This window comes from Juglans regia, chromosome 15 (genome assembly GCF_001411555.2).
Source record: "Juglans regia cultivar Chandler chromosome 15, Walnut 2.0, whole genome shotgun sequence".
NCBI classification, from domain to species: Eukaryota; Viridiplantae; Streptophyta; class Magnoliopsida; order Fagales; family Juglandaceae; genus Juglans; species Juglans regia.
The window spans coordinates 2004909-2076997 of record NC_049915.1 but is presented as its reverse complement, the minus strand read 5'-3'; the positions used below and the strand labels follow the sequence as shown (position 1 = coordinate 2076997).

General features: G+C 34.4%; 6 protein-coding genes and 1 pseudogene across 6 annotated transcripts; 6 read left to right on the top strand and 1 right to left on the bottom strand.

Annotated features, from left to right (window-relative positions):
• Positions 1-2704: 2704 nt before the first annotated feature.
• LOC118344730 lies at positions 2705-3217 on the bottom strand (annotated as a pseudogene).
• A 9447-nt stretch (positions 3218-12664) lies between these two features.
• On the top strand, positions 12665-13654 carry LOC118344748. The gene is made up of 2 exons (XM_035686127.1): positions 12665-12976; positions 13061-13654. Exons 1-2 carry the CDS (start codon positions 12878-12880, stop codon positions 13499-13501), a joined length of 540 nt encoding a protein of 179 aa, XP_035542020.1. The 5' UTR covers positions 12665-12877; the 3' UTR covers positions 13502-13654.
• Positions 13655-43066: 29412 nt separating this feature from the next.
• Positions 43067-43981, top strand: LOC109008216 (endochitinase A-like). The gene has a single exon (XM_018988228.2). It carries the CDS (start codon positions 43067-43069, stop codon positions 43979-43981), a length of 915 nt encoding a protein of 304 aa, XP_018843773.1.
• A 1441-nt stretch (positions 43982-45422) lies between these two features.
• Positions 45423-47152, top strand: LOC109008251 (pentatricopeptide repeat-containing protein At3g13160, mitochondrial-like). The gene has a single exon (XM_035685726.1). The coding sequence runs from the start codon at positions 45527-45529 to the stop codon at positions 46664-46666; it is 1140 nt and encodes a 379-aa protein (XP_035541619.1). The 5' UTR covers positions 45423-45526; the 3' UTR covers positions 46667-47152.
• A 2067-nt stretch (positions 47153-49219) lies between these two features.
• LOC109008252 (basic form of pathogenesis-related protein 1-like) lies at positions 49220-49918 on the top strand. Its single transcript, XM_018988271.2, has one exon. It carries the CDS (start codon positions 49266-49268, stop codon positions 49746-49748), a length of 483 nt encoding a protein of 160 aa, XP_018843816.1. The 5' UTR covers positions 49220-49265; the 3' UTR covers positions 49749-49918.
• Positions 49919-56200: 6282 nt separating this feature from the next.
• Positions 56201-57109, top strand: LOC109008250 (basic form of pathogenesis-related protein 1-like). Its single transcript, XM_018988269.2, has one exon. The coding sequence runs from the start codon at positions 56340-56342 to the stop codon at positions 56820-56822; it is 483 nt and encodes a 160-aa protein (XP_018843814.1). The 5' UTR covers positions 56201-56339; the 3' UTR covers positions 56823-57109.
• A 7390-nt stretch (positions 57110-64499) lies between these two features.
• Positions 64500-65198, top strand: LOC109008215 (basic form of pathogenesis-related protein 1-like). The gene has a single exon (XM_018988227.2). It carries the CDS (start codon positions 64546-64548, stop codon positions 65026-65028), a length of 483 nt encoding a protein of 160 aa, XP_018843772.1. The 5' UTR covers positions 64500-64545; the 3' UTR covers positions 65029-65198.
• Positions 65199-72089: the final 6891 nt, after the last annotated feature.

Sequence of the window (72089 nt, the reverse complement as noted above, 5' to 3'; positions counted from 1 at the left end):
AGGTCGGGGGCGAGGTGCTGAAGAAGCAAGATGAGGGGGTAAAGCTAAACCCAGGTGGCGATCAAGCGGCCAGATCGGAGACGGAGCCGCGGTTCAAGCCTAAAGCCGGAAGTGTCTTTCCGAAGGAGAAGAAGTTGGTCAAGCGTATGATGCTCGATGACATGATCCAATCGTTTGCCAACTCTTATTTCGCGGGTCGAGTCGCCGACGACGGCGGGTCCTGACTTGTGAGTCTGTAATTTTCTGTGTATTATAAAAGATGATGATCTGTGGTCGTACTTATATAGTTGTATGGTTGGGCCGGTTTATGGGTCTTAGAAGGTAGAATAATCAGTCCTCATGGGTTTCGGCGAGATTCCATGTACTGTTTCAGAGCGACCCTGGATTTAAAGCCGGGACTTATCTTTTTGTTTGTGTATACAGATTCCGAGTTGTTTATGAAAGTTTTGAGATTTGATATGAATGATTTGAAAGTATTCGGATCAAATTCCAAACCCATTTTGAGCAATTATCCGAACCAAATAAATTTCCTGTTCCGTTTTTTGTGTTCAGCCGTCAGCGACCTGATGGCTGATACTGAAATACAAGAAGCAGAGAGGGAGGGAGAGAGTGAGAGAGAGATGTGTTCAGTGTTCGTGTCTGCTCTGGCTCGGACCTCCAACCAAGGTGTTGGTTGATTGTACGTGGGGGTCATAATCATATGCTTTACACACTCAGATTCAGGCCAACAAGTGCCGCCCCTGGCTGTACATGCCGTTAGATTTGACTGAGTCAGTCAGATGGATAGATTCTTTTTGTTTGGGTGATTGGATTGTAAACTCCAACTTTCTGTTTTTGTTTTGTTCTTTCTATTATTGTATGGAAAATTATTTATACTATAGTAAAAAGTTAAAGCAATTTTTTACTATGGTTTTGTTTCTCGATTTTCATTGATTCTGATCTTCTTTTGAACGATTTGTCTGGTTTAGTTATACTCTCCTCTTATATAATTATTATAATTTTTTAAATTTTTATATAAAATATAATAAAAATTTTAATTTTTTTAAATTTTAAAATAAAAATAATATTAAAAATTTATATAATAACAATATTTTATTCAACTTTTAATAAAATATTTCATTTCATCTTATCTGAACTGTATAACTAAATGAAGTCTTAATGTTAATCCGTGTGGTACTTAATAACAGGACATCATGACAACATGGTCCTATATTATATAACGAACATCATCCAAATCAAAAGCATAATCTTCATATTATAAAACAAAATAATTATAAAATAAAAAGCATGAAAGCCTGGGAACAATATTTCAACATCACGGTGGTCGATCGTAGGACTGTTGGATTCGGAATGTATTAAGTGGTCAGAGAAGTATGATTTATAGCAGTCATATTTATCACTTTACATCTCACTCTGTAAAAAATACTCTCATCTTTTATAAAAAACACTCATTTACTCTATAAAAAAAATTATAAATATAGGATATAAAAATAAATAGTAGTTAATACATAATAAATATCTTTTTATATGTTGTCAGATTCAATTATTTTCTCTCATTTTTTTTTCCTTCCAAATTTATCATAAAGTGAAGCAAAAGAAGGAAAAAAAGACCCATAATTAAGAAATCGTAATTAAGAAATTAGCTAAGGATATTTCATGATCTCGTGATGTTGTACGTTGTCAAAACCTAGCTAGTTCCACTTTGATTAGCTTTGCTTCATTAATTAATTATTCACGTAATAATTAATCACCACTACTTAGTTTAATTAATACTATTAATTAGTTTAAAATGCTTTGGTTTTTTTTTAAGCCATCCTTTTCAGTTGGAGGGTATATATTTATGGTGTAATTCTATATACAAATTCAAAATAAATAAATCTCTTACTGGTCCTTTCTAAAAAAGTTGATTCTATTAAAAAAGAAAAAGATTATTTTTTAACATATTTTTATGGTATGGTCTACTTTTTTATAAAGAGACTATTTAGGATTTATATAATATAAAATTATAAATCATTGATTGTATTTATAGGAAGAAATATGTAATATAATATACACGTGTCGGGCTATTAATAGTAAGTTAATAATGTGGAAAAAATCCTATTACTTTATGAATAAATCTTCTCAACCTCCTAACACTCCACACTCCACATTATTTTTAACTTTTATTATTTTTTTCTTTTATTAAATATTTATTATATGAATAATAAATAGAAAATTTAAAATAATTTTAAAAAAATAAACTCAAAAAAAATTTAAAAAAAATATTAAAAATTTTAAAAATTAAAAAAAGGGTGGAGTATGGAGTGTAGTGGAGGTTGTGTAGCAAAACCCTATATATATATATATATATATATATATATATATATAAATTCCGATACATATATATATATATAAAATGTTGGCTATTGTCGATCCATATAGTCGGTGGGTAAACGATGCTGATGTGGAAAATTGAAAATGCGCCGTTTGAGTTATCTCTCTCCTCAATTTCTCTCTCTGTGTTTCTTCTCTTGAACCTTCCACAAACGGAAGAGCACCGTTTGTTCCTCCATCCCTCCCCCTCCCTTCCCTCAACGGTCCGTCCCTCATCTTGAAGCTTCCCTCCTCAGACCCACACTGAGCCGAAGATGATTCCAAGGCAAATTTCCCCACAGAAGCAGAACTCCCTTGTCTTCAGCTTCTTCTTCTTCCCACGAAGCCAACACTAATTAATCGGCTTCCATTTTATCTCCACGCTCGAGCCTTTCATCCTCTTCGCACTCTGTGGCTCCTTCAACAAATCAAAACTAGCTCCTTTCATCCTTAGTTCCTGAATGCACCGCGTGAGCGATCGCCCATCATTACTCTCCCTCTGCAACTTCCTCGACACTTTCCAATACCTGCAAAGTTTCACCTGGACAAAGAACACAAGAACAAGCGAGGTAGAGACAGATAATAGACCAGATATCCACCATTTCTTGCAAGTCGGTTTATACTCCTCTTGGGAGTTAACCAAAGAGGTGAACAAAATGGTAAGAAAAATCCATGAAAGATGAAGAAGAAATAGCACAGTTGAAAAAGCTCTCTTTTTATCGAGTCCAATCTAGTTTGTTTGAGAGCGATGCGCTGGCCAAAAATCCTCTTCTATTTGCCAGAGGTTCAGAAGCAAGAAATGGTCAGGGCTCTCGGAGATTTTCATTAGTGGGTGATAATGCATTGCCATCAAGATTGTGCTCATGGCAGATAAGAATTTGTTCTGGTGCTCTTCGTCAATTATTATTATTTTTTAATAATAAATATCAGCTGACGTGGTCAGCCATTTACGCACCGTTTGTATGGATTGACTGTACATAGTAGAACTATATATATATATATATATATATATATATATATGATGTTGGATTTAATGGTCCCATGCATGCACGTGTGCGTAATAACGACGGACATAGTCGATCAATCATCAAGAAACTAATTCCCAGATCATATCCATAATGGGGGAGATTAGGTGAGATAATCTGTTCATTAATTGGCTAGCCAGCTTATTGATATATAACCTTTGTCCAAACTACTCCAAAGCCTTTTGAATAAGTTGAAAAGGTAGCCATTTCACTGATCATCCTTTTTCTCGTCGGCTTCTAGCACAAGAATTAATTAATACTCAAATGATTAATTAGGGGGAACTTAGGAGATCGTAAATAAAAGTTCTAGATATTTCAGATCTTGTTGTCAACCACAAGGAAGGAGCTTAATTGAGAGTAAAAGAGGAATAAATTTTATTTTTGGTCGACTAATTATGATCAACTAGTACTTCAATCTATGTTATTATAAAAATATATATGTATAAATTTATGACGAATTATTTATTATAAAAATGATTATTTATAATAAAAATAGTCTCTTTTTTTAAAAAATAAATTATTTTTATAAAAAAATTGATAACAATAAATAATTTTCTTAATATATATGTTAATAGCTTAATTAATATTGGTTCATGCCATGTAGACAGCTAATTAATGAAAGATTTAAGTTTTCAATCAAAGTAGGCTAGCTAGCTGGCTAATTAAAATTGGGAGCCAATTTCCAAGTGTTTTTTTGGCTAAATTATGACCAGATTTTTTTTTTACACAACGGAATTGAAGTGTTTCGAATTTAAATTTTTCGAAGAACCGGACCATATGAGGCCATGATTCGATGATCAATGTGAACAGCATATATATATATATATATATATATTCATATATAATTTTTGGGACCCAGCTAGCATAACTAATCTTTAGACTAGTTAGTAAACACAAACCTTTTCGTACCTTTCATGAACAATAAATAATATTCTAATAGACACGTGTACTTCAATTAGACACGTATAATTAGGCAGGCTTTGGCTCCAAGTTTGGCTAATTCCTACTAGCTGATAATTTAGTAGGCTTGTGCAAGAAGTACGAAGGGCCGATCAACTTCGTGCGACCCCATTACACCAACTTGAAAAGCTCGGGTTGATATGAAAAGTTGGTTTCGACTCTATCGAATTCAAGTCTCGTTAGTTTTTGTAAATGATATCAGATGGATTGAAATAAGAGTTGAAAGTTAGATAAAATATTATTGGAATATATTATTTTAATATTATTTTTATTTTTAGATTTGAAAAAGTTGAATTATTTATTTTATTTTGTATAAAAATTTAAAAAAATTGTAATGATTAGATGAGATGAGATAAAAAATTTTGTGAAAGTAAACTATCGATGCTAAAAGTTCATAAAGTAGTGTCCTTTCTGACCCCGAACGAACACCCAGCTAGTTCTTTTGCTTCCCCACCTCCCCTCACTTATTACCTTTATTTCTCACTCTCGATGGAATTACACTAAATTTCCTTGCGAATCCGGATTTCTAGTACTCTCGAGTAAATCATTGTTTTAAGTTATGGATGAAGGGAATAAATCAGATCCTAGACCTGAGTTTACCAGCAACTCGAGTTGGCCGCTTGGCCCAGACCAGATAGTGTCTATTTCCTCACCAACAATAGAGACATCGGCATACTCAGAGAGTTCAAGTGGAATTTTCAGCTGAATGACCCGAACTGGGCTAGTCTCTTTTGGTAGTTCTGGTTTTTGGGTTTTCTAAGATGTGTGAGTGTTTTTGCCCCAACTCACATTGTCGTAACTAGAATACCGATTTTATTTATTTATTTAAAGAAGGCCCGACCCGAATGTTTCGGGGTCAGGTCAATGAGGATTGGTCCTCTCCTACTCACTGGACCAGGTCAAGTCGGGCCTAATCCAACTTGGCATGATTCGGTTGTAGGCCTAGATCAATTTAGTATAAAATAGAAAAATAATTATATATATAAGTCCAAAATATATAAGTATCGCGCATGCATTTTTAACTTATAATTAACTTAATTAGGAAAACTTTTCAAAATTTCAATGATCGGTAAAAATTCAATTGTTTTTTAAGTATTTTTTGTTAAGTGGGAAATTGTTAGTATATATAGTAGTAAATCCTTATCTTTTTAGTTCTTAGAAACTATTTCGTTTAATTAAGAAATTGATGGTGACATGAAAAATAGTTTTGTGGGAGTAAAATAAAAAACAAACAAATATTTACGTGTATTAACTTTTGTAGAACTCTTGTATAGACAAAGAAGTTCTCATAATATATTTTGGCAATGAGGGAAGCAGGTATGACCCACCAAACTACCTCAATCAGTGTCTTTTTCTCCTCTTCTTCTTCTTCTTCTAAGCAAGTTATTTTTATTAAATTAAAAAAAGTGATACATGAAGAGGGGTGAGATTCCCCAACAATCACCCTAAAAAGTAATAGAAAATAGTGTAAATTGGTGAACAAGTTTATTTAAGACCAATTTTTTTTTTCTCTATCCATGTCTTACAAAAGAACGCCATCTGATAGGAAGACGAAAATATGTTCGCAAAAAAGCGAACGATGGAACCACCGCTGAAGACGGTGGAACCACCGCTGGAAGCGGTAAAGGTGGCGGGTGCACTGTCACATATTGTTTGGAGATAATTTTTGGAGAGGTTCACGATCCCTCTTACAAGATCACTAGTTAAGGCAAGCAGTAACATAGGGTAGCAACTAGAATCTAAGCCGAGCATAAACACATTTTTCTTTCACGAACATGAAGATCGGTGACTAGAGAGTATGAATCGGTGTCGCGTGTTGGTCGGAGGTTGTCGAAAAGCAATAGATTGGCGAGGATCAACGCTAAGGAGGGAAAATTAAGGAAAAACCTAGTTAAAAAAAGTAAATAGAAAAACATAAAAATAAAAAAACCTCTGGGACTGCCTAGGGGACGAGGTGGTCGGAGCCTAAGCTCCAAACTCCCTCCGCCTAGTGAAAATGAGGGAAAGCTCGATCTAGGAATTTCAGAAAGAAAGAGGAGAAGGAGAGAGACGGGCTATGCAATTCGTGATTTTACTGCAAAAGAGTGTTTTATTCATCTTGGTGATCCTCACCCTATTAATTGTACGTGGTGATCCTCTGGTACTAAGGAATTTTTGTTTACTAACCAGATTTGGAAGTGAACTTATCTATTTGTAATTAGTTATTAATTTTCAAAGAGAATAATTATTTACAACGAAAATAATTGAGTTTTTTTTATAAGAAACGATTATTTTTGTTGAAAATAGTTGATAATAAATAAACGTTTATGTTTTTTTACTAATGACATCATATGTTATGGTTTTAGTTCAATAGAGACTTGGAAAACCAACAGGACTACTTTCGTCTAAGCCTCCTTTTCTTGTCATAAATTATAAGTTATTAATGAAATTATCATAAAGAAATATATTAACAAATCAAAAGCTCAACAGAACAATATTGATTTGAATTTGTGTTTGGAGCATACAATATATTAATTAATCGTGTAATGATATTCTTACACATTCTTTATTATTATTTTACAATCCAACTATTATATTTTTTCTTTTTCTATTTGAATTTGGATTAAGAATCTCAAAATATGACTATCTTATATAATATAAAAGAAAATAAATTTAATCCATCAATATAATCATGTAAATTAATTTAAAATAAATTTAATTTTATAAAAATTGACTCAAAGAGTAAAAAAAGGTCAGGATCCCTCATGTGTGCCTATAGAGCCACTCTTTAGTGAAAACAGTATATATATTAATAGTTAATTGATATTAATTTTTCATGTAAAACATAAGTTTCTAAATAATTAAAAAATTAACAATTCCATTTCAACTAGAAAATAAAGGAAAAGAGAAGCAACATTTGACGAACTGGGCAAAATCCGGAATAAAATTGATTTGACATCAGAAATGAGTATGGTTAGGTTTAGATAGTGTGCTGAGTGAGAGGAGTTAAGGTGAAAATTGAATGTTGAATAAAATATTATTTTTAATAATATTATTATTTTAAAATTTTAAAATTTTAAAATTTTAAATTATTTATTGTATTTTATATAAAAATTTATAAAAATTATAATGATGATATGAAATAAGATAAAAGTCCCTCTCAATCCAAATCGAGCGTAATATGTCCATTAAGTTATTCCACTCACTTTGTATTATGTCCATTAATAAAATCGCGTATTTTAAAATTTTCTGTAACTATTTTGAATTACATATTGAATGATTCTAAGCAGCGGATCGGAAGTCTTTTAAATACAACAACTATTAAATGATATAGCCCTTGTACTGTAATAACATATTGATCCAAAGTGGCTGAGCTTAATACAATTCTCGTATAGCTTAAGTGCACACATGGACCGGACTTGGGAAGGAACTGACATCAGCCCATCAAGCCCACACCAAATAGTCCAATTTCCCACTTCTGAATTTGGGCTGGGCTCGAGCGAACCTTCGTTTGTTAAAAACCCAAGAGATTTTCAAAACAATCAACATGAATGAATGATATAAAAAAAACTATGTGACAAAAACAAAAGTTTTATGATCACAAAGAAATTTCATAAAAGTAAATTTATAAATTAACGTAATTTCATCTGATATATTAAATTTATTTTATAATAAAAATAATTTTAAAATTTGACATATTATATCAAGCCACGTTATTTTATTTGTACAAAACTTATGTATTTCTCTTGACAAAAATGTCATAGTCGAGATATTTCTAGGTTCATGCGAGAAGTGTTCATAGGTATACGTAGATGAGATGAGTAGCTGGGCTTTAGTTTATTGGGACCTTAGTTGATTGGGTGAAGCCCGCGATTGTGGAGTGAAATATTAAAGCCCATGATTGTAGCTAAGGCCCGGTTTAGATAGTGAAAGTATTTCATCTCATTTTATCTTATCTTATCATTATACTTTTATCAAATTTTCAAACAAAATATAATAAATAATTTCACTTTTTTAAATCATAAAACAATAATAATATTTTAACAAAATTTTATTCAATTTTCATCTAAAACTATCTAATCTCATCTCAATATCCAAACTGCACCTAATAGATTGATGACCCAGAGTGTATAAGAGGGTTACGAATTGTACAACAGAACACATTATGAACAAGAAAATACTTTAGTTATAAAGAGATTATACAAAAGTAAACTTCTAAATTGATGTGGTTTGATGTGATATGTCATATTGTAAAATTATTTTTTATTGTAAAGTAGATCTAATGGATCTAGCAAAACTATATAAGTTTGTTGATTTATATTTATGTAATCTTTTTGTATATAAGGTCTCTTGTGAATAATATAGATATAATCTCAATTCTCTTTATTTCTCTCTCTAAAGGTTGGTTTGGCACCTGAGATGAGACACGGATGAGATGAGATGAGATTTTTCAGTTCGTGAGATGAGATCAAGTGTCCAAATGCACAATTAATAAAAATTCATCTCATCTCAAAATTTTCAACAAAGGATCTCTACTATTCATCAAAAAGACCATTCACTGCATCGAAAGTCCCTTCAACTTGTGATCCCCTTCTCTTCCTCCCTCTAAAAAAAAAAAAAAAAAAACCATCCTAGATTCATAAACCATCCATTCGAATCATCCATGTTCCCCTCTTCCACTTCAACCTGAGGACCAATAGCCTTTGAGACATTGTTTACCATTTATATATATTCACAATTACATATCCAAGAAGTATTACCAAAAAAAAAAAAAATTTGAAATTAGCATAGAATTGAAACAAAAACATGATAGAGAAACTTGGAAAGAAAGAAGGGAAAGTTTCTGGGACTAACCTCTACGGCCTCTTCTAGAAAGCAGAGAAGTATATATATAGCACAGAAATGTAGGTATGGATTTGAGAAAAGTGATGTTGAAAAACAAGAGCAGAGCAACAGAGCGATTTTTAGCAAAGTGCCATATCTCAACTTATATGAGTCTAAACACCTTCCACAAGAAAATGAGGATTGGTTCTTTCTTGGCAATTTTTGTCGATGATGTTCTTTTCTTCACATGCATTCATACCGTCCTTGCAAACCAATCTTAAGAAAGAATATATATGTAAGTAAGTGCAGATTCACTTTCTACAGCAGTAACTCACTATCATTTCGTTGAGTTCTGATAAAAGAAAAGAAGAAAGATAAACTGAAAAAGAATAAAAGGAAAATGGCAAAGAGAATGTGATTCTTGCTGGCCATTTTGCCATCAACGTTCTGTTCCTTACAAGCATTATTTCTACCTTCCTTTGAAACCACTCCCCAATGGTATGGAAGCAGATTCCAGCTTGACATTCTTAAAAACTTGTAAGCTTTTCATTGCATACTCTGAAAAGTTAATTAAGAGAATAACGAAGATTCTAATGGGGGGTTTTCCTTCGTCCATTTCGATCCCTCTTCAAATTCCTGTCACATGGTGAGCCTTGCTGAACCAGGGGATTTTCCAATCTGCTTCTCGATTGAAGCTGTGCGAATCTCTGCCCAAAGCTAGCCATTACCAAATGAATCTCTGCCCCTGACCTAGCCATAACCCTCCCTGTAGTGCATCGTCACCTCAGAAGCCAGCAGCCCTCTGCCATTCAAGCTCTGGCTTCGCGTGGGTTTGTAATAGTCGACCCCTATCTCCACTGTTGATGGGGTTGTTGTAGTAAAAAATGTTGTATAAAGGTAAACTCCCCAAATCGAGGAAAGCCACCCATTTCAAACACCGAAAGCCTCACATCTCCATCATCGAAACTGCCAATAAACGCCATTGGCGCCATACGTCCACCACCACGGCTCCCAAGACTCACTCCTACCAGGTAAGTGTTTATCTGACTTTATGTTTGATTAGAGAGGTTGTTATTTTATCAAACTAAATCATTTAAAAAAAAAATCTTACGAAATTGGATTGTCCCATATAAAATTTCTAATGTTTCAATGATTTCTTTCCCAATTCTGTTGGTGAGTTCAATAGCATGTGTAGTATCTAGGTTATAAGGATAATGAGACCAGTTTGACATTGATTACTTGGATTTTCTTCTATCGCCTGACAATTATATGTTCTTCACTGTTGTTAATATATATGATCAGTTGGAGCTTGAAGATGTCAGATGATTGATGTGCCTACTTCATGTGAGTGAGGAAATTTATATATGTTTTGTATTTTTTCGCTGAACTCCCTAATCATGCATACACAGTTATATCTTGTGGACTTGCAGCAACCATTGTGATCATTATCAAGACAAATGTTCTTAATAGAAAATATCAAAATTGATATCATGGGATTCATTCATGGTATTTTCCCACACTAGTATTTTTTTTATCCTATTTTGGTCTGACTCACACTGATCTTGTGATCTCTTCAACATTAAAGTTGGTGTAGGTGGACAAGTAAATCAAACATACATCTTTTCCAGCTTTGGTGGATATGTGACAAGTTTAGGGTTTGCACAGTGCATATAGGGGTTGGTTTTTAATTGAGCCTCATATGAAGTAATTTAACTCTAGAAGCAGTGGCTACACAGAAATTGTGTTACCTGCATGAGTCATATATCAATTGTTAATATGTGCCAAGCAAATTGTCATTGGGATCTATACAGGTAAAGTGCAGTTTTTGGTTTTAAGTGGCTTAGCCCTTAGATCTATAGATTTGAACCTTAGATTTTTTTTTTTTTTACTTTTGAGATTATCCTTGGGTGGAGTGGCATGAACTTTATTTGTAGCTCCTGTTTGGTTTGTTATTGGACCAAGCTCTAGGCCTTTGATTTTTGTACTTGGGAGTGGATGTTGGGTGTAATTCTTTCCCTTTCTTCTCCTCTTTGCTCTTTTGGGGAGGGGGTGGTAATCGAGCATCTTAATGACAAAAACCACACATGACATATACCTGATTAGAAATATAAACAGATAGGGAGAGAGATCATGTCAAGAACATAAAGATTATATCTTGCTTGTGTTTCATGGGAGTTCAGGAAATGATATAGAAAAGAGTAGGTGAATTCTGTTTTTGCATTTATATCCTTGTTGGGACGGTTTATTGTTAAGCAAGCACATAACTTTAGGAACTCCTCCTAGCTCCATTTCTTTCCTCCAAGTGCACGCTTTGAGTGGATCGCAAATGTAAGGGATACTTTATCCATGTTTCAGTTATTTTGTTTCGCTAGTCAAAGAATCAGTAAGGATCCCCCTTCCAAGTTTCGCCCTCTTCCATCCCATATGGCCCCGTCTCTTGCTTTTTGCAAATGACTTTGTTTCCCCCACTCTCCAAATTACAGGAAAAATATGCTTATCCACTTTTGAACGAGAGTCTATATTGGCCCAGTAGAAACCCTCTTTCTTTCTTCTCCACTTCCAAAGCCAACTTTTGAAAATACAGTGAATGCTGGAGATTATGAAACCCCCCCCCCCCCAAAAAAAAAAAAACAACTATACATTTTAGACCCTAGATTCTATGCTTTCTTAATTCTCGAATTAATATGTCAAATATTCTTGTAGTTCTTGATCTCAATTTTTTTGGATATAAATGGTATTGAATAACTGATTTCAGCTAACTGCACTAACGGCTACAATTATATGTATGTGATCAACATGAATGCTAAAGTTCATGTCAAATATATTAATTACATGTATTACGTTATAATATTAATTATTATATTATCCTGTATTTTTCCTAGATATTTTAAATTTTGTTAGTTATAAAATCAGTTTAGAAGTTTGAGTAAGAGACTTCACATTGGTTGGCTGGTTCATTTCCAATGCTGGATTTTAAACACACTATGCACTCCACCGAGATTAGGTTGGATTTTCAAACTTCTTCATCTTATGTTTCTTTTGGAGATACTCCATTCAAAACTCAGTAGTCTTGTGTGTATTCACCCATGAACTTATTACAAAAACTTGAAAGTCTACTCGGTTTCTTGTGAAGCGACTCTTGAGTTTCGGTTTTTCAGGCTCAATGCTCAAGTTGAGTGTGGAGTTACCATTTTCCTGAAAGTTTGGCTATTTGTGTTGAGTTAAATATATTCCCCCACTTCACGAATTATCTATCTTATTCATTTCATGTTGTAGTGTTACTACTTACGCTTATCGTCATCGTCATTCTCTCGACAGGTATGACACATAGTTGTTTTCTTATTTTCCCTATAAACATGTTATCTATCATAGCCTGTGACCTTCTTATTTACATGTTGTATATGTATTTGGGTCATTCTATTTAAATGCATGTTGAATTCGGTTGATATTTATGAACATGTGGTTTGGTTTTAATATTTGTCTCTATAATTTGAGCATATTTTAGCACCATATAGATTAATCAATCGACTTGATTCGTGATCGGGACATGTGGAGTGATGGGATGGAGGATATATTGATAGATATGTTGTACCAAGAAACACTAATGGACACAATGAGGGAAGGGAAGATACACACGGAGACCATATTCGGTTTGCTGAACGGTTGCCTGTGATTGGGCCAAAGAATTTCAAATCCAATCAAGTTAAAGGCAAAATTGCTCGTCTTAAGAGAAGGCAATGGGAATTTACGGATCTATGAAGCAAACCGGTTTGGGGTGGGACGCTGAGAGGAAGGCTCCAGTTGTCAGCAAGGAACACTTGGCGAATGAAATCAAGGTACGAACTCACAATTTGAATTATTGAATTATAGTTTTTTTTTAAACTTGTTCTCATTGTATTTAATTACAACTTTAATGTTAGGTGAGATCATCATTCAAGTATTTCAAGACCGAGGGATGCCCAAAGTATGAATACCTCTGCGTAATCTTTGGCGTTCAGTTGCGACTAGGACACTACATCAGGCATCGACTGACCCGGCCCCAACTAGTGACGATGAGCAAATGCTTGAGGAGGAGATGCAAAACCATGGTTGACAGGTGGCTGATTATGAAGGGGCCCATTGCAAGCAGTTGGTATGCACGTAGTGGATCTCGCCGACGACGGAGGGGAGGGCCTACCCAATCCATTGCCCTTGAAGACCAATTTAGTGAATTCCTAGAGGAAATTAAGTGTAGTGCTGCAATTAGGAGGAAGGCTGCTAAGGACGGGAGGTATGGGAGCATGTCCGGGAAGCTCAGCAAAAGGGCGAATAGCATGGAGTGTGATGCTGCGCTTGATCTCCATGTCCATTCTATGAAGTAGCTGGAAGAAGTAGAACCTCCCTTGCCTCCAATTTATCAAGGCCTTCGACCGTTACTTAATCTGGCAGTGCATAGATCGTTCGTGTCAATCTCTAATATTTACAGGAGTCAGTGGACTTGGAGATTGATCTAAGTATTATTGATGAGTGGTTCATCGGAGGGACTGCTGGATTGGTATTTTTATGCTTATCAGCTTCAGTGATAAGCATTTATCTGAAATTATATTTTATGCTATTTATGCTTGTTTTAATTATTTATGTTAGATGACTTTGAAGTTATTTAATTTTAAGTTTTATGCAGTGGATAATTAATGTGTGACATTACTCTGTGACATTATGCAGTGGGTAATATAAGATATGATCACATTTTATTGAGTATACGTTGAGTCTATAATTTTTGCTAAGATGTTATTTTTTGAACGCACACGCAAGAAGGTTATTCATAATGGACAATGAAAAGAAAAGTTCAAGTATTTATTGCAATAATAAGACAAATGAGGGAATGAAGATATATAATTTGAGTGGAGATGAATTAGCACTGCAGCCTGTAGAAGAGGAACCTAGTTTTTAGGATGTGGATGACATGCCAAAATTCTAGAGGTTGGCTTTGAATGCCCTAACACAATATAGCTCTCTAGGGGAATCAATATGTTCAGGAAGTTTTGAAAGAACAGTCTCGAAATTGCCTCGAAATGTTTCGCATGGAGGTGCCCGCATTCTGTTATGTATGCGATGTGTTACAAAAATCAATGATTATGGACCCTACAGAGAGGGTCTCGGTGGAGGAACCATTGGGCATGTTTTGCCTTCTTGTTGGTCATGCACATGGTCAACGCATTGTTGGAGACTGCTTCCAACATTCAAGCGAAACTATTAACCGTCACATAAGGACGTTTATACAGGGCACACACACAATTGAGGTACATCCTTACATTGCGGGAAACCCCCACAATTATCCATGATTTGAGGTAATGACTTTCCGAGATTTGAACTCTATCATTCCAGTTTTTTGATTTCATGTTATAATTATAATTGTTATAATTGAGCTGTGTTATATGAGAATGGTTTTGTAGAAATGTGTTGGTGCGATGGACGACGCCATGATTTCAGCTGTTGCACCCATTCGTTTAAATAACACATATAGAAATTGTTATAATCGAATTGCACAAAATGTCTTGTATTTATGTGACTTCGATATGAAATTCACGTATGTGTATATTGGGCGAGAGCGAACAACCCATAATATACGTGTTTTTATGGATGCATTGAGTTGAAGTCGGAATCAATTTCCATAGCCACCCCTAGGTAAATTTTATATAAATAATAATCGGAGAACACTGTCTTTTGAATTTTGCGTCAAATTATTTATTTGGAAAATAACTAAATTTGTTTATTTATAAATGTGTTCAGGTTATTATTATCTTGTTGATGCGGATTTTCCCTACATAGAAATGTTTATGCCGCCCTATCCAAAAGAAAGATATCACCGGTCTGATCGTCGTAGTGGTTGTCAATTTCGGAGATATAAGATTATTTCAATTATCGTCATTTATCCTTACAGAACGTTATTGAACGCACATTCGCTTTATTGAAAAACCGGATTCAAATATTGGATGCCATGTCTTGATATCGCCTAGTCAGGCATGCCATGATTTTCATTGCATATTGTACACTACACAACATGATTAAAACGATGACTCCCAATGATGAATTGATTCATAATGTATTGGATCATCGAGCTTCAATGGAAAATATGGTTGCGGATGATGACGTGGGTGAATCCTCTCATGTGGTAGACATGTCTAGTGAATCGGCCTAAGCTATGGCTGCAATAGGTGATGGGATGATGTTATCGATGTAGGCAGATAGGATTGGGCATTAAACATATAATTGAGAATAATAATTCTTTATTTTGTTAAGACTAATCAACTTCTTGTGTTTCATATGTGGCCGCTTGTATTATTAATTTTCTCATAAATGATAAATGCTGAATAATTAAAATTCCTAATTATATTTTGAATTTCGGGAGAAATGAAGTTCAAAAATTTCGGAAAAAATTTATAATGATAAAAGATGTGGGCACATTCGCTCTATTGACAATCGATCAATATGAAAATGAAAAAAAAGAAAGGAAAAAAAAACCTAGTACATCATAGGAAGGGCCTACAATTCTTAGGTTGTAATAATACGTAGTCCATGCTTTTTTTTCCACATTCAACTTAAGGAATCACTTGGGCTCCACTGTTAATTATGAGCTTGTGGGACACAAACGGGAAAACTTTTTCCTCTTCCTTCCTAAAAGGCTTTAACTAAACGCGGCAGTTTCCAGCTATCTGTAATTTTTGTTGTATTTTGTTTTTTCATTGGCAAGCTTTAGAAACTGAAGTCAAGATTGGTAGTACGGCTGCCAAACAGTTTGGAAGATTAATAATAGAATGATCTCAAGATTAAATGATCATTTAGGTCTTTTGATACTTTAAATTATTATGATCATCCATTTAAGAGCATTAATCAATTAGAATCTGTAACCTCTTTCAATATTCTTTCCACTACAAATTAAAGGGCCTTTCACTATGTTCTAAAATCTTGTTCAAACACTGCTGAAATTTGTTTTATTCTCAATTACAGAGTTCTAATATCTTAGGAGTTCAGAATTTCTTATGATGTTTGGGTCGTCATTTCATGCGAATATAAGGTTTTTTTTTTTATTTAATTAATTTTTTTTTTTTTTGAAAAATCATGTGAATATAAGTTAAATTCTTAGATAATTTATTTGTAAATCTGCTAATTGTTAACTACTGATGGGGAAACATTCCACATATTATAAAAAGTGTAAGAAATATTTTAGTCTTTTTATAATTATAATTTGTACCACAATAAATAATGTATTTACAATTCCATTTGTATGTAGAGAAATTCTGTCATTAACGCTGTTATCTACCCTAACTACGTTTTTGCACCAGCAAATCATTGGTATCATTGGTCATCCTGCAAAGAAGTTAATGGATAGCTGACAGAGAATTGAATCATTATTTAATTATTGTTCTAATGAGTACTATTACAAATCGGAAAATGCTAGATGACCGCATGATTTTGTCCCTTTACTGTTCATTTATTTTATTATTTTTTAATTAATGATTAAGTAAGTGATTATTAATAAAATTGTGTATTTTTTATTTTTTCTTAACTGTTAAAGATGTTTAAAAAAATGTTTAAAAGCTGACTAGCATGACCTCTAATTTGTACAAATCGTATACAAAGTTTCGTGCAGATCTTTTATAAAAAAATATATATAAATTATTATTTTTTATGATAGGCTCACTCTTTTACAAATGATCTTTTCGAAAACTTTCATACCTAACTTTATAGATATCATGACTCTATTATATATATATATATATATATATATGATTATATAGATCAGTTTCTTATTTGATCTATTCACCACCGGCTGTCATCATTTTGTTATGGCAGTCGTACGTCTAGTTTTGAAGCCGGCCCTTTACAGTGACAATGTGATTTTATTTAAGGTAAAATTATAAAATAGTTGTTAATTTATAGTCTGAACACTTAGTTGTCTTTTTCATATATGCAATATGTCACATCTATGTCTGGTCACATAGAAACTGCCCAGAAATAATGGTCACAACTAGGAACTACTGTTTGAAAATGACTTCATTTCTTTATCATATGATTCATATCTGTATAAGTCTATTTTGGTAGCGCTTTTATCTTTATTTGGTGTTCTTTTCTTTCGCTATTAGTTTTAACTTCTGGGGGAATCTGACCACGGAACTATGAACTGTCAAAAAGAGTACCACTCGTGTGTTGAATTTAAAATGTCTCGTGTTATGTCTGAAAGCTACTAATTCCCTTTTGTTATATTCATAAAAAAATACTCCCCTTTTATTATAGAAATCACATAAATCAAGCTTTAAGAGAATTTTATAAGTAAAAGGCAAATTCTTTTGAATTCTTTTTCACAATATATAATTGTTAAAAAAAGTCCTACAAACTGTAAATAAATTATATGAACATCAACTCACAAATTGATATAGTTTTATATGATTTATTATATATTTATTTCATGATAAAAATAATTTTACAATTAAACGTCCTATATCAAATCATTTTATTTTATAGATTTATTTTTGTATAATCTATTTATTTAGTAATTTTCAATTGCTAAATGTGCATGTTGTTTCGAAACAGTTAGAAGGTAAAAAGCCAAGCTACGTATTATAAACCTGTATATCCATGCAAAATGATGTACAAGAAAGCGACCTGATTTCATCGTGGCCTATCAATGCCTGTCCACGTTATATTCTTGATTTTGTCTGCTTCTAAACGACTTTGAATCTCTCTACGCGTACGCGTTATGATCCTGATCTCCCTTTTCCAGACGTGAAAATAAAAGTTAACAACTATAAGTTGAAGCATAAGGGGGTAGAGAGAGAGAGAGAGAGGTTTATAACTTTGTAGGAGTCTTTGAGAAGAGGCCGAGAAAAGCCAGGAGAGAGATTGTTGGTGTAGCAGAACCAGACTGAAGAAATGAAGGCCAAGACAATGGGAGAGGTGGTTGATCATGAGGAAGAAGCGGTTGTGGCCAAGACACAACCATGGTTTACACCAAAGAAAGGCAGTGTGATTCCAGCAAAGAGGAGGTTAGTTAAAGCAAAAATGTTTGATTCCATTGTCCATTTCGTTGCCTCTCTTCTCTGTTCTTGTGGTGGTTCTCCCTCAGGAGCTTCCAATACCGAGCCCAAAAACTACTCTAGCAGCTCCTCAATGATTGTGGCACAACCCAATTCATCATACGGCAAAAAGAATGCAGGCATGTAGTACGTACCACCATCGCCGTGGACTCCACCATCCTGAGGGACGATCTTACTGTTGGCAATGCATTAAAGATGCCTAGCTCCTACGTGTTCTCTGCTGTTTCTGTCATGTTTTGTCATTTTCTTGTTATGGTGGACGAAGCTGATACTAGTCATTATGAATGAATTTCCTTATGGTGTGCTTGGGTTTTGATGTTTGATGTTTTTTTTATGTCAATTCAAGGGTGTTTTGTTCAGTGTTTGGTAGTTGTTTCCCAGGGTTTTCCCCGGCCGGGACAATCCTTTTATAGTCTGTGTGTGTTGTATACGATTGACATTTTAATGATATGTCGTCTACTCCTATTCTCAGATTCATTTACTTAAAATTCTTGCACTGTTCATAAATATTCTAAATTAAATACACAGACACCATGGTGTGTAGTACGTGTGGTTTATGCACCATTACTGTGTTCGACAATTGGAAGAAGAAAGTCAAGTGTGTAAAATGGTAATTATATAATCATATATATATATATATATATATATCCTCAGATTGGTGTGACACATTGAAGTAATTTTTAATCATGCCCATATATATGTTATGCCCAAAGGTAAATGCAACACATATATATGGGCATGTCATATAATTCAAGTGGTCCAAAACTCTGGTGGTCCTCCAAAAGTGACAAAACTCCTCAGTTTGTTGTTGGCCATAAAATCTTCTGCGAATCTGAAATGTTGATAGGGACAGATTTTCACATGATGTTCAACGGTTGAACTGATGTTCACATGATTTACTGATCATATGGGTTTGTTCGCAGTTGTTTGTTCATTATCACAGAGTTTGCACCCATGCAATATTCTTCGCTAATGATTTGTGGAAATAGGAGCCCTAAAGGTGAATCTTGATGATGGCATACTTGCTCTGCCAATTTCGATTGCAGATCATTGCATTAAAATGTCCTTTGCGGAGTGCACTCAAATTCTGTTTGATTGCCATTCGCCATCTTTTCTAGCCTTAATTTGTGACTTTATTTTTTAGATATCTTTTTGTAATTAATTTGATGACTATATATCTCTAAAATATCTTTTCCAAAAAAATTACCTTAGGACTAAAGTTGAAAAACAAAAACAAAAACAAAAACAAAAACAGCTAGCTTATAAAAATATGAATATATATATAGAAGTTTTTGAATTTATATTTAATACAAAAATTTAAAATGATGCCTTATTATAAATTTTGTCCTTCGATTTAACAAGATCTCAAAATAAATATTAAAAATAAATTATCATTGTATTAAATTTTAAATTTAGTATGGCTTTGCACATGTTGAGAAATATAATTATTATTTGAATTTTTTTTAATAAATGGTTTTATAATTTTTTGAATAAAATTATAAGAAAAAATATCTTCACTTCTAAGTGGCCTTACCTTTGAGTTGGTACTGCATAATTTGATTTAAGAGATCAATTTTAAAATTTGACTATTAATAATGAAATCTGAATATTTAAGTGATATGGATAATTTGTTCTACACATCGATTTCTCTTTATTTAGATGATAGAAGACTAGTAAACAATGGGGATGGTTCAAAGATATGAATAATTCTTTAATATCCATTCCTTAAGCATCCTCAATGAATTAGCTAAAATCTAAATCTATTGAATATTTAGCTATTAGAGCACAAAATATGATCACAATGGATTAACCAAATTCTAAATAATTGAAATTTAATTATTGTTACTTTAATTTTCTTTTTAAATTTAAAGGTTATTGTACTTACATCAAATACATATTTTATCAATTATTTCTCTTCTTTTCTTTCTATCACATATTTTATAATAATGGTCTGGTTCATGTGTACAGGTTCATGTGTTGGAGGCTAGATTTATGCATTGATATATTAACTTGAGTTAGTGATATATTAATTTAATTAGAATATAATTATTAATTAATATATAATAGGCAGATAGTAAAATATAATAATATAAAATAAATTAATAATTAAAAAAATTAAATATTTTTGAAACAGAGGACTCTGTGTGTTCAAAGCAAATGTAATCTAATTGTATGCAAAACAGAAAAAATGCATCCAAAATAAGTGTAATCTAATCGTACAAGCACCGATAATGGGTAGAAAGAGTGGATCCTCGAATGAATTAAGAACCAAAGCGTAGCTGAGCGGATCGAGATACGTACGAATCTCAGATTTTTCATGTTCAGGCACTGCAGTTTGAGAAGAGCAATAGAAAGAGTTATAATCGATCCAAAATGAGACCGACTCGCACAAAAATAGATTTAATAAGAATACCACCAAAATTGGAGAAAACTGCACACACCAGCTAAAACGGTGGTGAACGGTGAACTTTGGGGTGGGGTTGAGACACTGAATCGGACCAAAATGGGGCTCAACCGGTGGTAACGGTCTGGAAACAGGATGAACCGGCCGGCAAATGTTTAAAACTGGGCCACAGAAACAGTGAGAGAATCAATGGAACCATTATTAACCCGGGCCCATATGAAGGAGAACTGGGCTGACACTGGATGGAACCGGCCCAGTCTTCTAACAACATGGACTTGACTCAGTCGAGCCCTAAGATTGGGTGGGTACTTAGTAAATGGAACATATTACATTATAATACTACTTTTCTTCTGTGGACTAGATTCTCTTTTAATTTTAGGCTTGTGCTCCAACAAGTTAAATTATTATTTATTTACAATTATAAAAACAGTTAAATTTAATTATTTAGTTAATATTTTATATTTGAATTTTTATCTTATTTTTTAAAATTCATTAAATATTTTAATTTAATCCATTTCAGCAAAATACTAAACAAGTTTTTATAAAAGATAAAGATAAGGTAACTATCTTTCTACTACTTATTTATTATTATTTTATTTATTTTTTTCTTTAATTTTATATTTTACTTAATGATTAAAAAAGTAACTATTAATAAAATTTTATATATATTTTTAATTTTTTTAATAATTAAGAATATTAAAAAAAATACTAAAAAGTAATAAATAAATAGTAAAAAAATAGTAGCCCTTTTACAAAATTATATTGAAAAATATTTAGATACAAAAATAACGTACGGATAAAGTAATTATTTTTGGGTTTTTGTCCTCCGAATCGCGTGACGTGTGAAGGCTGAGTTCATCTTGAAAACATCAGCAGCCCACGCGTATGCAAGAATATCCAAAATTGATTGCGGCGGCGATAAACGGCAAAGTTCGTTGATATTACTTTACAAAGATCTTCCCTCCCCCACAATCCACGCATCTATTATTTGTATCCACCCGACACAGTTTTTTAAAAGGAAAATGCTATACGAACCGAGAGTTCAAACCGATAATTCAACCGATGCCACATGTCTTTTTTTGAATGGCCTGCATAAAATATTTAAAAACTAAAAACTGCACAGATAAATTCATCTCTTTCTTTCTTTTTTTCTACAACCCCCCCTCCCTTCCCTTCAGCTCGGCTGAAACTGCAGTAAATCTGTATGGATCTCTATTTAATCCCTTGAACCTGGGTGAATCTGTGACTAGTTGTTTCGTTCGTGGGTATGTGAAAATAAAACAAACTTGCTTTACTTAGAAAAATAGAAATCCATGTATCATTTTCCATTACTGCAGATTCTCTAAAAACACTAAAGGAAAATGCTATACTTTTTTCGTATAGACATGCTAGACATAGATTTTTTAAATAAACAACTCGCTTTACTTGGGAAAATAGAAATCCATGTCTTTTGAAATTATTTCTTCTAATTTTATTTCTTTCGTAACCCCTTATTTGTTCGCTGAGAAGAACTAAAAGAAAAGTAAAGTTACAATGGCGTCAAACGAACTTAGATTCCGTACAAGGAGAGAGGATGAGAGAGCGATGAGAATGGATGGAGGGAGGATGGAAATGGAGGTATTCAAATCTTAAATGGGTTTTTCCTGAAGCCAACTCACTTTTGTACAGGATGGAGGGAGGATGAGGGAGGGATGGGTATCAATGGAGGGAGGATGGGAATGGAGCTGTTCAGACCTGAAATGGTTTACCTCTTTCTTTATTTCTAATTCTTTTTTTATTATTATTATTTTAAATTGTCACGTGTGCAATTGGTCGATTATCGGTATAAAATGTGGGCTCCGTAGCATTATCCTAGATAAATATGGAGGACCATCGATTCATTTGTATCAGATTATCAACGACTCATATAGATTGAATTGAGGTTCAAGGAACCCTCCCACATTGATGGCGTTGCTAAATTAAGTCACATAACACAATTATGAAGTCGACACAGGACCACGCCGCATTTAAAGGTTCTAACAAAAAATAGAATGGGGAACCTGGAATCATGAGAGCAGGCATGATCTACTCTTAAGATAGTAGTATAAATAGCTGATCTCAAGTATGAAAAATTCTCTCTAATCCCTAGATTTTTTTTACTTATTTACTATACTCTAAGAGCATTTACTAACTTTGACATCGGAGGTTCCCTAGCTCTGAGGCCACCCTTTCAAAGCTGCGTTATATTTTTCTCTGTGCATGGCCCATTGTAAAAGACCTGAGTTGTTGGAGCTGGACCCAAGAGTGTGCGAAACACGACGTTAATAGTGGCGCCGTCTGTGGGATCGAATTAGATCTTGCATGTCCTTCGTACATTTGAGGCAACCCGTTCCAAGTAACTTAGCGGATTGCTGAAGCGACTTGAGATGGGGAGGTAGATCAAATGGAGAACTAGGCGCACAAGAATGAAAAGACCAGCCATGCGTAGACAGAGTGCGATGAGTGATAGGGGAGGCTAGCATACAGCCTTTAGTCCCCGATTGAAGGGAACTGAATGTGCACAAGATACACGGAAAACACGGAGGACCATCGATTCATTGACATCAGATCATCAACGAATCATATAGATCGGATTGAGGTTCAGGGAACCCTCCGACATTAATGGTGCTACTAAATTAAGTCACACTCCACAATTATGAAGCCGACAGTGTCACGCCGCATTTGAAGGTTTTGACAAAATGAACAGTACAGAGAATCCAAATTTCACGAGAGCAGGCATGATCTGCTCTTAAGATCTGTAGTATAAATAGATGATCTCAGGTACGAAAAATTCTCTTTGATCCCTAGAATTTCTTACTTATTTACTACACTTTAATGATATTTATTAATTTTGGCATCAGAGATTCTTTGACCCCAAAACCGTCATCTCTAAGTCGCGTTATATTCATCTCTATGCTTGGCCTATTATAGAAGATCTGAGTTGTTGGAACTTAGTCTAAGGGTATGCAAAACACAACATTAACATACTGATTTTGTGATAGCAGGCACGACCAACACTCAAAGCTGGGCAACAAATTGGCAGGACTCAACGAATAAAGTATTAAATATTAACTTAAAATCTAATTTGTTTGGATTCGCAAGTCATCTCAACTCATCTCACTACTATTCATTACTATTCAGTAACTTTAACTCACAAATCTCACTACTATTCACAATTCATCTCATTACTATTCATAATCCATCTCAACTCATTTCAGCTCATCTCAAGTCATCTCAAATCATTTTCGAATCCAAACATCTCCTAATCACAGTTCTTTAATATAGAGAAACATTTTAATTAAAAACCGGTAAAATATAAAGATAATTGGCTAATGGGAATTGACCATGACCGTTTTGGGACTATGGAAGGTTTGGATTTTTTTATTTAAATATGAGATAAGATGAAAGTTGAATAAAATATTAGTAAACTATAATTTTTATTATAAGATTTAAAAATATTGAATTGTAATTATATTTTATTTGGACGGTTAACAAAGTTGTAATGATTAAATGAGATGAGAGTACTTAACAATTTGTTCTTACTTTCCAACAATTTTCTGGTTCAAAAACAATATGGGATCTAATTTTAATGCAGTATTCTTTATACTGTGTCTATCAATCTTATTCTCTAAATTATAGGGAGATGTTTAGGTAAAAAAAATATAGAGAATCTTAAATTTGTCTATGCCCCTAAAATAAAGGTCGAATGTTTGTCTTTGGAAATAAATAAATAAACCGTTACACTTTAAAGAAGGATCGAACACCAATCCTGTTTTCACGTGTATTAATGTTGTAACGAAAATAAATAGAGAAAAGACACTACCTTGTCGGGTGTCCCATATGACCTCATCGATTCAAAGGCCGAGTAGCCATTCCAAACTGCCTGCAGATTTCCAATGCATTTCGCATTTGAATTTCATGTTTAATTTTGTTCATGTATCTATCTCTAGCTTTCGTTTATACAACCGTCCATTTAGGAGGGAATAAAGTATTTATTCTCGTCGAGTTATCCTCTTGATGACACGTGTCGGTCTATACTCTTTTAAGAGAAATGCTAGGAGCCCAAAACGGGCTCCCTAGCATTTTTCCTCTTTTTTAATTAGACAAGCTTTGGCTCCAAGTTTTGAGACTAATTGCTAAATGTCATTGATTCGATTTTATCTCAAAACTACACGTGAACATTGTTGTGGCCAAGAAAAGGCAGATAATTACTTAATAAATAAATAAATAAATAAATAAATTAAGGTTTAAATACATAAATTTATTCTGATAAACATAATGGACCGACCCACGGCAAGTGTGTCCATTATGTTTGAATGGAAGCAACAGCTGTGAGTCAAAGCAACCAAAACGTACGCAGACCAGATCATAAAGAAAAAAAGGAAGGAATCGAATTAAATTTTATTTTTTTAAACACAGATTTTTTTTTTCTTTTTTTAAGAGAAGAAAGGACGGTCATAATGAAAGGATGGTCCTTTCTTCGGAAATGACTTTTATCCGAAATGAGATTATGACCTATGAATAAATAATTGAAAAATAAACAGCACTGATAATTTTAAATAAATAAGTTTCTTATAAATTTTTTATAAAAAAAAAAATCAAACTAATAAAAAATAAGTTTTTTATATTTTTTAAAGTGAGATTTATTTTTTTATAAGGGTTTACATGAATCTTGTCAATGTAGAGTTAGTACAAATCATTTCTTTTTTAGAAAATACTAGTTTGATCCCGTATTTGTCACCTTATTTTGATCTTTAGTGTATTTAAGTTTTTTATTTTTTTTATTTAATAATTAAGAAAGTAATTTTTACTGTATTGATGTAAATTTTTTAATTTTTAAAAATATTTAATAAAATAAAATCAAAATCAAAATACAAATTTGTGCTAAAAAATAAAAACTTTTATCAGAAGCCACCATCGAGATGTTTTGTCGGGAAATAAATCATTTTCTTTAAAAATAAAATGAAAATAATTGAAAGAACACAATTTGTTTTTCTTTTCATTTGATTTTGTTTCCTTCTAGATGGAGGTTGAGGCCAAGAACTTGATCCAAGCATCTAGCAAGTTACGTGTAGCCAACCATTTGTGGACGTGGACGGTGGATCAACTAGCTTGAGATCTAGAAAAGTAATAAGAAATTGTGACGAGGGTATCAAAGTAATTGTGTCTCCCTCTGAACTTTCCGTCCGTTCCCGCCCAATTTGTCCGTGAAATTGTGTGTCCGTAAAGGGACTTTCACGGTTTCACCTTTAACCCTTTTTCTTTTCATCCGACCCAAACACAATTTAGGGACCGATATAAATGGTGAATTTCGTTGGGATTATTGCTTTTTTCATTTAATTTAATTATTTTTCATTTCAGAATTGGGGTAAATTAGCACGTGCCACGGCCAACTGCTAGTGTGTTGAGTCGTAATCAATACAATCCCTTGGGCTCTAAGTTTCGTTGCTGCTGTTAAATCTCCCAAATTCCCAATCATGTCTAAAAAACAGAGAGAGAAAAGACAGAGAGAGCGAAATGGCGATGAAGCAGCTGAACGAAGACGGGAAAGCGGTCGGGGACGCGGTGGTAAAGCTAAATCCAGATGGAGATGAAGCGGCCAGATCGGAGACGGAGCCGCGGTTCAAGCCTAAACCCGGAAGTGTCTTTCCGAAGAAGAAGAAGTTGGTCAAGCGTATGATGCTCGATCACATGATCCAATCGTGTGCCAACTTTTGTCCTGCCGGCCGAGCAGCCGACGACGGCGGGTCCTGACTTGTGAGTCTGTAATTTTCTGTGTATTATAAAAGATGATGATCCTTGATCTTACTTATATAGTTGTCTGGTTTGGCCGGTTTTTGGGTCTTAGAAGGTAGAATAATCAGTTCTCATGGGTTTCGGCGAGATTAATCCATGTACTGTTTCAGAACGACCCTGAATTTAAAGCCGGGACTTTTATTTTTGTTTGTGTATACAGATTCCGAGTTGTTTATGAAAGATATGAATCATTTGAAAGTATTCGGATCAAATTCCAAACCCATTTTGAGCAATTATCCGAACCAAATAAATTTCTTGTTCCGTTTTTTGTGTTCAGCGACCTGACACTGAAATTCAAGAAGCAGAGAGAGACAGAAAGATCAGAGATGTGTTCGTGTGGGGGTCATAATCATATGCTAAGTGCCGACTCTGACTGTACATGCCGTTAGATTTGACTGAGTCAGTCAGATGGATTTAATCTTTTTCTTTGTTCTTTCTATTATTGTAATATTACATTATTAAATAAAGTTAAAGCAACTTTTTACTATGGTTTTGTTTCTCGATTTTCATTAAGATCGATTTGTCTGGTTTTGCTGGCGTACTTGCATGGATATTAATGTTAATCCGTGTGGTACTTAATAAAAGGACAGACATCATGACAACATGGTCCTATATTATATAATGAACATGATCCAAATCAAAAGCATCATCTTCATAATATAAAACAAAATAATTATAAAATAAAAAAGATTTCAAAATAATGCATGGTGGTCGATCGTAGAACTTTTAGATTCGGAATGTATTAAGTGGTCATAGAAGATTTCCCAACGAACAATATAACCAACAGAAACTCTCCTTCAATGAATAAGGAAAAAGATTGTCGTAAGAGCTTTTTTCTATATATTGTCAGCTTCAATCATTTTTTTTTCTCTTGTCATAAGGTGAAGCCAAAAAAAAAAAAAAAAAACACCATAATTAAGAAATTAGCTAAGGATATTTCATGATGTAGTTGTCAAAACCTAGCTAATTCCACGTTGATTAGCTTTGATTCATTAATTAATTCCAGGTAATAATTTAATGATTTCATGAATTAGAACGGCCATGCATTTGGCATCAGAGGTGGCTCCAAAAGTATAAAGCCCCACCTGATCTAATGACATTAATTTAGAAAAAAAAAAACCTTGGCTAATTTCTTAATTACGATTTCTTAATTATTGGTTTTTTTTTTCTTTACTTTATGATAAATTTGGAAAAAGAAAGGAAAATGATTGAAGCTGACAATAGATAGAAAATAGCTCCCATGACAATCATTTTCCAGCTTATTCATTGACAAAGAGTTTCTGTTATTAATGTTGATTGGTATAGTTCCAAATTTGACCGATTAAGATTCTGTCTGGATATATAAATATTTTTAATTTAATTTATTTTATTATTATAATTTTTTTAAATTTTTATAAAAAATATAATAAAAAATTTAATTTTTAAATATTAAAATAATAATAATATTAAAAAAATAATATTATAATAATATTTTATTCAATTATTTAAAATCATTTCATTTTATTTTATCTTATTTTACTGTCCAAATGAACTAATTTTCTTCACCATATCTCGTACCTCTATGACCAATTAATTCTTTCCGAATCTAACCGTCCTACGAACGATCTTCATGATGCTAAAATATTGTCCAAACGCTATGTTTTTTCACTGTTTTTTATTTCATAAATATTTTGTTTTCTAACATGAAGATGATTTTGATTTGGATGTCGATTATGGGACGGACCATGTTGTCATGTCCTGTCCTAACTCCTTATTAAGTACCACGGAATAACAATACTTTATACCAATCATGCAAAAATTAAACCGGACAAATCGATCTAAAGAAGAGAATCAGTGAAAATGGGGAAGCGCGTATAAGAACAAATTAAAGATGGTACAAGGTTGCTTTAACTTGGTTGGAGTTCCCAGCTAGCCGGAGCCGCCATTAACACCCTTCTCCATCTCTCTCTCTCTCTCTCTGCTTCTTGTATTTCAGCATTAGGTCGCTGAACACAAAAACGGAACAGAAAATTTAGTTCGTTCGGATCGTTGCTTAAAGTGATTTATAGTTTATATCAAATCCCAAACCTTTCACAAACAACTCGGAGTCTGTATAGACAAGCAACAAGAAAAATCCCAGCTTTAATACAGGGTCGCTCTGAAACAAGCACATGGAATCCCATGAAGACTGATTATTTTAACTTCTAAGACCCAAAACCGAAACCCATGAAGACTAATTATTCTAACGTCCAAGACCCAAAAACAAACCAAACCATATACGTATATAAGTAAGAACACATGATCTTTATAATATTATAATACAGTACTGAGAATTACAGAATCACAAGACGTCAGGACTCGCCGTCGTCTGCAACTCTGCCGGGACGACAAGTGTTGGCACACGATTGGATCATGTAATCGAGCATCATACGCTTGACCAACTTCCTCTTCTTCGGAAAGATGCTTCCGGCTTTAGGCTTGAACTGAGGCTCCGTCTCCGTTCTGGTCGCTTGATCTCCATCTGGGTTTAGCTTTACCACCTCATCTTGCTTCTTCCACACCTTGTCCCCAACTACTTTCCAGTCTTGGTTCAGCTGCCTTATCGCCATTTCTCTCTCTCTACGTTTTCGACATCATTGGGAACATCCAGGTATTAATCATTGGGAACATCCAGGTAACAGCGGCAAGTGGGCAACGAAACTTAGACCCGAAGGGGCTAGCTGTGTTGATAGCGACTGTAAAGTATCCGTCACAAGTGCTAATTTACCCTATGAAAACCCCTACGCAGAATAAGTTCTTTTATTTTCCTTTCTCTCTCCTTTTACAAACGAAGAATTCTCTCATCTCAGTTTGGACCGTCGTTTTTCGGGTCCACATTCAAGCTAGGCAAAAGCTGATGTACTTTCCTTCTCGATTTCTTGGTTTTTCATTTTCTATTGGTCAAATCTTCCTACATTCATTTAACTTCGTCTAGAGCTTTTGCATCCAGACCGACCAGTACTACGTGCCCTACCAGTCCACTTGCTATCTTTCAAGAATAATTCTTCTTAGTATTCCACACACCATACGTACATTACATTTTTTTTTTTTGTTAAAAAATTGCAGTTATAATAGAAAGGATGATAATAACTAATATGCCTCCTATGTTTTAGCTAGGCAGCTCTCTTTTAGCAGCAGATTCCTTTAGTTTACTTTCCATAATTGGGGAAGAAGATGATTTCACAGGTTTTCTATAGCCTTTTCCTCAAGTTTTCCTGCAGATTAGGTTGGTTATCTTTGTCAACTCATTACATGCTTATAATCTTTCCTCGAGTTTCCCTTGAGTTTTATCATGTGATCTTCGACGTGTTTCATTTTATAATGTCATTTATTCAATTTTAATGCTTTTATGGGTTGTAATCAATTGTGTCAATTGTGTCAATTGTGTCATGTTAATTTTTAATGTATGCGATTTGTTTTCATACAATTTTTTTCCTCCTAAGTATATAAGACTATATGGGGCGATCAAAGTGGGAAATTGGTGGGGGACTTGCTTTGAATGGAGGCTCTTATATTAATTGTGCATAGGATGGACTTGCCAGAAATCTCCCAGGACGTTCTTTGTTGATCTTTGTGCTCTTGTTTATTCTAGTTGAGGATCAAGGTCAAAGTATATATAGGTAAATCCTTTTTCTTTCTACTATCTAATTAACTTAGATGATCTTCATCTATTATCAAGCAATTAGCTCATGCAAAATGCAAAGTTTGTCTTTTGGTTATGAAATGTTGAATTGCTTACTTTTTATGGCTCCTCTCTTCATTTTTTTTTAAGAAGAAGATGGTACTCCAATTTTATTTATAACTCTCACTTGTGGCAGAGGAAAACCGTAGTTACAACAAGAGTATACCTGGAGAATACATAATAATGAAGAAAAAACCAAATCCAGACATCAAAATAACTAAGAGATCCTGAATACAAAACATAGGTTTAATAAAAATTACAATTAATAGGCTGAAACTATTTTATAAAACCCCAACCTTAGAGAAAACAATAATACATGCAAACGAAACTCATGCAAGTAAAGATTAGTAGTGTGAATCAACTTCATATATGGGATAAGTTCAACTTCTTCAGCAATGGCCTACCTAGTTTAGTAATGTGAATCAAGTGCTTTAGAGAGCGGCATTTCTCCCTCTGTTTTAGGATAAGGTTAATTCCTCACATGTCCTGCTGTTTTAGGAATTAAAATTCTTGTATGTTGAGTGTAATGTGATTTTTTTGCTGTTAAAAACTAATGCAACATATTGGGTAGGGTTGCTGCTTTGACTAATTATAAGTTCTCAATTGAGTAGCTCTATTGGGTAGGGTTGCTGCTTTGGTACTACCATATTCTCCAATATCATGCATGCATGCCACATAGTTGCAATTTTCACCTTTATTTTTTGGTTAATTAATGTAGCTTTAAGTCATAGGATTAAGTTTGATATCTTAAAATATCAGCAGACCTATTAATAATTTTTAATAATTCAGATGATATATTGATTTTGTTTCAACATGTACATACATGCAGATAATCACAAACCTTTCTGTTGAATACATCTTGCAGATAAGCTTGGATCAACAATGGCTGTTCTGATACAAGAAATTCATCAGAATGTTCAAGTATTAACTAGAATGAAAGAATACTCCTTTGAATTTGGAAAGTCGTGCATGCTAATTTCCCGCTTTCATTCTCATAGTTGCAATGCTTTATTATCATAAAGACACAAACTAGGTTGCTTTTCTAAGATATTTACTTACTTTTATCTTAGTTATGTTCTATCTCTTGTGCAGAAACTAAATTCAACTGTGGAGGAATGTATTGCATGAAGCACACATATTATGTATTGGTGGCTCTATGTTATTTATAAAAAAAAATAAAAAAATTGTACTGATGGCTCTATGTTATCCACTTTTGATATGTAATTTCATATATTGTAATTTTGTGTTTTGATACTCTAGAGATTAGAGTGCTAGGGATAGAGTCAATGGACTATGGTACAATGGAGAATGGACAGTGATGGACAATGGACTAGAGTCAAGCGTTTTCAATTGGTACAATGGAGAATGAAGATAAGCTATACGTAAACATCAAAAGATTCAAAACATTGAAACTGAACTTTGGGGGGGGGGGGGGGGGTTGGGAGGAATATCCGGGTTCCGACCCGGTTCTGGGCTAATCCAGTTCGACAGTACTAAATTGAAACCCATAGCTGAAAATAGTAATTTCCAACGGACATAGATTGCTGAAAATAATAATTTCTGCCAACCTTATATAGTCGCAAATCAGTTTTTCTGACCATAATTACCATGAGTTTGACCAATATTGAGCTTTCTTCGGCGAAAATATTCATCGGAAAAAGCCAATATTTGCAACCAAGACAACATTTTGCGAGAATAGGTTTTTTGCGATGACAACATGCACTTAGAAGAATTATGAGACGAAAAGAATTTGTGTAAAATTAGAGTTCACGTCGATCACATAAATATCATAGAAAACAGCTTTGTTATACATCACAAATTATATTTATTTTTATTTTTAGTTTTATTTTTTAATTTTATTCTTTTTAAATTAATTTAGTTATTCTATTCATCATCCACATACTATACATTTAGTAAGAAAAAAATTAAAAAATTAAAAATGACACGTGATGTGTGGTGTGAGAACAATGAGTTAAATTTTTCATGTGCAATTTTCTGACCCGTCTTCTTTGGTGTATAGTAGTAATTGATGGAAGTATGTTGAAATTGTAAGAGCATTGTCATTGGTTTCATAAAATCAATCTATAAAATTTAGTTAAAAATACATATTTTTCATAAATTCAAAACTATTCAAGTCATAACCTCACATTAGATTAGTCAAAATAATAATATAATATTATTTTTTAATAAAACTATTTTTAATTTTTTTTCTTCTTATTTTGCAACTACAATAACCATACTTTAATTAATAATTTATACTTAAATTATTGTGGGAAACCTGGGTCTGATATTTTGAAATAAATATCACTTTTAAATACATCACTTTTGAAGATGAAAAACGTGTGAAATGTTATGGAGCAGTTGAATATGATATTTTAGAATAAAATATTAATTATAGGCAGATCTACATTACTTTCGAATTAATTATCAAGTTCAAGTTTCTGGGTTAAAAAAAAAAAAATTCCAAAGTCTGCTTAATTGACCATCAAACACACCACAACAGCCAGAAGTATGTCACGTCAGTTAAAACAATAAAATCGCGTATTTTAATTTTTTCGGTAATTATTTTGAATTAAATTATTCTATTCCTTATCTTTATACGGCATACTTATTATAAAAAAAATAAAATAAAAAGATATGAAAAAAATACTATTTATTATTCCCATACCACGCAATGTTTTTAAGTAGTGTACGAAATGATAAGTAAAATATTTTAGAGATAAAAAGTAAAAACAAGTATATTATTATTTATAGTGTAGAAATGATGAGTAGAACTTTTGTTTCAAATTACATAACAAATGATGTGTTTATCCTCTAAATTATAAGCAGCCGAACTCTTTTGAAATAAATTTTTTAAAAGATATAAGCTAAGAAAAATAATTTGTAAAAATTTCAAATAGATGAGCCTCGTTTAAGTTTTTGTAAAAGTAGATATCATATTAAAAAATTATAAAAAGATTAATTTTTATTAATATGATTATTTTTTTATAAAAAGCTTGAATGAAACTTGTGCATTTAAAGTTTGAACTTAATAGTACTCGTACAGTAATAACGTACAGATCCTAGGTGCCTGAGCTTATGTGCACACATGGACTGGACTTGGGAAGGAACTGACAACAGCCCATCAAGCCCACATCAAGTAGTCCAATTTCACCCTTCTGGACTTGGGCTGGGTTCGAACGAACCATGATCCTTTAAGCTTTGCAAAACAATCAACACGAAGGAATGATTAAGGCGTCGTTTATTTTTTAATATAAAATAAAATAAATAATTTAATTTTTTTAAATTTAAAAATAAAAATAATATTAAAAAATATATTCTGAAAATTTTTTATTCAACTTTTTAATTTTAATCTCAATTCATCTCATCTCATCTAGTCATATGCGAAAACAAACGAGCCTTAAAAAAATGACAAAATTGAAGTGATACGTTTATAGTCATAAGAAAATTTTATAAAATTAAATCATTGTAGTTTCATGTGATATATTAAATTTATTTTATAAAAAAAAATAACTTTAAATATGACGTATCCATAAAAAAAAAATCTAACGTAATATATCAAATTACATTAATTTATAAATTTATTTTTATAAAATTATTTTACAGCTAAAATATTTCCCTTCACAGAAATTTGATAATCCATCGACAAGAAATTTGAAAAAGAAAGAAAAAAAAGTAAATCAAAGGATTTAGGAAAGTTTTTGTTTCCAAATTCAACAAAAATGTAAAAAGTGTTTAGGACTTGTTTGGGGTTGCGTTGAGAGTATTAAAAAGTGTTTAAATAGTTTTAAAAACTCTTTAATAGAAAAATTAGATTGTTTGTGTATTACTTATTAAAGTACTTTTTATTCTCAAATAAGCTTAAAAGTACGTTTTAAGAAAAGTGTGTTTTTCTAAATAATGCGAAATGTAATTTGAATTTTTAAAAGATTGTCAATAGGCAAAAATACCTATACAACTTTAAGATAATTATAATTTTCAAACTTTTAATGATATGATCATAATTTTTAAGAAATCAAATAATTGTCATTTCTACCTTAAAAAGAACTTTTTAATTTGTTCCAGAATAAATGTAACGTGTTTGAAATTGTTTTAAATAAATGGTTACCAAATAGTAAATAATTTTTTTAATAGTAGAATTTATTATTTAAGCTACAAGCCATAAATCTATAAGCTAAATTTTACATTGCAATTCCAAACATACACTTAGTCTTTTTATAATTATAATTTGTTCCACAAGAAATAATATATTTACAATTCCATTTATATGTAGAGAAAGTATGTCATTAATGTTGTTAGCTACGTGCCCTAATAACGTTTTTGCACCAGTAAATCATTGGTATCATTGGTCATCTAAAAAAGTTAAATGGATTGCTGACAGAGAATTGAATAATTATTTAATTATTAATGTTCTAATGAGTATTACTTTGTAAAATTCTTAGCTGATTCTTCTGTGAAAATGTAGATTTTATGATAAAAAAGTATAAAAAAATAGCTTTTTTATTATTATTATTTTTTAATGAAAGACTCCATTTTGTTATTGCAATCTAGTTTTGAGGCCAGCCCTGAACAGTGACAATGTGATTTCATTTAACGTACAATTATAAAATAGTTGTAAATTTATAATCTGAACATATATGTCACATCTACACATTGAGAGACACAACTATACATGTCTTGTCTCATTGAATATTAATGGACACAACTTGCTAGGATCTACTGCATGCTTGAAAATGACTTCATTTTCTTTATGATGATATCAGTAGTCTATTTTGCTGGGACTTTTATTTTTATTTGGTGCTCTTTACTTTTGTTATCAATTTTGGTGGACTCTGGCCATGGTTTTGGCTCGTTTGTTTTTAGAAATAAAATAAGATAAATTGAGATTAAAGTTAAAAAATTAAAAAAATTATTATTAGAATATATTTTTTAATATTATTTTTATTTTAGAATTTAAAAAAGTTAAATTGTTTATTTTATTTTATATTGAGATTTAAAAAAATTATAATGATATAGTGAGATGAGATGAGATATTTCGTGAAAACAAACGAGACTGAGATCGAGAATTTCTCTTTCACGAGTGTTAAATTTAAAATGTCTCATGTCATGTCTGAAAGCTTCTTCCCTTTTGTTACATCCATAAAAAAATACTCCCCCTTTATTATAGAAATTACATAAATTGTAAGGCCCAGTTTCTTCATCAGTGGCCCGGTCCGTGCGTGAAAATGGCCCAGCCATTTTCGTGTTTAGTCTGAACGGCATCGTTTAGGTAAGTTTTGGTTTTCCTTTCTGTTTTCCCTCCCGTTTCTTTCTCCCTCTTTCTCTCTTTCAGTTTCTGATTTTATTTTTCTTTCTCACGTCCAGACCTCTCCTTCTCTCCCACGTTTCCTTCTTTTTTTTCTCTCGGTTTCTTCTTCATTTCCATTTGTTTGCATTGATTGGAGGTTCCGAATATTTCCTCATTGTTGCGGTTTCTGTTTCGTTTCTTTTCCTTCTGGTTTTTCTGGGTTTCTCTCGTGCAGTCAGACTCTCCAACAGGTAAATCATTTTCGCCGATCATCTCTCCTTGTTTGCTTTGGGTTGATTTCGTGATTTTGAATCACATGGCTTAGACTTTCTCTCATGCGCTGCATCTGTTTCAGTGGGTTACCGATTACTGCACTTCCTCTTCCTCTCCCTCGCGCCCCACTGTTGTTGCAGTCGGCATCCCTCACTTCAAACTCGCTCTTCTCTTCCACTCGCGCTGCGCTTTCATCTTCAGGTATCTTCTTTTCCTCTCTAGTCGACGCCTTTCAGTGTTTTTGCAGTTTATTTAGTTATTTATTTTTTTTGCTGTTTTTCTTCTTCCTTCGGCCCCTGTTTCTTTGTGCTGCCGTGTGGGATGTTTGTAGGTGGTGTTGCTGCGTCTTCTCCTTACCGCAGTGTTGGCACCGATTCTCTGTCCAACGGTTAAGAGGTAAGGAAACCGAGTGATTTGTGGCTTGTGATGTTATGATTCTTGGAAAATTTTTCTACGTCTTATAATCTATGGTTGGGCTTGGTTTGCTGTTGGTGATTTTGGGTGTTGGCGAGGTGGTGCGGAAGGAGCTTGGAAATGGTGTAATGTTGTTGTAGTTAAATTGTGTTGGTTGTTGGGAGTTATAGCTGCGGAATTGAGTGTGATTTGTGGTTTATTTTGAAGTATTTGGTTTGGATGTGCAGTAAACCAAATGGATAGTCGGAGTTGAATGGGTGTTGCTTTTGTACTGTTCGGGTTTTTATACGACTGTTGGAGTGGAGGATTAAATTATTTTGTAAGTGATTGCTTGGAGTTAAGGGCCTTTGAAGTGGGATTGATATTTTATTTTTGTGTTTGATGTTGACTTTGGTGAGCGTTTAGGAATATATCAAAGATTAGTATATGGTTCTTTGGGTTGAAATGGGGGCTGTCCAATTTACTATATGGTTGTCTTAGTGTGTTGTTTTTGCTATAATATGGTTTGGGATTATATGTTTTAATTATTAGATGGAAGTTATGCCAGTGGTCGTTTAATAATCAGTGTATCTATATTATTTTCATGATTAGGTGACGAGATTGATAGAGATCATTTTCAAGGTTTAGATAATACGCTGCAGGAGTCAGGTAAGCGGGGTTCCTATGCTGGGTTTTTGTACAAGTTAATAAGACTGTGGTTGATTTTATGAAAACTTGCATAATTTGTGTTGTGTTGGAAACTTGTGAAAACAAAGATCAACCTCGGTCTCTTATCTGCATTATTCATGAAATCTGTGTGAAAAAGAGAATATATTCTGACATGCATTGTGTAGACATGAGCTAAATTCTGTCATGTGATTTCTGAAATCTGGAAAAGAGCGATATTGAGAATATGAAAAGTTGTGCATTTATTTGTTCTGACTTTTGTGTTCAGCGTGTGCAAACTGTTCTGATTCTATTTTGGTACTCTGTATTATTTTGATATAACATCTGAAAACCTTTGGCATGGTGTACTGGTTTTCGTATCTGACTCTGTCTCTGCTTTGCTCTGCTCTGCTCTGTTATGCTCTGCTCTGTTTGGGTTGGTACCAACTTCTCTGTCTCTGAGTGCACCCACTTTGGAAACAAAGTGGTTTTATTGTGGTCTTTCCTGTGTGCACACTCGGGGCTCCGAGAAGAATAAAGGAAAGATTTCACCTCTGTCTCTGCCTGGTTTGGCCACCGGGGTTAGCACAACCCTACCACGGGGGTGAAACATGGTCTCTGCTCTGTTTGATGCTCTGTTTTGATCTGATGATGATACTCAGTTTATGTTATGCCAAAGTACCATGGGTTTTACTTGTTTTAAAACCATCGCTCTGTTATTTTGAAAATATGTTCTGTTCTGCATGATAACTCTGGAAAATATTTTATTCTGCATATTCTATTTTATAAATGCTCATGTTTGCACGCTAGCATATGATTTCTGCTTACTGAGTTGTGATAACTCACCCCCTATCATGATAATATTTTTCAGATGATGTGGAGAGTCCAAATGAGGACCTGGATTAGATTGGTGAACATGATTAAGCTGAGGAGATGTAGTTGGAATAAGGACTCTTGATGTTCTTAGTTTTTATTGCCTTTAAGTTTTAATTATTTGTTTGGGTTTAGTAGGACCTATGGTGTTTTCAGTTTGGTATGTTACTACCGGGAGGTTATGGACCCCTTTGATCTATTATTATTGCATTAAAGTTTGTGTGGAGTTTGTAATGAGATTATTGAGAAGATTTGAGATTGATTTCATTTATAAAGTTTTTGGAGAATTTTTCTTTGGATGTGTTGGGAGACATGTTTATGAGTGTAAAGTAGTAAATCTCCAAGCCACCCGGGTTTGGGGCGTTACATAAATCAAGCTGGTTAAATGTTAATAGAAGTTTATAAGTAAAAGATAAATTACTTTTGAGTTTTTTTTTTCACAATATATAATTATTAAGAGAAGTCTTACAGACACAAAAATATTATATATAAGTAAACTTAGAAACTGTCGTAGTTTTATATGATTCATTAAATCTATTTTATCATAAAAATAATTTTATAATCTGATATACTACATCAAGTCACTTGACTTTATAAATATATTTTTGTATAATTTGTATGCGGTTAAAGTATTTTTCAATTGCTAAATGTGCAGGACGTTTCGAAACAGTTGAAAGTAAAAAAGCCAAGCTACGAATTGTAAACCTGTACATACATCATAGATGCAGAAAGATGTACAAGTTGAAAGCAACCTGATTTTCATTAATGTGCCCTATCAATGCCTCATCCACGTTATACTACTGATTTTGTCTGCTTCTAAACGACTTTGAATCTCTACGCGTTATCCACTCGCTTTTCCTGACTTGAAAAGTTAACGAGTATAAGTTGAAGCATAAGGAGGGAGAGAGAGAGAGGTTTTTACAACTTTGTAGAAGTCTTTGAGAAGAGGAAGATAGGAAGAGAAAAGTCAGGAGAGAGACTGTTAGTGAAGCAGCTAGAACCAGAGCGAAGAAATGAAGGCCAAGACAATGGGAGAGGTGGTTGATCATGTGGAAGAAGCGGTTGTGGCCAAGACACAACCATGGTTTACACCAAAGAAAGGAAGTGTGATTCCAGCAAAGAGGAGGTTAGTTAAAAGAATGATGTTTGATTCCATCGTCCAGTTCATTGCCTCTCTTCTCTGTTCTTGTCGTGGTTCTTCCTCAGGAGTTTCCATTACCAAGCCTAAAAACTACTCTAGCAGCTCCTCAAAGATTGTGGCACAACCCAATTCATCATACGGCAGAAAGAATGCAGGCATGTAGTATAGTACCACCATTTCCTTGGACTCCACCATCCTCAGAGACGATCTTACTGTTGGCAATGCATTAAAGTTGCCCCCTACGTGTTCTCTCCTGTTTCTGTCTTGTTTTTAATTGGTCATTTTCTTGTTATGGTAGATGATGCTGTTACTAGTCATTATAAATGAATTTCCTTAAAGTATCGTGCTTGGATTTTGATGTTTGATGTGTTTTTATGGCAATTCAAGGGTGTCTTTCCACAGGACAATCCTTTTATAGTTTGTGTTGTATAGAATTGACGTTTTAATGATATGTTGTCTATTCCTTCTATTGTCAGATTCATTTACTTAAAATTCTTGCACTGTTCATAAATATTATAAATTAAATCCACAGACACCATGGTGTGTGTGGTTTATGCACCATTACTGTGTTCGTCAATTGGAAGAAGAAAGTCAAGTGTGTAAAATGGTAATTATATAATCATCCTCAGTTACACCGATTGGTGTGACACATCAAAGTAATTTTTAATCATGCCCATATACGTGTTATGCCCATATAGGTAAACGCAACACACACACACACATATATATATATGGACGTGTCATATAATTCAAGTGGTCCAAAACTCTGGTGGTCCTCCAAAAGTGACTTAACTCCTCAGTTTGTTGTTGGGCCATACAATCTTCTGCGAATCTAAAATGTTGATAGGGACGGACATAGACAAGGAAATGAAAAACTTCAACCGATGTTCACGCTTTCATGTGTTTTGTTTTTTTTGGGGTGGTGGGGAGGGAGGAGGGGCATCTTCAACAGTTCAACTGATGTTCACATTTACTCATATGGGTTTGTTCGCAGTTGTTTGTTCATTATCACAGAGTTTGCACCCAATGTTCTACGCTAATGATTTGTGGAAATAGGAGTCAAAAGGTGTATCTTGATGGTGGCGTACTTGCCCTGCCAATTTCTGTGCCTTTTGTCATGCAACTATTTCCAACCATGTCATATTGATTAAGGACGTGATGTGATGAAGATAGTATATAAAAGTAAACTCATAAACTAGTGTGACTTGATGTGGTACGTTAAATTGTAAAATTATTTTTATTATAAAGTAAATCTAACAGATTATATGAAATCACGTCAGTTTGTAGATTTATTTTTATATAATTTTTTTATGTCTGTAGCTATTCTCATTTAAAATCTTATTGAGTTATAACACATATGGTTAGTTCCATGGATTCCATTTGACTTGAGATCAAACCTATTAATGCACCTTCCCTTTCATTACTGAAAATATGTCAATCTTGATCTGTTTGTAATCATTTCGAGTCATGATTAATATGGGCTTATAGTCGTGATTTTTGCTGCAAGTTACTTGCTTTAATTGTTTAGTTAACTATCTTGCATAAACTTGGAATAAGAAGCTTAAAGACAAATATAATGAGGTTGAAATCGTTTTCAAAGTAGGACATGTTAGACGCACGTGGGCTTGTTCGTGTTTGAGGTTGAAATCTTTTTCGAAGTAGGGACATGATAGATGCAAGAGGGCTAGCTTGTTCATGTTTGAGGTTGAAATCGTTTTCGAATTAAGTAGGGACATGTTAGACGCAAGAGGGCTTGTTCACGTTTGAGGTTGAAATCGTTTTCGAAGTAGGGACATGTTAGACGCAAGTGGGCTTGCTCATGTTTACTGAGGTCCTCTGGACAATGACATTGAAGATGCCATGAGACAGGAGCCCAAGGTTCGAATTCTAACTTTGCACGTTAATTTAATTAATTAAATATTTCACGTCTTTACATATACATGTTCAGTTCAAGTTTTGTAATGTTTTTAGTTTAGGCAGAAAGAAAGAGGTAAATGGAATGCGTTCAAAGTTCAAACCCTCTTTTCCAAAATAACCTCTTGAAGGAGTAATAAATAAGCCTTAAATGCTGCGTTGATAGGATTTTGATTTGAGAAGAAATTAACCATTTCCAATCTCAATTGAAATGGGTATCTTTGATCAGATTTTGGATACACCCTCATATCCATTTTTAGATCAATGTTTGGCAAAGATGACATCTACTCAGAATGGTGTTCCGCCTGTGAGAGAGAGAGAGAGAGAGAGAGAGACAGAGAGAGAGAGAGGCCAATGGGAGTTTGAACAGGATACGCACGAGAAGTGGTAGAACAAGTTAATTAGCTGTAACACTGCAGAAAAGAAGTAAAAGAAGAAGATGAACTGAGAGATAAAATGAGATAAGTTGAAATGATTTATGAATTATAATGAGATTTGTGAATAATAATGAGATCATTTGTGAATTGAAATGGTTTTTAAAAATTTTGTTGAGATGGTGTAGTTTTAACTTTTAAGTTGTTTGTGAGGAGATAGATGTGGGTCCCACAAATGATTGCATAGTATTTATAAAAAAATTAGGTATGTAATTTAAAAAATTATTATTACTCATTTATAAATATATTTATAAATAATATATTATAATAATATTATAAGATGAAAATATTTTTAAAATCAAATTATATAAAAAAATATTATTAACTCAAATTTTTAACATAAAAAATAAAAAAATAAAAAATATTATTAACTCAAAATATTTATATCAAATTTTTATAAAATCTTGAGTTAATAATAAAAAATATTAATATTTTTATTTAACTTTAATTTAATTTTATATCAAATGTTTATTTAACGAAATCGACACTGTGATCAAGCAGAAAGTTTCATCTCGAGATGGGTTTTCTCTTTCATCTGCAAAAATAAACTCAAATTAAAATTTGAAAAGCATAATACTCATTTTGTCGTTAGTGAACCCATATGAAAACATCTTCATCTTTTAAAAAAAAAAATTATTATTTAAATTAAAAATAATTTTATTATACGAAATGATATCAACTCATCTCTCAATCTAAACGGTTAAAAAAAATTCAAGCAAGCTGGCCCAGCTTTTCAAATCTCATTCTATAGATCATGCCCAAGAAAGGACGGCAGGAAGATACATGAGAATAATCAAAATCCTTTTGGTCCCAAAAAGACAAAAAAAAAAAAAAAAAACTAGGTAATCCCAATTGAAGTAATCTATTTTTTTTTTTGTCAAATTGAATTGAAACATGTCATTTTGTTAGCACCGAACCTAAATAATCAAAATCTATTTTATTTTTCCATTAGTTTAAATTTTTGAGATTAATTATTTTATATAATATAAGAATAGAAATTTCGAATGAACTTTTAAGACAAGTGTTAGCTTAACATATTTTTTATCCATAAATTTAAAAGAAAGATGCTTAGAGGCCTCGTTTGTATTGTAACCCATCTCAATCCACCTTAATTCATCTCATCTCATCATTACAACTTTTTCGAATTTCTATACAAAATATAATAAACAATTCAACTTTTTCAAATTTCAAAATAACTTTATTAAATTTTCACATAAAATATAATAAATAATTCAACTTTTATTCTACTATTCACAAACTATCTCAACTTATTTCTAAATCCAAACCATTCCTAAATTATATTATGACAGTTGCAATTGCATATTATTTTTGCATGCCTACGATGTTCAAGCCATTTTTTTTAATTATGAGTTTCATTTCTTTTCAAAAAGACTGAATGTGATTTGCGCATTCTATTTTTTTAAAAGAAAAAATAAATATTTTCAACACATCCTAAATTTTTACCTGCCATTACTCTTCTCAATATCCAACCATTTAACAGGTTAGAAAAATTAAATAGTCCGACTTGGATGTTAAGGCTGCAGCAGAACGGGCTAAGGTTCAGTTACCTTGAGAAATGGGCTGACGTAACAGTTATAATGAAGCATAGCCGAAGCCTTGATAAGCCCACATCACATATACGAAGCCTCTAAAACTCGAAGGAAAAGTGGCTCTTCCTAAAATACAATGAGCCTGGGAAATGATAAAAGTTTATCAGCCAGCATCATTCCCCCCCTACACAAGACAACCGTTGTACAACGGGTTTCATACCCGGCAACCAAATTCAAACTGTCTGAAAAGTAAAAGCCATCCTTCCACTTTTTTTCCCTTTCCATTTTCAAATACATATCTAAGGCTTTTGTATATATAAATTTGTCACTTTGTTCTACATGCAGGCCTGTAGTACTCATTTTTCTCGATCGTTTGCTAGCATCTGAATCAAAATCCATCAAAATGGGTTCTTGCATTAGCACATGCAGACCCAAGAAACATTCCCTTGAAGAGTTTAAGCATGTCCAAGACAAGCTTGTGATTTCACAAGCTCCTAAAACTTCCGTTCCTCATCAGTACTCCAACAAGATTTCTCCTTCTCCCCCTTCCCCTCCTACTTCAACCTCTTCCACTTCTTCCCTCTCTTGCACCGCCGGTAGCACCACTGCGAGCTCGTGCTCATCCTTGTCATCTAGTGCATCTTCGGTCTTGAGCTCGAAAGACAGATCGTTCTCCAATGAGTTCTTGTGGTCGTGTGTTAAGGAGAATCCACATATTGTACGTATCAATTCAATCAGGGAAAATGCTATTTTGTTCTCGCCTGCTAAAGTTTATGCCCAAAAGCCAGACTTGGTGTCAAAACCAAGGGTGGCACCGGTGAAACATTCAATCCCAAAGAAGGTTGCTAGCTCTACACCACAGAAGAGAGTCCGGTCAAGCTCACCAACACCTCTACCACGGCAGAAGAGTTTTCGGAGGGAGACCGAGGGGTCGAGTCCTGCATATTCTGTACCAAACAGAATTCAGAGGTCACCTTCTCCAAGCTGGAGATACAATGGTGATAGATATGGATCATTTTTGACAAACACACCTATAGAAAGTCATTCAAAGCGTATGGTTGGCTCGAGGTCTAATACAGTAAGTTCTGTGCCATCATCTCTGAGGAAGGAAACACTTAGGCCAGCAAGTCCAAGCAACAATTCAAGCCGTCCACGCCCTTATTTGAGGAATAGGGAGATGCAAATCCACAGAGTTGGTTCCAAAATCGATGAAGCTGCAGTTGGAAAAGCAGTCTCCGATCATGACATGGACTCCATTCCCATGGAGGAGGACATTGACAATCCTCTTATCTCCTTGGATTGTTTCATCTTTCTGTAGATTTGAGTGTGTCAGCATATTGCACGGTGTTCATAGCATTTTTTTTCTCTTTCTTTCTACACTTATCTTCTGCCTTGATTCATGAACAGGTTTTGAAAATGATCAACTGGATCAATTCCCCCTTTTTGTCTGTGGTTATGGGTCCCTTTTTTCCCCTTTGTATTTTGTTTGTTGTGCATGAATTTGTTATTTTCACACCAATATATAATGAGGTTATAAGTCTTGTTGTTTGGGAGCAATGGAGAATGTTTCTGGGTGGGCACTGGGCACATGATGGCATTGGTGTGGTGTTTGTAACTTTGTTATTACCAACTCGACTCTGTTTCCCCGTGTCTCTGGTCAACTCGGCCCATTATTTTTGTATGAGAACGATTACATACACATAAATTTTCCGAAAGTAAATTTATAAATTAACATAGTTTTATGAGATTCGTTAAGTTTATTTTATAATTTAATGTATCATATTAAGTCATATCAATTTGTAGTTTATTTTTATGTAATTATTTTGTGACTAAAATATTTATTTTTTTATCTATATAAATACATAAAAAGTGATTTCGATAATATTTATAATTATTCTAGTAATTTTCTTAGATTTTATTAATTGGCCAATAAATATTATAAAATTTTGTTAGGTACTAATTTATTCTACTCTAGAGTTACCATATTTATAGCTCAAGTTGATCTCAAGCGTATATTGCCATTATAAACCGGTATCGTTTGGATTATTAGATGGTCTCAGATTTTTTTTGAATAATAATATTTTGTGAATTCTATTGAAATGTATTTGAATATATGAAATAAATTGAGATACGTGTTTGAATATATGAAGTAGGTTAAACTGAGTTTAACTTTCAACTATAGAAGATCCTATAAATAATTGGTTTGAAATTAGTTGAGGTGATTTTAACATCTAATATATCTAATTTTTACTGTTTGAATTTTGAAGAGAGGATTTCGAATAGTAAATACAAACTAGAGACGTGCCGTAGGGAGTGAAGCATAAATAAGTTTCACAAAAGTTAACTCTTAAGCTGATATAGCTTTACTTATACATTAAATTTATTTTACAATAAAATTTATTTTATAATAAAAAATACTATGCCCACAAAAGATTTTTACCGAAATCTTCTACCGAATTTTTTTTACTTAATGATTAAGTAAATATTTTTAAATGAATATGTTATTTTTTTTTATTTAAAAAAAATATCTAATACTTTAAAAAAATGGTGAAGGAAAAAGTAAAAAAAAAATAAAAAAAAGAGTTGAAGTGTTAGGTAGAGAATTTCGCTGCGGACGTAACAACGTCCTTTTATAATATGATGTATAACATTAAATTATGTCTGTCTATAAATTTATTTTTATGAAATCACGATGATATAGTAATCCTTAGATTATTTTTGTGAATTAAAAGTATTTATCCTTAGATTATATAGTTAAGAGAATCGTGATTAAAAAGAAGAGAGAGAAATAGCCGAAATCCTTTCCTCATTTTCGCTCCTTCCGTCCTCTTCCAACCCCAAAACTCCCCAGCAAGCACTAACGATGTGGTTTTCTGGCATTGTTCGCCGCTCTTTCTCCACTGTCCTCCAACCTGAATCCACAACTAGCATAAAATCCATTGCAAATGATCTTTACAGAGAACGCAGCCTCGAGCTCCTCGTCCACAAGTTCAAGAAGTACTCCGAGCTTAGTCGTTTTCGCACCCGAGCTGGTATTTATGAAGACACGGTCCGCCGGCTCGCCAAGGCAAAACGCTTCAGATGGATCGAAGAGATCCTTGAAGAGCAAAAGAAGTATGAGGATATCTCTAAAGAAGGCTTCACGGTCCGGCTAATCTCATTATACGGAAAATCAGGCATGTTCTATCATGCCAAAAGAGTGTTTGATGAAATGCCCGAGCGAAGTTGCAGCCAGACTGTTCTATCGTTCAATGCACTTTTAGGAGCTTGTCTGAACTCGAAGAAGTTTGATTTGGTTAATGAGCTTTTTAAGGAGTTGCCAATGAAACTGTCCATAGAACCAGATTTGGTCTCCTATAATACAGTTATTAAGGCATTTTGTCACATGGGTTGGTTTGATTCGGCGGTTTCAATGCTAGATGAGTTGGAGACGCATGGTGTGGAGCCAGATTTGTTTACTTTCAATACGCTTTTGAATGGGTTATACGGAAAGGGTCGTTTTTTGGATGGTGAAAACACATGGGATAGAATGAAGAAGAAGAACATTGATCCTGACATTAGGAGCTATAATGCAAAGTTGATTGGATTGGCATCACAGAAGAAAACCAAAGTGGCAGTCGAGTTAATGGAAGAAATGAAGACCAGAGAAGTCAAGCCCAACTCGTTAAGTTTCAACGCTGTGATTGAAGGATATGTTAACGAGGGAAACTTGGAGGAAGCTAAGTGGTGGTACGATAATATAGGAGAGAGAAAGGGTGCCCCAGGTAAAATGACTTTCGAGATAGTTGTTCCCTATATTTGTGAGAAGGGTGAGCTGGGCCTCGCTTTTGAACTGTGCAAGGAAATTTTCAGAAGAAGTTTCTTGGTTGATGTTTCGTTATTGCAGCTGGTGGTGGATGGACTGGTCATGGAGTCCAAAATGAAGGAAGCTAAGAAGCTCGTACAACTTGGAAAGACAAATAGTTACTGTCGGTATGACCTGACATTGCCTTCAGTTGTTTAGTTCTACGGCTTTCCCATGTTTATGTAAAAACTGCATTCAGCTGAAAGTGTGGAGTTGTTTTCCTGTTCATGTATATCAGTTCAGCAGCAAGCAAATCTAGAACCTCAAATCGCTGCAGCATCCCATTACAGTTTTAACATATATATTGAAAATCTTTTAATCATAAATGAGAGGAATCCCCCTACTCATAAAAAAAAAAAAAAAAAAAAAAGCTAAGAAAGAAAGCAGCTTTATTGGGTAATTGATCTGCCTCAAGCCTATTTTCTCTTCGGACTTCAAGTTCTGTCTGTCCAGAGTTACTCTCAAACTTATACTGGTTTTTGCTATAAATCTCTGAACATTCTGCAATTGATCTGTATGAGAAACCTGTGAAGATGAGAGAATTGAGCACTTCGCTTCTCGGTTAGATCTCTGCATGTGAAAGATCGTCAAGATCGACAACTTTAAGGCAGGTAAACTAGTCTAGCAAAGTCTTAAGTTGCAAAATGCGCAAGGATTGTCAAATTTGTTAAATAAAAAATATTTTATGTAATTCAATTAGCATATTCTGAAATATTATGCAATAAATAAAATTTTGGTTAAGCAACTCGATCTTCTATCCCTTACTCTCCTTTATTTCTATGTTAGTGATGAGAAATCTCGTAAGTTTTGTTTGAGTGGAGAAGACTAAAATGGCATAAGTTGAAGAAAACAAACAAATACGCATTGGAAAATCTAAAAGACTATTAATTTAATCTTAATCCAAACTGATATTTTATTTAAATATATAATTTTTTTTTTCAATATTTTATTACCTATAACGCTAATTCATAATATAGTTTGACTGCTCATGAGGCTGTGGCTTTGTTGGAATGTATTCTCCTGATTCTTAAATGTAGGAAAACACAACTCCTACCGAGATAGCCACCAACATTTTGTACTTATTTATTTAATTTTTCACTCAATGATTAATAAAGTATTTTTTAATGAATTTCTATTTTTTTTAAAAAAAATGTTAAAAGGGAGTTTAGAAAGTACTTGAAAAATAAACAAACAAATTTATCCACATGGCCGCAGCATCATCGTATATATAATATATATGGGAAAAGATATTCCCACCTATAAATTCGACTAAGGATTTGTAACGATTGTTGTGTTTTTTTCTTTCATAGTTAATGAAGTATTTTTAAATGTTTAAAGGGGTTTTAAAAATGTTTGACAAAAAAGAATGAAAGAAAAAGATTACACTCGCGATAGAAACTCTCGATGAGTTTTCTCATTGGATGTCGCAGGGTCCTTAAATGTAATTGCATATTTTACTCGGGCATCATGAACTTGTACCTTTTTATTTTTGTATGTGATTTTATAAAGGGTGGCACAACAACAATCGATAATTCCTCTCGAGGAATTCTCCTGACAAGTGTTTTTTTTTTCCTATATTTTTTTTTATTTATCTTAAACATTTTTTTTTTTAAAAAAATCTCATCTTCATTAAAAAACATTTCTTTTTCACTAAGTAAAAACAAAGTGTTGAGACCCATTTGATAGTGAGTTGAGATAAGATGAAAGTTTAAATTCAAATAAATTATTATTATAATATTATTTTTGTTTTAAGATTTTAAAAAATTGAATTATTTGTTGTATTTTCTATAAAACTTTTATGAAAGATATAATAATTAGATGAGATGAGATGGGTGAGATGAATTACGATGAGTTTTGAATCCAATCCTCCTTTAACATTTTCCTTTTTAAGAGCATTTCCAATGGATTTTTCATCCTATTTTTTAAAATACATCACCAAAATCCTTTTTTTTCTATTTTACATATTGACTTTTACAATAAACTATATATCAACTTATCTATTTTTTATTCGTACAAATTATATATTATATTTTTTAATATTTTGTGGGAGAAAAAGTACAAGAAAAGAGAAAAAAATACGTAGAAAAATATTTACATTTGTGCACAGTCGACACTACATGTAGTGACAACACTGTAGAAAATTTGAAAAAAGATATGAATTGTATCATCCGTTGGAAGTACTTTTGGACAACGTTCCTTCAAATTTTACATAAAAATGGGTTTTACAAAACCCATTGAGGATGCTCATATCACTCTTGGATTTAGGGAGAATAACTTGTTTATGTGAAAAAGGTGTTTAATTCTGGCACGTGACAAAATTACAACCATCCCTGAACTTGAAAGTCAGAGAAAAACGGAAAAAAAAACTGTTATTAAGACAACTATCTGGGTTGAAGATCTGGAAGTTAGCTTTTATTAGCACTGTATATAATATGAAGTCTGGAATAGTATATAATTAGATAAAAATAGCTAGGGAGATAAAGGTCATCAGCCAAGCCGTACGTTTCCTATCAACATCGATATGACCAATTCTCACCCAACAACCTGAAATTCAGGACCTGGAATTGTCTTCAAATTGCATATAATTAGGTTGAGGCTTTTTTTAGCATTTGCATTGTGATTAATTAGAAATTTGGGACACATAAGAGAGAAAAATAGGGAGATAGCATTTACTAGATATTCCCTATAAATTCCGCAACCAACCATATGTTCCATTCAACCTAATAAACAAGACCCGGAACTGGAAATACCTTTGAGAATGGGCTACTCAAGCAAGACTTTCCTATTCCTATGCCTAGTGGGGTTAACCCTTGCTCATGTTTCTCTAGCTGAAAGCTCTGACGTCCAAGACTTTCTGGATGCGCACAATGCAGCTCGTGCAGAAGTGGGTGTCGGTCCAATTTCTTGGAACAAGACCCTTGAAGCCTATGCTCAAAATTATGCTAACCAGAGGAGGGACTGCGTGTTGGAGCATTCAAACGGGCCGTACTCAGAGAACATATGTTCAGGCTGGAGTGGCTTTACAGCATTAGAGGCTGTGAAGATGTTTGTAGATGAGAAGCAATTCTATGACTATAAGAGCAACAAGTGTGTGAAGGATGAGTGCAGGCACTACACTCAGGTTATTTGGAAGGACACGACGAGTCTGGGCTGTGCCAAGGTAAGGTGTCATAGTGGCGGAATATTTGTGACATGTAACTATTCTCCTCCGGGAAATAACGACGGCGAACGCCCTTATTAGGTCTTGTTTGGATACACAATAATACTTGAATTTCCCGCTGATTATGCTACCAATCTACAATATAAGTTGAATTGGTCAGTATTCTCAATGGCATTCCTTTTCTTGAATTGGGCATTATTCTATACCCAAATTTTTCATAATTTTTTTATGTAGTCTTTTGTGATCTCTAAGAGAATTGCTGTAAACACAAAATAATCCAAAATAATCGCTATATTATATAGCAAATTTGAATGTGCCATCGCATGTATCTTGATCGAGAGCTATTGAGACCCCCAACAACATAAGAAATTAGATCTTCTTCATCTACAGGTTTCGCTACAACTGCAAGCTGGTAGGGGTGAAAACCGACGTCGTCGGCGCGGTTTTTGGGCAAAACCGACGCCGACCGACGTCTGGAAAAATGGATGTGGTGCCGACCGTAACCGGTTGATGGCGAGGAGGACACCGATCGAGGCAGTTCTCTGTCGGTTCTCGGTCGGTGTCGGTTCTTTGGCGGTTCTAGTGAGATAATTATGAGAGAGAATGAGAGAGGGAGAGATGCATAAGAAGAGAGAGAGTTACAGAAGAGAGAGAGAGAGAGGGTTACAGAGGAGAGTTCGGGAAGAAGAAGATCGGGGAAGAAGAAGAATACTCTTAACGAAATGACGCCGTTTCACTTAAGTTTAAGTGGAACGGCGTCGTTTCAGACTTATTATTTTTTTCTTACGTCCTTAATAAAATGACGACGTTTGGTTTAATGCCAAACGGCGTCGTTTCCAGTATCAATTGCAGTACTTATTAACTAAAACGGCGCCGTTCAACTTAAACTTAAGTGGAACGATGCCGTTTTGATAAGGGTATATTAAAAAAAAAAAGGATGTTATTATATCGGTCAGTTCAGCGGTCCGGTCCAGCTTCAAACAGAGACCGAACTGCTGAACATCGGTTTCTTGAAATTTCCACCGCACGCCGACTGGTTCTCCACCGGTTCCGGCCGGTTCCTGATGCGGCCGGTCGGTTCGCGTCGGTGGCGGCCGGTGCTGTCGACTTCTGTACAGCCCTACAAGCTGGTCATACCAATTTTTGGCAATAATGACTAATGAGATAGTCATTGTATGACTTGTTGGCTTGGTTTAAGGTTTGGCGTTGTCGTTTAAGGTGGGAAATTCTAGAGCAGGAGTGAGGTGCAAATCTATTTGCCAAGGTGGTCCAGACTTGGCAAGATATATTTTGTACATAAACAGTGGACAAAATCTTCTCTGTGAGGTTGGCATTTATCCATGCCAAAATGAATTGGTCATTTTTCTGCCACAAAAAGTAATCAGTGTTAATGATAGAATTTTGTTTGCCCTCATCATTAGCGACAAACTGTGAGGGACAAGGCTCAAAGCCATCCACAATGCTCAACAGATCATGGCTACGTAGTAGAGGGATAAATTGTGTAGTCTAACTTAGGTAGTTGGAACTTGGTTCCATCTAATCTGACAGAAACCAAGGGAGTAATGTTTGGTAATGAGAATGTAGCAGCATAATCTTTGGAGAGGGCCATAAGGATCGAAAATGGTGTAAGCCAATAATCCTCCGATACCAAGTTAAATATATGAATGATCTTGTTCAAGGCGATACCAGACGATAGTTTCCATTATGTATAAATAGCACTTTACAAGATAGATGTTTTTCAAATATACAACATAAAGATATATATTATCTTGGATTACAATGATAATGAGCGCAATATTCAAAAGTCAGCAAGTGAGCTGTTGTGAGAGTTATCAACTTTATTTTCAGGTTCAGTGTTTTGGATAGACTTGGGCTCTGGAACTTGAACCTTCTGTTTAACTATAGATATTATGCAATAAATAAAATTTTGGTTAAGCAACTTGATCTTCTATCCCTTACTCTGCTTTATTTCTATGTTAGTGATGAGAAATCTCGTAAGTTTTGTTTGAGTGGAGAAGACTAAAATGGCATAAGTTAAGAAAACAAACAAATACGCATTGGAAAATCAAAAAAACTATTAATTTAATCTTAATCCAAACTGATATTTTATTTAAATGTATAATTTTTTTTTTCAATATTTTATTGCCTATAACGCTAATTCATAATATAGTTTGATTGCTGATGAGGCTGTGGCTTTGTTGGAATGTATTCTCCTGATTCTTAAATGTAGGAAAACACAACTCCTATCGAGATAGCCACCAACATTTTGTACTTATTTATTTATTTTTTCACTCAATGATTAATAAAGTATTTTTTAATGAATTTATATTTAAAAAAAAAAAGAATGTTAAAGGGAGTTTAAAAAGCACTTTAAAAATAAACAGAAATATTTATCCACATGGCCACTCTCGGTAGATGCAGCATCATCGTATATATAATATATATGGGAAGTAATATTCCCACCTATAAATTCTGTAACGCCCCAAACTCGGGTGACTTGGAGAATTACTACTTTTCACTCATAAACATGTCTCCCTCCCAACACATCCAAAGAATAATCTCCAAAGACTTCATAAGTGAAATCAATCTCATATCTTCTAAATAATCTCATTACAAAATCCACACAATCTTTAATGCAATATTAATAAATCAAAGGGTCCATAATCTCCCGGTAATAGTAACATACCAAACTGATAAAACCATAGGTCCTACTAAACCCATAATTAAAACTCAAAGACATTAAAACTAAGAACATCAGAAGTCCTTCTTCTAACCACAACTCCTCAGCTTAAATACGTTCACCAATCTAATCCAAGTCCTCATTTGGACTCTCCACATCATCTGAAAAATATTATCAGGATAGGGGGTGAGTTATCAGCAATTCAGTAAGCAGGAGTCATATGCTAGCGTGCAAACATGAGCATTTATAAAATACAATATGCAAAACAAAATATTTCACAGAGTTATCATACGGAACAACATGTTTTAACAAAAGTAATGGAGCGATGGTTTTAAGACAAGTAAAACCCGTAATACTTTGGCATAACATAAACTGAGTATCATCATCAGATAAAAAACAGAGCATCAAACAGAGCAGAGACCATGTTTCACCCCCGTGGTAGGGTTGTGCTAACCCCGATGGCCAAACCAAGCAGAGACAGAGGTGAAATCTTTCCTTTATTCTTCTCGGAGCCCCGAGTGTGCACACAAGAATGACCACAATAAAACCACTTTGTTTTCAAAGTGGGTGCACTCAGAGACAAAGAAGTTGGTACCAATCCAAACAGAGCAGAACATAACAGAGCAGAGCAGAGACAGAGTCAGATATGAAAACCAGTACACCATGCCAAAGGTTTTCAGATGTTATATCAAAATAATACAGAGTACCAAAACAGAATCAGACAGTTTACACACACTGAACACAAAAGCCAGAACATCTTTCTAAATACATGCACAACTTTTCATATTCTCAATATCGCTCATTTTTCAAATTTCAGTAACCACATGACAGAATTTAGCTCATGTCTACATAATGCATGTCAGAACATATTTTTCTATTTTTCATACAGATTTCATGAATATGCAAATAAAAGACCGATGTTGGTTTTGTTTTTTCCAAATTCTCATTTCACCACAAAAATATGCAAAGTTTTCTGAAAATCAACCTCAGTCTCAATAATTCGTGTAAGGCCTAGCATAGGAACCCCGCTTACCTGACTCCTGTAGCGTATTATCTATGACTTGAATACGGTCTCTATCTGTCCCGTCACCTATTCATAAAAATAATATAAACTAAATATTAAAGTCCAACAATACAAAATTGGTCATAAACAACTGAAGATCCAAACTCTAGACCATAATTCAGTAAGTTTAATCAAACTCAAACAGCCAAATAACAATCCGGACAGCCTTCACTTCGACCCAAAATATTCTATACCAAACTCAGTATTGTCCAATACAAGCATCAAGACCAATGCCAATTCAAATTCCAATAACTCACACTTATTCCAACAGCTCGTAATCCCAAACAATCACCAACAATTTAACCCAAAACAACACTACACAGTGCACATTTCTTTCCATTCATAACTCCACAACCGAAATCAAAACCCAACACTTCCTAAAAAATATTGAACTGCACTCGTCAAGAGAACGTACCCTTCTAACATTTCTAGAGCACTAATCCAACAAAACAAACAAAAAAAATAAACTCTTATGCTCCAAAGAAGGCAAGTTGGTAAAACACCTAATATTATTCCACAAAAACGAGTAACACAAACACGTGTATTTCCCTCTTAAACTCCCACAAGACAAGAAAAATCAAGAGAAGAAAATGGCAAGGACCTACCCAAAGAAACTGAGAAACAACAAGCAGCAACAGAGGACGCACACACGGCAAGCACCAAAATCACCAATTCATGAAAGAAGCTTACGGCTTTTATGGCAAAATAGAGCACAACAACAATATAGTACACGGAGCAGTGAATGACCAAACCAAAAAGGAAAACCTATGGAAATAAAACACAAGTATGAGTCGAAAATAGTAGGAAAACTAAGAGAAAGAACCGAAATGGAGGCTTATGGGCTGACCTGCAAGTGAAAAGAAAACAGATGAGGAAGACCAACAAATGCTAAGAAGAACATCCGCACGTTTTCACAGCATAAGTAATCCAAAAATTAAAGGAATGAAAATAGAACCCTTACCAATCGAAAATGGAGGGATGAGAAATGATGCTCGCTAACTCGCAGAAGGAGAACCAAAATGCAAATGGAGAGGAAGAAGAAATGCAGTAGACGGTAACCCACCGAACTAGATGCAGCGCATGAGAGAAACCGAACTTGAGGAGGTTTAGGGCATGAGAATCGGAACCCACTTCAAGAAAATAAAATGAAACCGAAATGAAATGAGAAACGTGGGAGAGAGAGATGCGGTTGGGGGGAAAGAGGAAGAACACTGAAAGAACAAAACAGAAATGAGAAAGAGAGGGAAAGGAATTCGGGAGCTGAGGAAGAAAATACTCACCCCGAACGACGTCGTTCGTACACCTCCAAGAAACGGGTTGGGCACTCAAACACGGTCCGGGCCTCAAAAGGAAAGAGACTGGGCCTTACAAATTCCACTAAAGATTTGTACTGATTGTTGTGTTTTTTTCTTTAATAGTTAATGAAGTATTTTTTAATGAATTGGGTATTTTTATTTATTTTTAAATGTTTAAAGGGGTTTTAAAAATGTTTGAAAAAAAAGAATGAAAGAAAAAGATTACGCTCGCGATAGAAACCCTCGATGAGTTTTCTCGGTGGACGTAGCAGAGTCCTTAAATGTAATTGCATCTTTTACTCGGGCATCATGAACCTGTACCTTTTTATTTTTGCATGTGATTTTATAAAGGGTGGCACAACAACCATCGATAATTTCTATCGAGGAATTCTCCTGACAAGGGTTTTTTTTTTCCTGTATTTTTTTTATTTATATTAAACATTTTTTTTAAAAAAAATCTCATCATCATTAAAAAAAATTTCTTTATCACTAAGCAAAAAAAAAAGTGTTGAGACCCATTCTCGAGACCCACTATTGGGACATTTAGCAGAGGTTTTGATAGTGAGTTGAGATGAGATGAAAGTTGAAATTCAAATAAATTATTATTATAATATTATTTTTGTTTTAAAATTTTAAGAAATTGAATTATTTATTGTATTTTCTATAAAACTTTTATGAAAGATATAATGATTAGATGAGATGAGATGGATGAGAGGAATTAGGATGAGTTTTGAATCCGAACGTCCTTTAGCATTTTCCTTTTTAAGAGCATTTCCAATAGATTTTTCATCCTATTTTTTAAAATACATCACCAAAATCCTTTTTTTCTATTTTACATATTGACTTTTACAATAAACCATATATCCACTTATCTATTTTTTATTCGTATCAATTATATATTATATTTTTTATTATTTTGTGGGAGAAAAAGTACAAGAAAAGAGAAAAAAAATACGTAGAAAAATGTTTACATTTGTGCACAGTCCACACTACATGTAGTGGCAACACTGTAGAAAATTTGAAAAAAGATATGAATTGTATCATCCGTTGGAAATACTTTTGGACAACGTTCCTTCAAATTTTACATAAAAATGGGTTTTACAAAACCCATTGAGGATGCTCATATCACTCTAGGATTTAGGGAGAATAACATGTTTATGTGAAAAAGGTGTTTAATTCTGGCACGTGACAAGATTACAACCATCCCTGAACTTGAAAGTCGGAGAAAAAAGGAAAAAAAAAATGTTATTAAGACAACTATCTGGGTTGAAGATCTGGAAGTTTGCTTTTATTAGCACTGTATATAATATGAAGTCAGGAATAGTATATAATTAGAAAAAAATAGCTAGGGAGATAAAGGTCATCAGCCGAGTCGTACGTTTCCTATCAACATTGATATGACCAATTCTCACCCAACAACCTGAAATTCAGGACCTGGAAGTGTCTTCAAATTGCATATAATTAGGTTGAGGCTTTTTTTAGCATTTGCATTGTGATTAATTAGAAATTTGGGACACATAAGGGAGAAAAATAGGGAGATAGCATTTACTAGATATTGCCTATAAATACCGCAACCAACCATATGTTCCATTCAACCTAATAAACAAGACCCGGAACTGGAAATACCTTTGAGAATGGGCTACTCAAGCAAGACTTTCCTATTCCTATGCCTAGTGGGGTTAACCCTTGCTCATGTTTCTCTAGCTGAAAGCTCTGACGTCCAAGACTTTCTGGATGCGCACAATGCAGCTCGTGCCGAAGTGGGTGTCGGTCCAATTTCTTGGAACAAGACCCTTGAAGCCTATGCTCAAAATTATGCTAACCAGAGGAGGGACTGCGTGTTGGAGCATTCAAACGGGCCGTACTCAGAGAACATATGTTCAGGCTGGAGTGGCTTTACAGCATTAGAGGCTGTGAAGATGTTTGTAGATGAGAAGCAATTCTATGACTATAAGAGCAACAAGTGTGTGAAGGATGAGTGCAGGCACTACACTCAGGTTATTTGGAAGGACACGACGAGTCTGGGCTGTGCCAAGGTAAGGTGTCATAGTGGCGGAATATTTGTGACATGTAACTATTCTCCTCCGGGAAATAACGACGGCGAACGCCCTTATTAGGTCTTGTTTGGATACACAATAATACTTGAATTTCCCGCTGATTATGCTACCAATCTACAATATAAGTTGAATTGGTCAGTATTCTCAATGGCATTCCTTTTCTTGAATTGGGCATTATTCTATACCCAAATTTTTCATAATTTTTTTATGTAGTCTTTTGTGATCTCTAAGAGAATTGCTGTAAACACAAAATAATTCAAAATAATCGCTATATTATATAGCAAATTTGAATGTGCCATCGCATGTATCTTGATCGAGAGCTATAAAGGTTTTGGTTGTGTGGGCTACATTACAACGTTAGTGGGCTTTGACATGAGCCATTCAACTTTTAACTTTCATCTCAACTCATTTTATCTCATCTGAACTCATTATCCAAACGGCACCTAAATCTCTTTGACTTATAATTATGAAAATCAAATCTTTTGATTTAGATAATATCAAATCAAATTCTCTCACAACTCCTATAACTCCAACAATTGTACGTACGTATTTCCCGTGACGAAAGATCTCACACACGTGCGTGCGCGCGCTCACACACACACACACACAGAGGTACAACTTTGACACCTTATTTTGACACCTCATGTATTTTAATTTTTTTTCATTACTTATTAGTTAAGGAAATGACTATTAGTGCATTGACATTTTTCTATATTATTTAAAAATGTTTTAAAATGATAAAAAAATACGAATAAAAAAATCTAAAAATAGGAAAAAATGATTTTTGCCAATAGGCAACTTGCAGCGGGCTACTCTGATCGACAGAGTAGCACCCAAATTTATGATGATTATAATTAAGTTGACAACTCCATTAACACCCAAATTAAGTAGTCTCAATAATGATGCTTATAATTAATTCATACCCGGTTGTACAGTGTGATTATCCTATTTTCACATAGAAGGTGAGGCGAATGCAACGGTGGCAATGGGTTTAATGAGTCTAAAAGATGGAAGAAAAGTTCATTACCTGGGAAGACTTTGTGCGGGAAATATTTGTGCAGTTTGGACCAACCGAGTACGAGGCCTTTGATAAAGAGATATCTTAGATTCGTCAAACTGTATCTCTTCGAGATTATCAACGTGAGTTTGAACGCCTAGCAACCAGAGTGGTTGGCTGGCCTCAAAAGGCTATGATAGGCAGCAAGTTTTTGGGATGATTGAAAGATGAAATTGTTACGGAAGTTTGGACGTTCAAGCCACAAACTTGTAAAGATAATAAGAGAATTGAGCACTTCGCATCCCGGTTTGATCTATGCATGTGACAAACCATCCAAGACCGACAACTTTAAGGCATGTAAACTAGTCTAACAAAATCGTAAGCTTCAAAATGCGCAAGGAATTGTTAAATTTATTAAATAAAAAATACTCCATGTAATTAAATTAGCATATTTAGAGAAGTTAAATATATGAATGATCCGGTTCAAGACGATACCATATGAGAGTTTTCATTATGTAATAATAGCATTTTACAAGATTAGATGTTTTTCAAATATACAACAGAAATATAGATATTATCTTGGACTGCAACGATATATACAAAATTCAAAAGTCTGCAAGTGAGCTGTTGTGAGAGTTATCAACTTTATCTTCTGGTTCAGTGTTTTGGATAGACTTGGACTCTGAAGTTTGAACCTTCTAGTTATTTGTCCCCTGCAAGCTGATGGTGAGAGGTCGAACCTTGAGTTTGTCACTTAGTAAGCAAAATTTCGATGAAGTCAAGCCTTTTGTGAAGATGTTCGAAGGTTGTGAAGTGGAGGAGATGTACCGTGCATGAAAATCTTGGTTGAAAACTTGGGGGATTATAACACTAAATTATCCTCTCCCGTATAATGTGATAATCGACCTCTATATGTTTTGTCCTTGCATGGAATATAGGGTTGGAGGATAATGAGCGTTCACAAGGGTTTTCAACCCACAGACATGGAAGTGAGTGAGGAGAAAAACCAAGCTCTTTGAAGAGCATTCAAACCTAGTAGAGTTCAATTACAATGAGCGCCATAGATCTGTATGCCGCCTCAGTACTGGACCTTGCGACCACTAGTTGCTTCTTTGCCATCCAAGAAATAAGGCACGGACCAAAGAAAATGCAATACCTTGTGGTTGATTTGAAATCATCAGGGCTCGTAGCCTAATCCGAGTCACAGAAAAAAAGGAGCTTGAGAACCTTTGCTATAATGGAGTCCATATTCGAGTGTGCCCTCGATATAACGGTGTACCCGCTTGGCTGCTGTTAGGTAGACTGAAGTCAGGCAGTGGAGAAATTGACACAACTGATTGACACTGTAAGCAATGTCAGGTCGAGTCAACGTGCAATATTGCAAGGCCCCAACTATGTGTCGATATACTTATAGATTAGGGAGTGGAACACCTATATGTTTGGATAGTTTTCCACCCGAGGTACTTGGTGTTGTGAGTGGTTTAGCACCAATCATGTTGGTGTCATGAAGGAGGTCCAGAATGTGGGGCTGTAAATGAATCAGTCTGTTCAATAGCCCGCTCGGTACTCACTCGGTTAAACTCGAATCGAACTTGACTCATGAAAAAAAAGCTCGCTCGTGAAAGCAGATACCCGCTCGAATCGTAAATGACACATACCTGACAAAACTCGACTCGACTTGGCTACGGCTCATTAAAGCTCGCTCGTTTATGCTTGAGTCGACTCGTTAGCTCGACTCGATTAAAACTCAGTCATATATGGATAATTATTTACATACCCCTATGTATACACACACACACACACACACATATATATATATATATATATGTAGTAACTAATAATATAAGCAAACCACTTTTATAATAAAATATAAATTTGTAATCTAATTACTTATGTCTATATAGTGAATATACTTCATAAGTATATTTTATAATTTTTATAATAATTAGTCCATAAAACTTAATAATTTAATATACTAGTATGTGGTAACCATATATGAAATAGATATATGATATCATATTAATTGTATGTACTAATAATATATGTAGGCATATAATATATTATTTTTTTGGATAAATATCAACTAGTTATATATTAATTATTTATAAATTTTATAAAATTTTATAATTCAACAGAGATTCTACTTGTTAGTTGTATAAACTTAATATTGTATTTTTTTAGTTTTCTTTCATTTTTGTAATTTATTAATTGTTAAATCTTATTCAAAAAATAAAAAAATCCACAATTCGAGCTCGAGCTTGAGCTCGGCTCGACTCGAACTCATTTGTGGGACGAGCTCGAGTTAAGTGTTTGGCTTATCGAGTCGAGCTCGAACGAAGAATAAAAAAAATAAATCTTGACCTCGAGTATTTTGAGTCGAGCCGAGCTCGGCAAGCCAAGAGTCAGCTCGGCTCGACTCGATTACAGCCCTACCAGAATGTATTTACCTTGATGCAGATGGAGATGGTCTAGGGTGCGGTGAACTTGAATACCAAGAAAATATGATAGGGCTCCCAAGTCTTTGATTGCAAAGTGGCAGTTGAGTTGATGTAGGAGAGCTAAAACTACATCAGAGGAATTACTAACAACCAAAATATCATCAACATAGATGAGAATGAGAATAACGACAGAGGATCGATGTAGGTAGAAAAGAGAAGTGTCGACATTTGAACCAATGATGCCAAGTTCAAAGAGGCCTTGAGAGACACGTCAGAACCAAGCTTGTGGTGCTTGTTTCAAGCCATAAAGGGATGTGTGTAACCAACATGCATGAGTGGGAAATTGACTATCCTCAAACCCTTTGGGTTGTTCCATATATACTTCTTCAAGATAGCCATGTAAGAAGACATTAGATATCTCAAGCTGGTGGACCACCCAGTTGTGATGAACTACCAAAGCAAGCACAAGTCTGATTGTAGCAGGTTTTATAACAGGGATGAAGGTCTCGTGAAAGTTGTTTAAGAGGAAATATCCATGAAAATTGTGAGAAATCCTCAATAAAAATGTCATAAATTTAAAGCCACAGATTGACATTATGAGAGAGGTCCACACATCAAAGTGAATAAGTTCAAGAGGGTGACTGGACATATGGGAGGAATCAGGGAAAGGAAGTTTGTCGCTTTTAGCCATTTGACAAAATTCACAAACATTGTTTAGCTTGTGTGAACCAGATACAAAGATGAGTGAATCATGAGTGAGATGTCGCATGATAGACTCTGATGGATGGCCTAATCAGGAATGCCAAGTTTGAATAGGTGCTGTAATTCCTAAGAAAACAGTAAAGGAGGAGGTAAAAGCTAAATTGTGCTTCTTCTTATTGGTTTGTAGGTGCTGAAGATAAATGGGATATAAGCATGCTTCACTTGGATCTTGGGGGAGTATTTTGTTGGTCTGCAGATCCTTCACAACAAAGAAAGAGGCAGTGAGAACAAAGTCGCAATTATTGTCTTAACATAGGCACTGAATGGATAATATGGTAGAAGAAGCTTTAGGACAATGTAATATATTGGACAATAGAAAAAGTAGTATTTTTGGTTTTGATAAGTGAGGAACCAATGTGATTTATAAGCAAATGTCCAACATTGCCAACAGTTACTTGAGCAGGGCCTTGATATGGTTGCTGATGTATGGTGAGGTTATCTAATGCATAGGTGACATGATTATGAGCACCACAATCAAGAAACCGAGGTTGCTCATTCTCCTGTATAACACGTGTATGTGCGACCATAGCATCCAATTGAGAAGGGGGGGGGGGGGTCTTCCTTGATATGAGTAGTCCATTCGATGATAACAATCCAGTGGTTGATGATTTGTTCTACCACAAATTTGACAAGGAGGGTGGGTGTTAGAAATGAATGGACTATTGGTAGAACCTTTACTTCTTGTTTGTGCAACAGAATGTGGAGTAGTAAACTGTCGTGGTTCATTGGGAGGTTTGCTGGTAAAATACTGGTTGGGTTTTTTGTTGTTGTAAAAGGGTCTGGATTTCTGAGAGAAGAAGGCTATTTAGGTGTTCTCTAGTGGGACCAATTTATGTTATGCTTCAAGCAGTTGCTCATAGTTGAGCACCTCTGTTTGAAAATCAATGAAGGTGATGGAGGACTCATGGGTGGCAAAGCTTAGTGAAGTGATGAAATGATGGTAACCTATATTGAGACCCCTAACAACATTAGAAATTAGATCTTCTTCATCAACAGGTTTCCCTACAGCTGCAAGCTGGTCAGACCAATTTTTGGCAGTAATGACTAATGAGATAGTGATTGTATGACTTGTTGCCTTGGTTTAAGGTTTGGGGGTGTCGTTTAAGGTGGGAAATTCTAGAGCAAGAGTGAGGTGCAAATCTATTTGCCAAGGTGGTCCAGATTTGGCAAGATGTATTTTGGACATAAACAGTGGACAAAATCTTCTCTGTGAGGGTGGCATTTATCCATGCCAAAATGAATTGGTCATTTTTCTACCATAAAAAGTAATCAGTGTTAATGATAGAATTTTGTTTGCCTTCATCATCAGTGACAAACTGTGAGGGACACGGCTCAAAGCCATCCACAATGCTCAACAGATCATGGCTACGTAGCAGAGGGATAAATTGTGTAGTCCAACTTAGGTAGTTGGTTCCATCTAATCTGACAGAAACCAAGGGAGTGATGTTTGGTAATGAGAATGTAGCAACATAATCTTTGGAGAGGGCCATAAGGATCGAAAATGGCGTAAGCCAATAATGCTCTGATACCTAGTTAAATATATGAATGATCTTGTTCAAGGCGATACCGGACGATAGTTTCCCTTACGTATAAATAGCACTTTACAAGATAGATGTTTTTCAAATATACAACAAATACGCATTGGAAAATCAAAAAGACTATTAATTTAATCTTAATCCAAACTGATATTTTTATTTAAATGTATAATTTTTTTTTTCAATATTTTATTGCCTATAAAATTAATTCATAATGTAGTTTGATTGCAGATGAGGCTGTGGCTTTGTGGGAATGTATTCTCCTGATTCTTAAATGTAGGAAAACACAACTCCTATCGAGATAGCCACCAACATTTTGTACTCATTTATTTGTTTTTTCACTCAATGATTAATAAAGTATTTTTTAATGAATTTATATTTAAAAAAAAAAAAGAATGTTAAAGGGAGCTTAAAAAGTACTTGAAAAATAAACAAAAAAAATTATCCACATGGCCACTCTCGGTAGATGCAGGATCATCGTATATATAATATATATGGGAAATGATATTCCCACCTATAAATTCCACTAAAGATTTGTACCGATTGTTGTGCTTTTTTCTTTAATAGTTAATGAAGTATTTTTTTAATGAATTGGGTATTTTTATTTATTTTTAAATGTTTAAAGGGGTTTTAAAAATGTTTGATAAAAAAGAATGAAAGAAAAAGATTACACGCGCGATAGAAACCCTCGATGAGTTTTCTCGGTGGACATAGCAGGGTCCTTAAATGTAATTGCATCTTTTACTCGGGCATCATGAACCTGTACCTTTTTATTTTTGTATGTGATTTTATAAAGGGTGGCAAAACAACCATCGATAATCCTCTTGAGGAATTCTCCAGACAAGTGTTTTTTTTTCCTGTATTTTTTTTATTTATCTTAAACATTTTTTTTTTAAAAAAAAAATGTTGACATCCATTCTCGAGACCCACTATCGGGACATTTAGCAGAGGTTTTGATAGTGAGTTGAGATGAGATGAAAGTTGAAATTCAAATATATTGTTATTATAATATTATTTTTTAATATTATTTTTATTTTAAGATTTTAAAAACTTGAATTATTTATTGTATTTTCTATCAAAATTTTATGAAAGATATAATTATTTGATGTGATGAGATGGATGAGATGAATTAGGATGAGTTTTGAATCCAAACCTCCTTTTAGCATTTTCCTTTTTAAGAGCATTCCCAATGGATTTTTCATCCTATTTTTTAAAATACATCACCAAAATCTTTTTTTCTATTTTGCATATTGACTTTTACAATAAATCATATATCAACTTATCTATTTTTTATTCGTATAAATTATATATTATATTTTTTAATATTTTGTGGGAGAAAAAGTGCAAGAAAAGAGAAAAAAATACGTAGAAAAATGTTTACATTTGTGCACAATCCACACTACATGTAGTGGCAACATTGTAGAAAATTTGAAAAAAGATATGAAATTTATCATCCGTAGGAAGTACTTTTGGACAACTTTCCTTCAAATTTTACATAAAAATGGGTTTTAGAAAACCCATTGAGGATGCTCATATCGCTCTTGGATTTAGGGAGAATAACTTATTTATGTGAAAAAGGTGTTTTATTCTGGCAGGTGACAAAATTACAACCCTCCCTGAACTTGAAAGTCGGGGAAAAACGGAAAAAAAAAAAATTGTTATTGAGACAACTATCTGGGTTGAAGATCTGGGTTGAAGTTAGCTTTTATTAGCACTGTATATAATATGAAGTCTGGAATAGTATATAATTAGATAAAAATAGCTAGGGAGATAAAGGTCATCAGCCAAGCCGTACGTTTCCTATCAACATCGATATGACCAATTCTCACCCAACAACCTGAAATTCAGGACCTGGAAGTGTCTTCAAATTGCATATAATTAGGTTGAGGCTTTTTTTAGCATTTGCATTGTGATTAATTAGAAATTTGGGACACATAAGGGAGAAAAATAGGGAGATAGCATTTACTAGATATTGCCTATAAATACCGCAACCAACCATATGTTCCATTCAACCTAGTAAACAAGACCCGGAACTGGAAATACCTTTGAGAATGGGCTACTCAAGCAAGACTTTCCTATTCCTATGCCTGGTGGGGTTAACCCTTGCTCATGTTTCTCTAGCTGAAAGCTCTGACGTCCAAGACTTTCTAGATGCGCACAATGCAGCTCGTGCCGAAGTGGGTGTCGGTCCAATTTCTTGGAACAAGACCCTTGAAGCCTATGCTCAAAATTATGCTAACCAGAGGAGGGACTGCGTGTTGGAGCATTCAAACGGGCCGTATTCAGAGAACATATGTTCAGGCTGGAGTGGCTTTACAGCATTAGAGGCTGTGAAGATGTTTGTAGATGAGAAGCAATTCTATGACTATAAGAGCAACAAGTGTGTGAAGGATGAGTGCAGGCACTACACTCAGGTTATTTGGAAGGACACGACGAGTCTGGGCTGTGCCAAGGTAAGGTGTCATAGTGGCGGAATATTTGTGACATGTAACTATTCTCCTCCGGGAAATAACGACGGCGAACGCCCTTATTAGGTCTTGTTTAGATACACAATAATACTTGAATTTCCCGCTGATTATGCTACCAATCTACAATATAAGTTGAATTGGTCAGTATTCTCAATGGCATTCCTTTTCTTGAATTGGGCATTATTCTATACCCAAATTTTTCATAATTTTTTTATGTAGTCTTTTGTGATCTCTAAGAGAATTGCTGTAAACTCAAAATAATTCAAAATAATTTCTATATTATATAGCAAATTTGAATGTGCCATCGCATGTATCTTGATCGAGAGCTATAAAGGTTTTGGTTGTGTGGGCTACATTACAGTGTTACTGAGCTTTGACATGAGCCATTCAACTTTTAACTTTCATCTCAACTCATTTTATCTTATCTGAACTCATTATCCAAACGGCACCTAAATCTCTTTGACTTATAATTATGAAAATCAAATCTTTTGATTTAGATAATATTAAATCATATTCTCTCACAACCCCTATAACTCCAACAATTGTACGTACGTATTTCCCGTTACGAAAGATCTCACACGCGCGGGCGTTTACACACACACACACACACACACACATATATATATATATGAAAAATACTACTTTGACACCTTATTTTGACACCTCATGTATTTTAATTTTTTTTTTCTTTACTTAATAGTTAGGGAAATAACTATTAGTGTATTGACATTTTTCTATATTATTTAAAAATGTTTTAAAGTGATAAAAAAAATATGAATAAAAAAATTGAAAAAAATGAAAAGATGATTTTTGCCTATCGGCAACTTGCAGCGGCTACTCTGAGTGACAAAGTAGCTCCCAAATTAATGATGCTTATAATTAAGTTGACAACTTCATTAACACCCAAATTAAGTTGTCTCAATAATGATGCTTATAATTAATTCATACCCGGTAGTACAGTTGAGATTAATTTGTAAAGCATTTGCTGCCAAAAATATACCCTAACTAGAAGATCATTAGCAGGCATTGAGTTTATGGGAAATCAATGATCATGCGTGCAATCTGTGGTGGATACGGAAGATATATATATATATATATATATATATATTTAATACAACGTGACTCAAAATAAAAATTACTTCAAAGTCGAATATAAGGAATTCCAATTTATCCAATCGAACTAAATCCCAAAGTTTTCCATGCACAAAATCTTGTCCAATAAAATCTGAAATCCTCCCTTTCGTATCATCTTTAGCCAGAAACTCCGCAACGATATTAGTTTATCTAAAATTATGTCGAAACTGAACCTTATAAAAATGAACAAGCACCTTCAATTCCTCCCAAAAATCCCATAAAAACCAACACTTGCAAACACCCAAAGACAACCATCCAACCACCACACTAGAATCATACTCCACCAATAAATCCTTCAACCCAAGCGAACGATACAAACGTAATCTAAACCAGAACCCAAGGAGAATCTTCTTCCTCAATGAAACCTGGCGTCTAGTGAAACAACTTATACACCAACCCTTCAACATATGAATTCTCTCGAGCCATAACACTAATGGAATCTTCCTCATTCGAAATCAGCACAAGAACATTAAGAGGGCTTTTCAATTGACCCACCACAGGCACCGAATGTAACCCCCACCTATTTTTGATAAAACCACAAAGATGATCAAGTGACAACCTTTGATGTAAAAACTTCAAAACCACAGAGAACCAAAACGGCTCTGCCGACTACTCTATCTCTGCCTTGAAAAAGTGAAAAAAGAATCCCCATCATTGAACCGTCGATCCCGAAAAGGAATATCCTCCTCTAGAAGCATTTGGGGCCTAGAGACCACAATATCAGCAAACGCCATCCCATCCAACTTCCCGAATTTACCACCTGACGTTGCATTCTTCTTCCGCCCACCGATCTGATCAGAACCCACCATAGCGACACAATGTCCTACCATCAACGATGAAGGCCCGGCGGTCAGCACCATGCAAAAATCCTATTCTGAAAAAAAAATCACCTTGCGTAAGTTATGAAGATGTTTTTTTATCGTTTATGAATTCATGAGTACTGGAGAAAGAGAGCAGATTATTAAGGGAGAAATTCAAAGATATTGTATTGATTATAACCCAAAAAAGTTAAGTCTATAGAAGGTAATGTTGTGAATCGTGATCCTAGTCAGATAGTTTTTGGCTTGATCCTTTGTATTGCATATATGCGCTTTGAGCTTGTTTGAACTCGAATACGTTTGATTTGCTTAATGAGATTTTTAAGGAGTTTCCAACGAAACTGTCCATAGAACCATATTTGGTCTCGTATAAGTGAGCTTTTTAAGGCATTTTGTAACATGAGTTGGTTCGACAGTTTGAATGCTTGATGAGTTGGAGATGTAGGGTGTGGAGCTAGATTTGTTTAATTTCAATATGCTTTTGAATGGGTTATACAGAAAGGTTCATTTCTTGGATGGTGATCAAAACATATGGGATAGAACGAAGAAGAAGAATTTAGGAGGTATAATGCAAAGTTGAGTGGATTGGCATCAAGAAGAAAAACAAAGTGGAAGTCGAGTTAAATCAAAGAAATGAAGACCAGAGAAGTCAAGCCCAATGCGTTAATTGATGGAAAGGGTACTAGGAAGTTTACTATGAAGTGGAGAAGCCGCAATGGACTAGAATAGGAAGTGGGTTGAAGTTGTGTTTGTTCTAAGAAGAGAGATTTTGGCTATCAGTTGTTTTATTTCTTTAAACTAATTCAAGTTAGTTAGGATTATCAATATTATTCGAATTAAAATAGGAGTAGGTTTCCGTACATGGTCAGGAGTGCATGCCCATAAATACTAGGGTTTATTGTTTATTTTCAATCATCAGAAAGAATATAAATCTTGCGGTTTGTTCTAGCCCTAAGTGGATAACAATTTATCACTTTTCATTGTAGTAAGATCCTAGTTCCATCAGTGGTATTAGAACATGACTACGACTAAGGAATGTCTTGAAAGCTAGGAATACAGTTTGCATGAGATACGGGAAGGGGCCAAAGACACCAGTTCACGACTTCAAGCAATAGAAGAAAGTGTGAAGGCAATCAAGGAGTTTTTGGAGGCATCATAGGAGCAACCTTTCCATCGGCGAGACAAAGAATCTTCAAAGTAGAAATAAATGAGGTCACACTCACGAATTACTCACCAAGGAGAAGGAGGACACCAACAATTCCATCCACAATAGTTTAAAATGGACTTTCCATGGTTCTCTGGCGATGATCCAATGACATAGGTACACCGAGTGGTGCAGTTCTTTGATTTTCAGAGCATTGCTCAGGATCGTAAAGTGCGATTAGCCTTCTTTTCACTTAGAAGGTGAGGCGAATGTATGGTGGCAATGGGTTTAGTGAGTCTACAAGAAGGAAGAAAAATTCATCACTTGGGATGACTTTGTGCAGGAAATATTGTGTGGTTTGGACCAACCGAGTACAAGGACTTTGATGAAGTGGTATCTCGAATTCGTCAAACTGGATCTCTCATGATTATCAGCATGAGTTTGAATGCCTAGCAACTAGAGTGGTTGGCTGGCCTCAAAGGCACTGATAGGCACCAAGTTTTTGGGAGGATTAAAGGACGAAATTGCTACAGAAGTCCGGATGTTTAAGCCACAAACCTGTGAACAAGGAATTGTTAAATTTATTAAATAAAAATACTCTATGTAATTAAATTAGCATATTCAGAGAAGTTTAAACGATCTGGTTCAAGGCAATATCAGATGAGAGTTTTCATTATGTATAAATAGCACTTTACAAGATCAGATGCTTTTCAAATATACAATAGAAAGATAGATATTATCTTGGATTACAACGACATATACAAAGCTCAAAAGTCTACAAGTGAGCTATTGCAAGAGTAATCAACTTTATCTTTAGGTACAGTGTTTTGGATAGACTTGGACTCTAGAGTTTGAACCTTCTGGTTAACTGTCCCCTGCAAACTGATGGTGAGAGGTCAAACCATGAGCTTGTCACTTAGTAAGGATATCTTGGTTGAAAATATTCTCCCATATAAAGTGATAATCGACCTCTGTGTGTTTTATCCTTGCATGAAATACAGGGTTGTAGGATAATGAGAGTGCACCAAGGTTGTTAACCCATAGACATGGGGCGAGTGAAGAGAAAAACCAAGCTCTTTGAAGAGCATTTGAACACAATAGAGTTAAGTTACAGTGATGGCCATATATCTGTATTCCACCTTAGTATTGGACCTTGTGACCCCTAGCTGCTTCTCTGCCATCCAAGAAATGAGGTAGGGACTAGAGAAAATGCAATACCCCGTAGTTGATTTGCGATCATCAGGGCTCCTAGCCCAATGCAAGTCACATAAACCATGAAGAGCTAGAGAACATTTGCTATAATGGAGTCCATATTCAAGTGTGCCCTTGATATAACGGAGTACCCACTTGGCTGCTGTGAGATGGATTGAAGTCGAGTAGTGGAGAAACTGACACAATTGATTGACACTGTAATCAATGTCAGGTCGAGTCAACATGCAATATTGCAAGGCCCAAACTATATGTCGATGGAACAAGGAGTGGATCACCAGTATGTTTGGATAGTTTTCCACCCGAGGTACATGGTGTTGTGATTGGTTTAGCACTAATCATGTTGGTGTCATGAAGGAGGTCCAGAATGTATTTAACTTGATGCAGATGGAGATGGTTTGGGGTGCGGTGAACCTAATTACCCAAAAAACATGATAGGGCAGCCAAGTCTTTGACTACAAAGTCACGGCTGAGTTGATGTAGGAGAGCTGAAACTGCATCAGAGGATTTAGTAACAACCAAAATATTATCAAAATGTATGAGAATGAGAATGGTGACAGAGGATCAATGTAGGTTTAAAAGAGAAGCGTCGACATTCAAACCCATGATGCCAAGTTCAAAGAGGCATTGAAAGAGACGTCGGAACCAAGCCCTTGGTGCTTGTTTCAAGCCATAAAGGGACTTGTGTAACCAATAGGCATGAGTGGGAAATCGACTATCCTCAAACCCTTGGGGTTGTTCCATGTATACTTCTTCTTTAAGATAGCCAAGTAAGAAGACATTAGATATATCAAGCTTTTGGACCACCCAGTTGTGATGAATTGCCAAAGTAAGCACAAGTCTAATTGTAGCAGGTTTTATAACAGGACTGAAAGTCTCATGAAAGTCAACTCCATGTTCTTGATCAAAGCCTCTGGAAACTAGCCTGGCTATATATCTTTCAATGGTGCCATTTTCCATTAGTTTTAATTTAAAGACTCATTCGTTCCGAATGATGTGTTTATCAAGAGGTCGAGGACACAAGGTCCAAGTCTTATTTTCAATAAGAGCTGAGAACTCATGTTGCAAGGCTGTCTGCCAGTTAGGATCCTTAGTTTCCTGTCGGTAAGTGCGTGGTTTAGAGGGAAGAAAAGTGGAGGATAGGGCTGAGATAGGATGTTTGGAGGAGAAATAAAGTTGGTAGTCTGGAAATTGCTTTGGTTTGAGGGAGTTGTTTTAAGCTCGGGTAATTATCTGTTTAGGAGGAAGGGAATTGGAGAAATTCGAGAGTAATTCTGTAGGTTGTGTAGATTGAGAGGGAAAGGGGGAAGAGGGGTTGGTGGTTTTGGATGGTGAGTCTGGTGTATGGTATGTCTCGTTGAGAGATGTAGCTGCAAAAACAGTATTAGTAGAAGAGGATAAAACAAGACTATCTAAGAGTATTGAAAAGGAAGTCATACCTGTTGTGATGGGACGAACAGAGTCCAAGAAAGTATCCTCCAAGATTTGAGTGGCAACATGCAAGGTGACAGTGGGTGTAGTAGGGATGGTGGCAGCTGGACTGTTGGCATCAGAAGGAGAGTTAGTCTGTAGGATGGTAGCAGGGAAGTTGTTCTCATAAAAAACTACATGGCAAGAGATGTATATCATACCTGTTTGAGCATCAAAACATCTGTATCCTTTTTGACTTGCAGCATGGGCGAGAAAGATACATTTTCTACTTCTATAGGATAGTTTGTGAGCAGAGTATGGCCATAGGAGTGCAAAACTGGCACATCCAAAGGTTTTGAAGAGTGAATGGTCAAGTTGCTTTCGGAAATGACAGAAGTAAGGAGAGTGATTATCAAGGACAGGAGTGGGCATGCAAGTAACAAGGTATGTAGCCATCAGGAAGGCATCCATCCAATGTTCTGAAGGTAGATGAGACTGAGCTAGGAGAGTGAGACCAGTTTTTGTTAGGTGTCGAAGTTTTCTTTCAGACATTCCATTTTGCTCAGAAGTATGTGGGCATGTGAGTCGATGTAAAATGCCATGTGTATCTAAAAAGGATTTAAATGCATGAGAGAGTTATTCTCCTCCATTATCTGTTTGATGTTGTTTGATTTTATAGGAGAATAGGTTCTCAACCAAGCTATTAAATTTGAGGAAACATAAGGCAACATCTAATTTTTGTTTAAGATAAAACATCCTTGAAAATTGAGAGAAATCATCAATAAAAATAACATATAGCCATTGATTGACGTTACAGGAGAGGTCCACACATCAAAGTGAATAAGTTCAAGGGGGTGCTTTTGTGCCTGGTAGAAATATTTTTGAAAATATTACGCTTGCACAGGAAATGGTTCATTCCTTGAATAAGAAAGTTCTGGGTGGCAACGTGATGGTTAAAATTGATATGGCCAAGGCCTATGATCGTGTTGATTGGGGTTTCTTAATAGAGGTTTTAAAAGCTTTTGGTTTCTCTTCCGGTTTTTGTCGGTTAGTTGGGGAATGTATAAAATCGCCGTGGTTTTCAGTAATGATGTATGGTACTCTCAAAGGTTTTTTCCAACCTAATCATGGCTTACGGCAAGGAGATCCTTTATCTCCTTACTTATTCATTGTGATGGAAGAAGTTTTGACAAGGTTGCTTAAAAAGAATTTTGAAGAAGGTAAAATTGGCAGGTTTCACCATCCGATAGGTGCTCCTTTGATCTCCCACTTATTATATGCAGATGATCTATTGATTTTTGTGAATGGTGGTAAACGGTCCATGAAGAGACTTGTCGAGATACTTAGTGTTTATGAAGGTTGGTCGGGGCAGTTAATTAACAAAGAGAAATCTGCTATGTTTCCGTCCAAGC

Coding starts and splice junctions, on each gene's coding strand:
- LOC109008251 (XM_035685726.1), top strand. CDS start 45,527: ATGTGGTTTTCTGGCATTGTTCGCCGCTCTTTCTCCACTGTCCTCCAA.
- LOC118344748 (XM_035686127.1), top strand. CDS start 12,878: ATGGGAATTTACGGATCTATGAAGCAAACCGGTTTGGGGTGGGACGCT. Junction 12,977..13,060: donor ACTTGGCGAATGAAATCAAG/GTACGAACTCAC, acceptor CTTTAATGTTAG/GTGAGATCATCATTCAAGTA.
- LOC109008216 (XM_018988228.2), top strand. CDS start 43,067: ATGGGTTCTTGCATTAGCACATGCAGACCCAAGAAACATTCCCTTGAA.
- LOC109008215 (XM_018988227.2), top strand. CDS start 64,546: ATGGGCTACTCAAGCAAGACTTTCCTATTCCTATGCCTGGTGGGGTTA.
- LOC109008252 (XM_018988271.2), top strand. CDS start 49,266: ATGGGCTACTCAAGCAAGACTTTCCTATTCCTATGCCTAGTGGGGTTA.
- LOC109008250 (XM_018988269.2), top strand. CDS start 56,340: ATGGGCTACTCAAGCAAGACTTTCCTATTCCTATGCCTAGTGGGGTTA.